This window comes from Podarcis cretensis, assembly GCF_951804945.1.
Source record: "Podarcis cretensis genome assembly, chromosome: 13".
NCBI lineage: Eukaryota > Metazoa > Chordata > Lepidosauria > Squamata > Lacertidae > Podarcis > Podarcis cretensis.
Window position 1 is genome coordinate 44,379,287 of NC_137182.1, and position 72,089 is coordinate 44,451,375.

Consider the following 72,089-nt stretch of genomic DNA (forward strand, 5'->3'; position numbering starts at 1 on the left):
ATAAGGAGACAACAAAGTTCCATAAGAGGAAATGGGGTGAGGGAAACAAAGCGTTTCTATTGGATAGGAAATTTAAACTTAATGGAATGTGTGGAATTTGTGCCAAATGTATAAAACTGTTTGAAACTCTTTGTATGACATTTAGCTGTTATAGCGAGTTATTCCCAGCTGAACCTTCTGCGCAGAACGAAACACTTTGGACTACTTTCCCCCTCACGGTCTCATGTGGTTTATTGGCATATCCATGCGATAGACAAAGCTTAGATTGCAACAATACCACATTACAGAGCATCAGGCAGTACTAAACATGTGCTTTGATTTAAAACAGAGCTCTATTCTTCTCAGACAGTAAGTAAACATTTCAGGAAGCTAAAATATATGACCTAATATATTTGTTTCTCCCCAGATATGAATGACTGTAATAAATGCCCAGACAAAGACTATCCAAGCAGAAACCGTGATGCATGTCTACCCAAGGATATCAGCTTCTTGTCTTATGAAGAACCTTTGGGCATCAGTTTAGCCTGTTTCTCTCTTTCCCTTTCCTTGATCACAACTTTGGTACTAGGTACGTTTATAAAACACCACAACACACCCATGGTCATTGCAAACAACCGAAACCTCACCTACACTCTGCTCATCTCTCTCCTGCTCTGTTTCCTTTGTGCATTGCTCTTCATTGGCCGACCTGACAAGGTCACATGTCTCCTTCGGCAACCAGCTTTTGGTATCATCTTCTCAACTGCTGTTTCTTGTGTCCTGGCAAAAACCTTCACGGTGGTTTTGGCCTTCATGGCTACAAAACCAGAATCCAGGATGAGGAAATGGGTTGGAAAAGGATTAGGCCACTCCATTCTCCTTTCTTGTTCCATTGTTCAAGCAGGGATATGTACTGTGTGGCTGGCAACCTCTCCCCCATACCCAGATGTGGACATGCACTCAATGACTGAAGAAATTATACTAGAATGTAATGAGGGGTCTGTGGCCATGTTTTACTGTGTCCTCATCTACATGAGCTGCCTGGCCACTGTAAGTTTTGCTGTGGCTTTCCTTGCCAGGAAGTTACCAGACAGTTTCAACGAAGCCAAGTTCATCACATTCAGCATGTTGGTCTTCTGCAGTGTTTGGCTCTCCTTTATTCCCTCCTACCTGAGCACCAAGGGAAAATATATGGTATCTGTGGAGATCTTCTCCATCTTAGCCTCTGGTGGTGGGCTTCTGGGTTGCATCTTTTCCCCCAAATGTTATATAATTATTCTGAGGCCTGAGCTGAACAATAGAGAACAGCTAATAAGGAAGAAAATTTAAAAAAAATACTAAACCTGCCCTTTGCCCTCTTTCGTGCTTTTCTCTGTGTGTACAGCAGAATATTTGGAAATATATGTTCAATTGCTGCCTTATATAATTTTTTTATGTACTCCAAATTTCCATAGTTCAATGGAGAACAGCTAATAAGGAAGAAAAATTAAAGAAATGAGAAAATGTCATCTGCTGTATGTTATGTTTTTCTCTGTGTTTACAGTGGAATATTTGGAAATATAAGTTTAGCTGCTGCCTTATATAATTTTTTTCTAGAATCCAAATTTGCATAGTTGAAAATTCATTTGTAAAATTGACTTATTTGCTTTGAGGAAAACAACCAAACATTTACACATACATTTTTCTCTTCTGTGCTGACAAGAAGACTCAGAGCAATTCTTGTCAAAATATAAGATAAAGGAACCCCTGACCATTAGGTCCAGTCGCGGACGACTCTGGGGTTGAGGTGCTCATTTTGCTTTATTGGCCAAGGGAGCTGGCGCACAGCTTCTGGATCATGTGCCTTGCATGACTAAGCCGCTTCTGGCACACCAGAGCAGCACATGGAAACACCATTTACCTTCCCGCTGAAGTGGTACCTATTTATCTACTTGCACTTCCTGCTTTTGAACTGCCAGGTTGGCAGGAACAGGGACCGGGCAACGGGAGCTCAACCCATTGCAGGGATTTGAACCACTGACCTTCTGATTGACAAGCCCTAGGCCACCCGCGTCCCTGTCAAAATATGCATGTAAGCAAATCTGTATCTAGCCTTAATTCTCAAAGATAAAACTTGTCTCACATCTTTCAGCATAATGGGATCTGTGAAACTGTACTATTGCAGGCCATGGAATATTTGAGTATTCATTTATTTTCTGTTGTTCTGTACTGCTTACAGTCAGATTTCATCATCAACATATCCATACTCAAGATTGTAGAGATATAAGATGATCCTCTTGAATCAGGCCAATGGCCCAGCTCGTACAGCAGCCTGTACTAACACTGACCAACCAGATTCCTGTGGGAAATTGAAATACTTTATTGTCACTGTACCACTTGTTTACAGTGACATTAAACATTCAAGCTGCATCCAAAAGCAAATGCACTGTCTCCACCATTGTTTCCTATGGCAGTGAGTTCTATAGATTATCTATGTACTGTGAAATAATTTACCCCATTCCACTCAGGGCCTTCCCCACCATTAGACAGCATGAGGCAGCCACCTCTAACAGCTGATTTTGGCTGTCTCAGAACGGTCAGTTATTTAATTCACTGTTTCAATGCATTTATACATGGTGGGAAAAGGAAAAAGGAGAAGTGAATAAGGAGAGATTTTCCCCTCTCCTGATTGTATAACCCAGGCTCATTCAATGAAGCTGAAAAGAAAGTAATTCTTTATATTGCACACTTTGGAACAATAGAGTTTGCTTGGGCCAAGTTCAGGAAAGACAGGCACAGATTGTCCTATTATGGGGTGGGATACGCAGAGTGATCTGGAATTTTTAGGGTTTGAGTGGTGGGTGGAAAGGCTGCAACAGTCTATTTCACCACCATGTTCCCTGCAGAAACTTCTGCTTAGCAGCTGGTTTGGGGGAAAATTTGATTCAGCTGGTTTCAGGGCTCCTATGCAAGCAGCACCCATCAGGATTCAATTCCTGTTTTCAGTTGGGAGTGGAGGAAGGGGACACATCATCTCCTTTTTTAATACATGAAATAAGACAAAAAATATAAATTAAACTTTGATTGCTGTGCACAGATTGCATTTTTAGTATAGATGTGTGTGTTATGCTATAATAACATGTTCCCTTTATTCAAAAACAATTGCCTCTCCATATCCAGGGATAGTTTTCTGTCTAAACAGCCACAGGTTCTCTGTACCTGCAGTTGCCAGTTTGTTACAGGAGGGATATTTATTTATTTATTAATCACCCATCCTTCACCCTATTAAAAACAGTTTAAAACAACATTAGACAATCAGGTTTCTAGGTCCTAGGCTGTACAGAGCTTTAGGCACCAGTACCTGGTGAAGTCATATGGGCAAAGGGGGCAGAAATTTGCACAAATATGAGGGCTTTGCGCAGTTCCATCACCCTCAACCTGGGGTGACCAACCAGTCACGACTCAAGGTAATTTTGGGTGCAGGTAGAGTTAATGGGGTACCCAGAATACATCACTCATTCGGTCCTTGGTGAGGCGCTACTTCACCTAACGCTTGAAGACTGGGATTGCACCTGTGGCGATCACACAGGGCCCCCGGACGTTTCACGGTCTATTGACCCTCTGCCACCACTGCGGTTGCTTTCTTCGCTGCCACCACCCCGCTTCTCACGGGGACACACGGAGTCCAGACAGTTGTTAATGTAAACAAATAATCAAGTTTATTTTTAAGTGCAGGAATAAGCATATGGTGTCGGTTTATTTTTCTCTTGTCAGTTTCTTAAATCTTAGTTCCTACAACTTCAAACTGAATTATTCCCAACTATCTATCTAACTCCCTAACAATTCCTCTCACTCCCTCACAATACAACTCAACCAACCCACTGCGTATTCCACCCTCTTCCTTCTCCATCCCCCAAGCCTCGACTCCCAACTCTCAAACCTCAACTGCCTTTCAAAACCTCCCACTCTATCTTTTACTCCCCCCTTGCATTCTCACTGGCCAATCACATCACACCCATTTTAACCCTTTCCTTGACCCATCCTAGGAGGCAATTGCCACATTCCTCCCCCCTTAAGAAGATTGACTCAGGAGGGATAACTTAACCTAGTTATTCTCCTGATCAATCAGCAGTACATCTTTATGGCAAATAAACATTCCCTAACCTGTCATTTCACCCTTCACATCACGCCTAACCTTTGTACATCAAATACTGTTTTCTGGTAAAATATACATATATACAAAAACCTGTTACATGTTAGGGATTCAGTTAACTTTCAACTGCAGGTCTTCTGGACAAGGCATCTGTGACGGTATCCAGGGTCCCTTTCACATTTTTAACCATAAAATTAAAGTCTTGCAGTGATAGGGCCCACCTCATCGACTTACTGTTGGTCTTCATTGACCTCAGCCACAACAAGGGTGAATGGTCAGTACATAAAGTAAAAGTTCACCCCCAGATGTACGGCTTCAGCTTCTGTAACGCCCATACGATGGCAAAGCATTCCTTCTCAATGGTCGAATAATGTCTTTCCCTTGGTAGTAGTTTCTTGCTTATGAAGGTGATGGGATGCAGGTCGTCCTTCTCTCCCTGTTGGCACAGCACGGCCCCGATCCCAGCATTGGATGCATCGGTGAAGACGGTGAACTCACAATCATAATCAGGAGCAACGAGGACTGGATTTGATGTCATGGTGCTTTTTAAGGCGTCAAACGTCTGCTGACATGCTGCTGTCCAGTTAATCTTATCTGGCTCCTTCTTCTGCGTTAGGTCAGATAACGGCACTGCTATCTTGCTAAATTTCGGAATAAATTTGCGATAATAACCGGCTTCAGTTGGAAACCCAATTTTCTCATCAATATCTTCATTGAGAGAGTCATCCAAATCAGATGATGGAAGGTGAAAGCCAGCACCCACAAGCTTTATGTTGGTCTTAAGTTGCTTCCATTTCTTTAGGGCCCTCCAATCGAGGTATCCCCCTTCATGGATCACTGCCTTGCCGTGGCGAAGGGGCTTGAAGAACTCAGAGAAGCGATGAACTATGCCGAGCAGGGCACCCAAGATGAACAGGTCATAGTGGAGAGTTTTGACCAAACGTGATCCACCTGGAGGAGGAACCGGCAAGCCACTCCAGTATCCCTGCCAAGAAAACTCCATGGACAAAGACAACAGGCATATAAAAGTTATGACGCTGGAAGATGAGCCCCTCAGGTCGGAAGGCGTCCAACATGCTACTGGGGAAGAGCGGAGGGCAAGTACAAGTAGATCCAGAGCTGATGAAGCGGCTGGGCCAAAGCCGAAAGGACGCTCAGTTGCGGATATGCCTGGAAGCGAAAGGAAAGTCCAATGCTGTAAAGAAAAATATTGCATAGGAACCTGGAATGTAAGAACCATGAACATGGGTAAGTTGGAAGTGGTCAAAAATGAGATGGCAAGAATAAATATTGACATCCTGGGCATCAGTGAACTAAAATGGACGGGAATGGGTGAATTCAGTTCGGATGACCATCATATCTACTACTGTGGGCAAGAAACCCGTAAAAGAAATGGAGTGGCCCTCATAGTCAACAAAAGAGTGGCAAAAGCTGTACTGGGATGCAATCTGAAAAATGATAGAATGATCTCGCTACGAATCCAAGGCAGACCTTTTAACATCACAGTAATCCAAGTTTATGCACCAACTACTGGTGCTGAAGAAACTGAAATTGACCAATTCTATGAAGACTTACAACACCTTATAGAAGTGACACCAAAGAAGGATGTTCTTCTCATTATAGGGGATTGGAATGCTAAAGTAGGGAGTCAAGAGATAAAAGGAACAACTGGCAAGTTTGGCCTTGGAGATCAAAACGAAGCAGGGCAAAGGCTAATAGAGTTCTGTCAAGAGAACAAGCTGGTCATCACAAACACGCTTTTCCAACAACACAAGAGACGACTCTACACGTGGACATCACCAGATGGGCAGCATCGAAATCAGATTGATTATATTCTCTGCAGCCAAAGATGGAGAAGCTCTATACAGTCAGCAAAAACAAGACCTGGAGCTGACTGTGGCTCAGATCATCAGCTTCTTATAGCAAAATTCAAGCTTAAACTGAAGAAAGTAGGAAAAACCACTGGGCCGGTAAGATACAATCTAAACCAAATCCCTTATGAATACACAGTGGAAGTGAGGAACAGGTTTAAGGATTTAGATTTGGTGGACAGAGTGCCTGAAGAACTATGGATGGAGGCTTGTAACATTATACAGGAGGCAGCAACGAAAACCATCCCAATGAAAAGGAAATGCAAGAAAGCAAAGTGGCTGTCCAATGAGGCCTTACAAATAGCGGGGGAGAGAAGGCAAGCAAAATGCAAGGGAGATCGTGAAACATACAGGAAATTGAATGCAGATTTCCAAAGAATAGCAAGGAGAGACAAGAAGACCTTCTTAAACAAGCAATGCAAAGAAATAGAGGAAAGCAATAGAATGGGAAGAACCAGAGATCTGTTCAAGAAAATTGGAGATATGAAAGGAACATTTCGTACAAAGATTTCCATAATAAAGGACAAAAGTGGAAAGGACCTAACAGAAGCAGAAGACATCAAGAAGAGGTGGCAAGAATACACAGAGGAATTATACCAGAAAGAAACGGATGTCTCATATACCCCAGGTAGTGTGGTTGCTGACCTTGAGCCAGACATCCTGGAGAGTGAAGTCAAATGGGCCTTAGAAAGCACTGCAAATAACAAGGCCAGTGGAAGTGATGGTATTCCAGCTGAACTATTTAAAATTTTAAAAGATGATGCTGTTAAGGTGCTACACTCAATATGCCAGCAAGTTTGGAAAACTCAGCAGTGGCCAGAAGATTGGAGAAGATCAGTCTACATCCCAATCCCAAAGAAGGGCAGTGCCAAAGAATGCTCCAACTATCGCACAATTGCACTAATTTCTCATGCTAGCAAGGTTATGCTTAAAATTCTACAAGGAAGGCTCAAGCAGTATGTGGACCGAGAACTCCCAGAAGTGCAAGCTGGATTTAGAAGAGGCAGAGGAACCAGAGACCAAATTGCAAACATGCGCTGGATTATGAAGAAAGCTAGAGAGTTCCAGAAAGACATTTACTTCTGCTTCATTGACTATGCAAAAGCCTTTGACTGTGTCGACCATGGCAAACTATGGCAAGTTCTTAAAGAAATGGGAGTGCCTGATCACCTCATCTGTCTCCTGAGAAATCTCTATGTGGGACAAGAAGCTACAGTTAGAACTGGATATGGAACAACTGACTGGTTCAAAATTGGGAAAGGAGTACGACAAGGCTGCATTTTGTCTCCCTGCTTATTTAACTTATATGCAGAATTCATCATGCGAAAGGCTGGGCTGGATGAATCCCTAGCCGGAATTAAGATTGCCGGAAGAAATATCAACAACCTCAGATATGCAGATGACACAACCTTGATGGCAGAAAGTGAGGAGGAATTAAAGAACCTTTTATTGAGGGTGAAAGAGGAGAGTGCAAAATATGGTCTGAAGCTCAACATCAAAAAAACGAAGATCATGGCTACTGGTCCCATCACCTCCTGGCAAATAGAAGGGGAAGAAATGGAGGCAGTGAGAGATTTTACTTTCTTGGGCTCCATGATCACTGCAGATGGTGACAGCAGCCACGAAATTAAAAGACACCTGCTTCTTGGGAGAAGGGCAATGACAGGCCTAGACAGCATCTTGAGAAGTAGAGACATCACCTTGCCAACAAAGGTCCGTATAGTTAAAGCTATGGTTTTCCCAGTAGTGATGTATGGAAGTGAGAGCTGGACCATAAAGAAGGCTGATCACCGAAGAATTGATGCTTTTGAATTATGGTGCTGGAGGAGACTCTTGAGAGTCCCATGGACTGCAAGAAGATCAAACCTCTCCATTCTGAAGGAAATCAGCCCTGAGTGCTCACTGGAAGGACAGATTGTGAAGCTGAGGCTCCAGTACTTTGGCCACCTCATGAGAAGAGAAGACTCCCTGGAGAAGACCCTGATGTTGGGAAAGATGGAGGGCACAAGGAGAAGGGGGCGACAGAGGACGAGATGGTTGGATAGTGTTTTCGAGGTTACCAGCATGAGTCTGACCAAGCTGCGGGGGGCAGTGGAGGACAGGAGTGCCTGGCGTTCTCTGGTCCATGGGGTCACGAAGAGTCGGACACGACTAAACGACTAAACAACAACAAAAATCGAGGTATCGCCTTTTGACTTCTGTTCCCGTCTGTCAGGGAACTGCCATCAGAGCCAGAGGCGGAGGGAAGGCTCCAGAGGGATGCCGGAGAGGGTCCCAGTAGTAGCACCAGTGGAGAAGGGGGGCAGATGCGGGAATCGGAGAGAAGGCTCCAGGACTCCTCGCCGGAGACCAGCGGGGAGAGCACGGGTCCTCCGCTGCCCACACCCTCCCTGCGCAGAAGGCTTCCGCGCAGGGAGAGTAGGAGGCGACTGGGCATCAAAGAACTTCTTTGCTGGAAGAAGTTCAAGAAACGCCCACTGACGGATTCTGCCAGCGATTGAGACAGCCACGGATGGGTGGCTGTCCGGACAGAAAGGGTTCACCCAGGTAACCCAGCCAGGTGTGGCACCAACTTATGCACGAGCAACCCCCTAGAACCATTACAGCAATCCGTCAGTCACTGACGTTGCTTGTGCAGAGCCCCCCCCCCCGAGGCAGCACAATGAGCCGAACAGGGACAGCCAGAGAGCCGGAGCAACCGGCTGCGATGCCGAGTCTGCTAGAAAGAAATCGAGACTTGGAACAGCATGTAGCTATCTTGACAGCGTGGCTGGACGAAAGACGGGCTCAGGATGCGCAGGTCAGACCCACCCCCATCGCAAGGAAGCTGGTACACAAATTTGGTGGGAACCCCCAGGACTACAATGCATTCCGAACGGAAATAGAGTACGCTTTGGAACTGCAGCATAATGACTTTGCTGATGACGGGGAGAGGGTAGCATACATTGTGGGGCATCTGGAGGATGGGGCACGCGAATGGATCAGGCCCCTTATGGCGACGCAAAACGATGCCTTGAAGGACCTTAAGAAATTTTTTCAGGCAATGAATGCAATGTATTTCAAAGAAGTGGAGCAAAGTGTGACTCGGCGGGCACTGATGGGGTGCAAGCAGGGGAGCCAGTCCATTCGAGACTACTGGTCACGCTTTGCGACGTTGATCCACCGGCTCGGTTGGGATCTGGACTCTGAACCAATACAAATGTTGTTTGAGGAGGGGTTGTCCCCAACGGTGAAAGACGAGTTGTCCCGTGCGCCTCGCCCACAGTTGATGGATCAACTGACCAAGGCTGTGCTTGTGATTGGAGTACGGCAGGAAGCGCGGGCTCCGGAGAAACGCGAAGTGAGAGGAGAACGTTGCCATGACTACTGCATTCCTGAAATACCGAGACAGCTTTCCCAGGCGGCTGACCCAATGGAAATTGATGGCGCGTGCGCGCGCGCGGTTTCAAACTCCAGTGAAGGTTGCAAGAAGGAGGGGAAGGATTGGAAAACTACCAAGAAGTGTTTCCTCTGCTAGTGGCCAGCACATTTTGCCAGGGTCTGCCCTCAAAGGAAAGCCTGGCAAGGGATGGTGGGGGCTGCTGGCTGTGAGGAGAAGGGGGAGGAAGGGCAGGTGCAGGGAAACGACAACGCCTGGCTGCCAACCAGCAGGGGCAGCAGCCAGGCCAGCAACCAATAGAAGTGCCCCAGCCTGACCCTCCCAAGGCCATAGAAGTGGTGCTAGAACTCCCGATTGGGCACCCAGTCAAGGTTAAGGGGCTGCTGGATTCGGGCAGCTCCTGTAATTTCTTCAGCAAGGACTTTGCTCTGGAGCATCAACTTCACCTGCTGCCCCTGGATTTTCCCTTGCAAGTGACCACCATCGATGGCAGGGAACTTCGGGGGGGGGGAGTGATGCACCGGACCCCGCCAATGCGAATGAAGGTTTCCAGGCACACGGAGACCATCGCTTTTCACGTGGCCACACTGACAGTACCTCCAGTAATACTGGGAATGAGCTGGCTGGCACTGCATGATCCAGTAGTGTCATGGCATCAGCGGTCAGTCACCTTTGGGTCAGCTTACTGCTTGGAACACTGTCTGCAGGGGGAGAACCCAAGGATGACTGTGGCCAGGGTGGCTGGGCTGGCCGTGGAACAAAGAGGGGAGGTGCCACCACAATATGCTGACCTGAAGGAGGTCTTCAGCAAGAACGAGGCAGACAGACTACCCCCCCCCCACAGGCTCTTTGACTGTCAAATCAACTTACTCCCAGGGGCTCAGTTGCCGGTGGGTAAGCTGTATGCCATGTCCGACCGGGAGATGCAGGAATTGCGGCAGTTTATTGACAAGAACCTTATGAGGGGGTTCATAAGGGAACCAAAGGCGGTGGGGGGCAGTCCGGTGTTTTTTGTGGACAAAAAAGACACTAATCAGCCCAGGCTTGTAGTGGATTACCGGGCCTTGAACCTGGTGTCAGAACCCGTGACCTTCCCAATGCCCAGGATTGACAACATTTTAACACGAATGAGGCAGGGGAAATTTTTTACCAAACTGGACCTCAGGGGAGCATACAATTTGATTAGGATAAGGGAGGGGGACGAATGGAAGACTACCATGTTCACACCCCTGGGGCCTTTGAGTACTTGGTCATGCCATTTGGATTACAATCGGGCTCCGCCTGTTTTCAAGCTTTCATGCACCACATGTTGGGATCCCTGCTGTACAAGAATTGTGTAGCCTTCTTAGATGACGTCTTAATCTATTCGGACAATGAGAAGCAACATGTCAGAGACGTCAGGGAAGTACTACAGCGACTGCAGAAGCACCAGTTGTGGGTCAAGCTGGAAAAATGCCAATTTCACGCCAGAGAAGTTGAGTTTCTGGGGTACAAGTTGTCAGACAAGGGCCTAGCTATGGACCCAAGCAAGGTGAAGGCAGTACTGGAATGGAATGCCCCCAAAACCAGGAAGGATGTGCAGAGGTTCTTAGGGTTCAGCAACTTTTACCAGAAGTTCACTCACTTAACCACACCCATCACAGATTGTCTCAGTAGCAAAAAGAAGTTCGCGTGGACAGAAAGTGCCCAGCTCTCATTTGAGAGACTGAAGAAGGCGTTCGCTTCGGAGGAGCAGCTCCCACATGTTGATCTGGAGAAGCCCATGAGACTGGAGACCGACGCGTCCGACCGAGCCGTGGGAGCGGTCCTTTTGCAGCCCGGGGCCAAGCAGGGCTGGAGGCCATGTGCCTTTTTCTCAAGGAAGCTGAGCAAGTCGGAGCAAAACTATACAGTGTATGATCGAGAACTGCTTGCAATCTATGCGGCGTTTCAGCAATGGAGACATCTGTTGATAGGGGCGCGGCACAAGATCCAGGTTTCCCACTTGGCGTGGTCAACCGGCTCCAAAACTCCTTGGGCGATCAGTTTGTCCAGTTGTTCGTCCACCTTAGCCTTGAGAGCAAAGGGAACCCGGCGTGGCTTTAGCTTGATGGGGGCGACTTGTGGATAGTTCAAGCAGGGATATGTACTGTGTGGCTGGCAATCTCACCCCCATACCCAGATGTGGACATGTACTCAATGACAGAAGAAATTATACTAGAATGTAATGAAGGGTCTGTAACAATGTTTTACTGTGTCCTCATCTACATGAGCTCCCTGGCAACTTTAAGTTTTGCTGTGGCTTTCCTTGCCAGGAAGTTACCAGACAGTTTCAACGAAGCCAAGTTTATCACTTTCAGCATGTTGGTCTTCTGCAGTATTTGGCTGTCCTTTATTCCTTCCTACCTGAGCACCAAGGGAAAATACATGGTAGCTGTGGAGATCTTCTCCATCTTAGCCTCCGGTGGTGGGTTGCTGGGTTGCATCTCTTCCCCCAAATGTTATATAATTATTCTGAGGCCTGAGCTGAACAATAGAGAACAGCTAATAACGAAGAAAATTTAAAGAAATACTAAACCTGCCCTTTGCTGTCTTTCGTGCTTTTCTGTGTGTACAGTAGAATATTTGGAAATATAAGTTCAGCTGCTGCCTTTTATAATTTTTTCTAGAGTCCAAATTCCAAATGGTTGAAAATTCATTTGTAAAATTGACTTATTTGCTTTGAAGAAAACAACCATACGTTTACACATACAATATTCTCTTGTAGCATGTGCTAACAAGAACTCAAAGCAATTCTTGTCAAAATATATGCAAGGAAATCTTTATCTGTCCTTAATTCTGAATGATCAAAGTTGTCTTACAGCTTTCAACATAATAGGATCTGTGAAACTGTACAATTGTGGCCATGGAATATACGAGTACTCATTTATGAATTATTTATGAAAGCTGAGGTCCTGTCTGCGTTCTGAGGCAGAGCAGCTGGCTGGAAGGAGCTGAAAAGGAGCTGAGAGCAGCTGAAAGCCGGGTGCCGGAAAGCTGACTGGTTACATGAGTACGCTCAGCCCCGGGGGAGAGATGGCTCAGTCCCAAGAGCATGGCTTTGAGCTTAAGCTGCCATGTGAGAAGCTGACTTGCGAAAGTTGGTTGGAATGGAACTTTCACGTAGAGCTGCTTCTAGTCGGGGCGCAGCTATGGGACGCAGTTCAGCCACCACAGAAGGCGGCTGGGAAAGCAGAGCTAAGTGAAGCTGAGAAACATGTGCTTGTTTTTCTGGCAGAGAATGTGAGTGCTGATCTGAAGCCAGTTGTTCTGGATGCTAAAAGGCCTGAGGCTGCTTGGCTGGCACTCCGTGAGGCTTGTGAAGCGGGAGTGGGAAGCAAGGGCCAAGATGTGGCTGCATCAGAAGGGGAGAGGCAAGATGGCGCTGGGCACATTCTTGAGAGCCGACACACAGCTGGGAAGAGCTGTAAGCCCCCACGGGGGAACGAAGGGACTGTTGCTGGCAGCTGTATGAATGCTGCAACGAGGCCTGTGTGAGGAGCCAGGAGAGAGGCCAAGCGCTGGGAGCCCTTTACTCACCAGAAGGGGTGCAGGAAAACGTCCTGGGAGCCCTGGGAGCAGTGGGGGGGGGCAGTGAGCGGTGAAAACTCAGAAAAGCCTCAATTTCCAAAGGCAGCCAAGAGTTGTTTTCGTCGTGAGTCAGAGCCTGGGAAGCTGCAAAGAGCTAGAAACTTCAAGGCCAACCACCTGCGCACAGTGCAGATAAGGGCTACAGAACTGTGTGGGAACGCCGAGACAAGTCCGGTTTCCAAGGCAACGGAGGCAGTTGTATCTATGGAAGCTGTGAAAGTCGTGGGCAAGTCTTCCTGCCGGGGGGGGGGGTTTGTTGCCGTGACAGCCAGAGATGACAGCTGCAGAGGCCCCAAGGACGGGGGCAGCGAGACGTTTGTTGCTATGGCAATGCTGAAGGACAGCTCTAAGAGAGACAATGAAATGTGTTTTGTAATAGACTCTGGAGCTAACCGGAATCTTATTCCAGAGACCCCTGCTGTCGAGATGTGGAATTGCAGGGCAGTTCCAGCTGGGAAAACTGTTCAGTTTGCTGATGGAGGAAAAAAACCTTTGTCTAACGTTGCAAATGTTTATTTTTCTGTTTTGCAGGGGCAGTTGGAAGTTTGCATAGTACCTGGGATGAAACATTGTCTTTTATCTGTTCCTTGTTTGTTGCAGAAGGGGTATAAGGTGTGCTTTGAAAACAATGTTTGTACAATCTCCAAAGGAGGGAAGCAACTGATCAGAGTTGCAAAGGGGCAGAATGATCTCTTTATTCTTAAAACGCCTCTGAGGGGTGAGGGGAATGCTGAGAGGGCACAAGCTATGCGTGCTACAGTTCCCGCTCATGTTTCATGTGCGTGTGCATGGCACAAGAAGACAGCGCATGGTTCTCTTGAAGAAATCCAGATGTTACCAGAGTGCACTAAGGGTTGTAAAATACAGAAATGTGGAAAATCCCTAAATTGTAGGGCATGCAAAAGGGCAAAGGTAAAAGGGTGCAGTTACCCCAGGGTGGACAGGGTAACCACAAAACCTTTTGAGCTTGTGCACATAGACCTGTTTGGTCCCATGGCAGAGCCAAGTCTGGGAGGAGCCAGGTTTCTGCTGACAATTTCTGATGACCCTACACAGAATTCCTGGGCCCATGCTGTGAAATGCAAGGAAGATGCAGGGCAACTGATTAAAGATTGGGTTGCGGAGGTGGAACTAAGTTTCTCCACCAAGGTGCAGGGAGTCAATAGTGACCGAGGTGCAGAGTTTACTGGGTCTGCACTGCAGACGTTCTTTTGCCAGAAAGGGATACATCACAAGGTGACTTCTCCTCAAGAGAGGGGGGTGGCAGAGCTCAGGAGTGAAGCTCTGATTAAGGCTACACAGGTTTTGCTGTCAGACTCTGGGTTACCTCCAAGCTTTTGGGGGGAGGGAGTTCGGACTGTGAATTTCACCTTGAATCGGTCCTACAATTCAGTGGTGGGTGACACCCCGTTCTTCATGCTTCACGGAAGGAAACCTCAAATTCATTTCTTCCGTGCGTTTGGGTCACGGGCCTTGGTGCCGATACCAAAAGCACTACAAAAGCCAGGTGGGCCCAAGTTCCAAAAAATGATCTTCTGTGGGTATGAGCCAGCCACTAAGGGATGGAGGTTTGCATATCCAGAAGGTGATCAGACCAAGCATCTGGTCAGTAAACATGCTGAGTTCTATGAGCAGGATGATTGGTCAAAGACTCCTGCAAGGCGTGACGTTCTCTCAGAATGTCTGTCTGATTCTGAGGGGGAAGGAGAGGCAGAAGCTGAACCTGTTGAGGACCAGGTCGCTGACCAGGGTCAAGAACAGGATTGGGCATCTCCACAGGTTGTTAAAAGAGAGCCCAAGAGTGAGCCTTCATCTCCTGTTAGCAAAGTACAAAAGGCCCGAAGACGCGTTAAATCAGAGGGGGAGGATAGTGATGGTGAGGACACACCTGCTGACTACAGTGAGTCAGAGGAAGTACCTGAGTTTGTGCCCAGGCGGTCCAGTCGCACAACGAAGGGAATTCCACCTGAGAGGTTTCAGGTCACAAATGCGTGGGTTGGTTTCGCACAGTGCGAGCCTGGGAGTTGTGAGGAGGTTCCACAGGTGCCTGACAGGAACGCCAGGAAAAGGCGCAAGACATTGGGAAAGGGACTGATCTCACAGAGGTCTGCAAAGGTAAATACCCAAGTCACCTCAGGACTGGATAGAAGAGGGGGTGTGGATGGTTTCAGAACTCACAGGGTTAAGGAGTTCTGGATGACGTCTATCCATTCCTGAGGCATGACTGAGGGAGTGGCTTTACTCCACTGCCATGAGTGCTAGCAGTCCAGGGAAAGTCTGAAGAGTTCTGTTTTATTGTTTTACTGCTTAAATAAAGACTGATAAATAGACACACTAATGTCTGGGTGTGTTTGATCTTTTAAACACCGAGGAGCAACAGCACGCTGTGTTTTACTCTGCAATCGTGGCGAACGGAGGATCGGAGCAGCAAGAGGCGCAGCTAGAGGGAAGTGTGCCAGGCTCCAGTTCGATTAAGCTACGGCTAATTGGGGTCATATACCAATTAGCTATGCCACGCCCTAATAGCCTGTACTCTCACTGACCAACCAGATACCTGTGGGAAACCTTCAAGCCGTACCCAACTGCAAATGCACTCTCCCCAATGTACTGTGAGATAACATATGCCCCATTGAATTGGGTTACCCTCCCCCCAAAGATTTTTTTCTGAATCATGTCTCGTTGGAGAAATTCAGAGTCTTAGATAAGAAAATGTAAATGAATTCTGCCCTCTGGTCCTTGGAAAAGTCCTCGCTGCGCAACACATTTGCAGATGGAGAGCCACAATTGAAAAGTTTTATTTCACCAACACATGTGATGTATCAGAACACTCTATACTTAATACATATCCATATCATATATGTGATAAGCATATTGTTGGATATTTCACTGACTGTTGGCACCCTTCATCAAATGTTTGATGAGCAGATAAAATTGATTAGATCTAACCATGATGAATGGAGAATGCAAGTAAACTATTAAACCTTAAAACATTTATTTCTGTTTGGACATCTGTGGACTATGCTTGTTAAGTATTGTCTGTAAGATTATGCCCTCCTTGTAGAAGGTCCAGGGTATTCAAGTGGAGACAGAAATGGAAGGAAGTAGGACTAATAATAATAATAATAGTAGTAGTAATAATAATAATAATAATTTTATTATTTATAACCCACCCACCTGGCTTTCCCCTGCCACTCTGAGTGGCTTACAGCAAATATAAAAACACAGGCAAAAATATTATTTCTTTTCTTGTTATCTGCTTTTAATCCCCTAAAGTTTTGCTAGGAAGCCTATAACCCTCCAGATAGTACTAGACTACAGCCCTCATCATTGCTGACCATTTTCCATACTGGCTGGGGTTGGTTGGTTTTGGAATCCATCAACATCTGGAGTGCCACACATCCCCAACCCTTGTCCTAGTGGAAGTGAAGCAGAATACATATTTAAAAAATAAAATGCAGAAGTTTGCAGAAGAAGCCAGAGATATCAGCATCACTGAATGAAGGTGAACACTGACTTAAAATTCACCCAAAAGGCTAGAAAGTCAGGCTCAGCAACTTTAGGAATCATGACCACCCTCAGCTGAACCTGGATGAACTGTGGGTCTGAGAGATTTCAGGAATACTTTTTCTCCCTAGGTTTCTAGCTCATGGAGGCTGACAGAATCAAGAGAGACTTTTCACAAGGCTCTATAAAAGGAGTCATACAGGAGGGCCTGGGGCACCAACTCAACCTCTCCAGAATCACAGGGACATTGGCCCTTGAGGGTTTGAGCAAACATGCATTCCCAAGGCATAGGGGAAGGAGGCTGAGAGGGACACCACTGTCATCCCCCAAAACAGCAATGAGCAGCCATTGCAGACATGCCACATGGCTGGTGTGACTCCAGATCCACTCAGCCAAATTCCAAGATGCTGACTACACCATGCTACATTTTGGAGCCTCCATTAGCTACAAGGTATTCTATTATGAGCTTCTAACATCTAATTTCACCCATACACCATTGGTCTATTATCATCTAATGAAAGGGGAAATAAAATAACAGTTCTGAATATTTTCTTCAGCAATTTTCTTCTGCAATTCCACAGGGAATCTCGAGCATTGGATGAACAACTACAATCCTGCTTGGTTATTAACAGGGCTACAATTAATATGCTGCTCCTCAAAAATCCCTGTGTATTTACTCTGGCCAATGGCAACATAACACAAAGGATGCTACAACTTAACCAGAATTATTTAAATACTGTCTGGGGTCAGCAAGTCTAATTTTGGATACTTCCGTATTGTGTACTCTCAGGAAATTAATCTACCATTTAAATGAGACAATTTTTATCTTAGAAAAACCTATTCTAGTATTGCCAGAAAAAAACATAGTTTCTGCATAAAACAAATAGTTGCCTTTGTATTAAGGATGGTGTTTTTAGTGTTCTTGCTGCTGGAACTGATTTCTTACAATGTATGTGAGGCTCACATAGCAAAATGCAGGCTCCATGGTCAAAAACATCCACTTCACATGTATCATCAGCCAGGAGAGTTCCTCATTGGTGGCATTGTTTTCCATGGTGGCTTCATCGCCTCTCCAGCAACATTCACTGAGGAACCCCCACCAGCGCTGCCTGAAGAGCTTGTGTAAGAACTAAGCCACTCATTTTATTACATCAAAAGAATGATCAAACCTAGAGTTGCAGCCTCAGAATAATGAGTGAGGCAGCAAATGTTTACACTCTTACCTGGGAGAATCCAGTTTAGATATGAATGGGACTTATGCTGGTGCAATAAAATGGAACAAATGTCTTGTGAATTAAGAGAATATAGGAGAAATTCCCATTTCTGGATAGAGAAATGAATACTGAAATGCATGCATGTTTGTGTGTCTTGGAGAGGCCTTTTGAGCAGCCCATGTATTTTTAAAAACCTGTTCTGAAGCTGAATGTCCTTATGCTTTCATTTTCTGAACTTAGACTAAGCTTTGTTTCAGCACTGAAAGGTACTTATTATTAAGTATAGAATTCAGTGAATTCCAACGACCATCACTGACTCAAGAAAATGAAGTCACTGCAGGGAGAGACCAGAGACACCAGAGACTTTGTAAGTGTCAGAAAAAGACCTCCGATATGTAAGGGAAGACGTCCCATTACCCCTCATTAGCAACCCCTACTCTAGATACTATTAAGCTTAAAATATTTTAAAACCTGGACAAAAGTAAGAACATGAATTACAATAGGGACAAATACACAAATCTAAGATGAGTAAAACTTGGCTTGCCAGTAATACATGTGGAAAGGTTCAAGGGATCTGCATCAACAGAAGTATAGTGTCCTGATGAAAGGAAATAATAGTACTGCTCTATTCTGCCTTGGTCACCTGAAGTCTGTGTCCAGTTCTGACCACCACAATTTAAGAAGGATATTGACAAGCTGGAACATGTGCAGAGGAGGGCAACAAAGATGGTCTGGAAACCAAGCCTTATGAGGAACGGATGAGGTGGTTTAGTATGTTTATCTAAGATGAGACTGAGGGGAGGAATGATAGCCATTTTCAAATATCTCAAGAGCTGTCACCAGGAAGATGGAACATGCTTCTTTTCTCTTGCTCCAAATCAGGGTTTTCAAGTAACAAGAAAGGAGATTTCAAATAAACATCAGAGAGAACCTTCTATTGATAAGAGCTATTCAATAGTGGATCAGACTGAGAGTTAACGCCACTGAACTCAATATGATTAACTACTCTGTTGAGTAAAATAATACGTCTTTTGAAGTTCCTGCTGATACATTTGCAACTCTCCTTCTAGGGTGGTGCCTAAGCTATACCAGCACATTGTGGCCTTGGCATTTGCAGTCAAGGAGATCAATGAAGACCCTCACATCTTACCCAATATCACTTTGGGCTTCCACTTTTATGTCAGCTATATCAGTTCAAGGAGCACATATCTCGCCACACTGCTGCTTTTATCCATGGTGGAAAAATTTGTCCCTAACTATATATGTGATGTTGAAAATAAGCTGACTGGGGTCATTGGGGGACTGGATTCTGAAATCTCCTTTTATGTGGCAACTATTTTGGATATCTATAAGATTCCGCAGGTAGGACAACTATGTACAATATCTCTATTAGCTTGCATAAAGGAATAGGCAGGTTCCTCGGCATCAGTTCAGGGTGAAGATGAAATTGCAAGGAGAACCATGTACAGCACTTTGAGATCTTTGGAAAATAAAGATGGTACATAATTGTAATATATATATATATTTAAAAAATATTTATTAAGAATTTAGAAATTACAGAATAAGAAAAAGAAAAAATAAACAAATCAACATAATACAATACAAAAACAAAAACAAAAACACTACATAAAACATTGAATTAACAAAACAAAACAAAAACAATTAAAAAGACTTCCAATATTTTCAATCTTATCTTTCATATACTTGTTTCATTGACTTCCTCACGCCTCCCATTTTGTATTCCACTTCAATTAACTATTTCAGCAATTCCTTTCCATCTTCCTCTATTTTCTGTCCTGTAATTAATCTTAAATGTTCTAACCTTATTTTTTTTCCCATTAACAATCTATCTGTACCTAATTCCTTATAACATTTCTGCCAAAGCCATATAACTTCATTCCACCATTTTTGTAAAGCTCATTAATTTTACAATATTTCTCTAAATAAGCTTTAATTTTTTTCCAATCTTCTTCCACCGACCATAATTGTAATATAAGCAAACAACAGACAGACAGACAGACAAACCTGAATAAAGGGGGAGGTTGCAATACCTGTGGGGACGCGGTTGGCGCTGTGGGTTAAAGCACAGAGCCTAGGGCTTGCCGATCAGAAGGCCATCGGTTCGAATGCCCTGATGGGGGAGCTCCCGTTGCTCTGTCCCAGCTCCTGCCAACCTAGCAGTTCAAAAGCACGTCAGAGTGCAAGTAGATAAATAGGTACTGCTACTGCGGGTAGGTAAATGGCGTTTCCGTGCGCTGCTCTGGTTTGCCAGAAGTGGCTTAGTCATGCTGGCCACATGACCTGGAAGCTGTATGCCGGCTCCCTTGGCCAATAAAGCGAGATGAGGGCCGCAACCCCAGAGTCAGTCACAACTGGACCTAATGGTCAGGGGTCCCTTTAACTTTACTGCAATACCTGAAAAAAATGTGTAACTCTCCCGTCTTACACACAAATTTAGATCACTTACAGTATATAACAAATGCCACTGATGGAAGAGTGGGCTTCTCTCTCACCAGCAGTTTTTGGTTATGCATCATTTTCTGCTTAGTTAGGAGGGTATCTGAATTGAGTTGCTGAGTAAAGGGGGAATTGCTTACTGGATAAAAGGAATAAGATTTTAGGCGTTAGTGGAAAAATTAGTGAGGAGGGCATGTCAAATAAGCTGGGAAAATGGGGAAATGCTTACAGCTACAAAAACCTGACAGGTAGGAGCCAGTACAATAACTATTCATCTTTAGCACACTGGACATAATTAAAGATACAGAGAAGTTATGGCAAACTGCAGATACCATCCAGTTCTGCAGGAGAACAGTAATAGTAGGTAGCAGCTGATTCACTAGTGAAATAAATGTTCATAAATAAAGTCTGAGAAGAATCAGGACAGTTTTGCTGTGTGATGGGGCATGTGCATCATGAAGAAGAAAGACGAAGCTCCAGAGAAGAAATGTGCATCTAACCCAAGTTGCAATTCTGACAAAGCCAGATAATGTCCAGGAAATCTGCTGTTGGGGGCATGGTATGTTCCCCCATCCAGTTTTATCCATTGTACAAGACCCTGCGAAATTTTGCAATGACATAAAAAAACTTTTGTGTGTTTTTAAGTGAAGTAGACACAATGCCCTGCTCCAGACATCAAGTGTTAACAAGATTTATAAAGATAGTAAAAAACAGACACAGTGCCCCTCTCCATTCAGCAAAGCACAGGTTTCCAAACCACAAATGGGAGATGATCCCAGTTTTCAGTCCATCTGCATGTATGTCTTTTGTATAAATGAGAGAGATGCACTAAACCCTGAAATGTTGACAAAGGGCATATTTGACTAACAGGGTTCACCACATAATATATATGAATACTGTGAAAGGAATCTCTTCTCTTCCTCCACTTACTTTTTAGCTCATTTATGGCTCTGTTCCGGTGATGAATGATAGAAGCCCAGGGCTTCCCTTCTACCAGATGGCAGCCTCAGAAGCCCTTCAGTATGAGGGAATTCTCTCTTTGCTTCTGCATTTCAGGTGGACGTGGATTGGAGTCATTGCAATGGACAATGACAACGGAGAAAGATTTCTGCAAACCATTTCTCCAATATTTACCAAGAGTGGTGTCTGCTTTGCATTCCTAGAAAGAATACCCAGTTTAAGTTTTATTTCTGAAATAAATGGCATGCTACAACAGGGGGCAAGTATAAATCATAAAATTTTTAGCAGCACAGCTAATATAATAGTTTCCTATGGAGAATCTTATTACATGGCAATTTTGAGATGGCTTCCATACGTATCAGTACATGATGACATGACATACAATATAAAAAGTAAAGTATGGATAATAACGGCCCAGGTTGAGTTCACTTCATTAGTCTTTCAAAGGAACTGGGATGCAAGAATATTCAATGGTGCTATATCCTTTGAGATTCACTTCAGAAACCCACCAGGATTTCATCAGTATGTTGTGCACAGAAACCCTTCCAGCACAGATGGGGACGGTTTTATCAGGGACTTCTGGCAACAGGCCTTTGAATGTGTGTTCCCAGATATGACTGCAGACAGGGTGGAGGGGAATATTTGCACCGGAGAAGAGAAGCTGGAGAGCCTTCCCGGATCATTTTTTGAAATGAGCATGACAGGCCACAGTTACAGTATCCACAATGCTGTATATGCCATGGCCCATGCTTTACGTGCGATGTTCTCATCCAGACTCAGTCACAGAGAAATGGCATACAGAGGGAGAGGGAAGAATCCGAATCCACAGTTCTGGCAGGTAATAGGCTAAACTTCCTCAACTGGAAGAGGCCTGTTATTACCCCACAAGGTATGGGTTTCCAAAATGTTGTCAACTTGCTCTTTCATCTCTGACAAGGAAAATCACTTCCATGGGAGAAGTTTGGAGACCACTGGGATGCCACTGCATTCACAGATAAGAGGCAGTGGTAATGGTCAAGAGAGATGTTCAGCATTCTTTCTATCCCATATACACCAAATCCTCTCTCAGATCAGGTGATCACACATCACTCTGGTGTCTCCTGAGATGAACAGGGACAGAGGAAAAGAGGTGTGGGGCTGGGGAGATAAAGAAAGGTTGTTAAAATGGGAAAAGGGAGAGAGAGGGATGTGGGAGAGAGAAAATTGGTGGTTTCTCCATCCCTTGACCTGACTCCACTCACAGTTGACTGTATCACCACACACCACTTGCTGTAGGTCCTGCCCACAGGATAAAGATACCTTAGCCATGTATTAGAATTGCAGCCTTTTACAAACGTGCTTTTTCTTTTTTCAATCTAGCTCCATCACTTTCTGAGAAGTATCTCATTTAACAATACGGCTGGAGATGTGGTCTTCATCAACCAGCATGGTGAGGTGGTATCTAGCTTGAAAATTGTCAATTGGATTATATTCAACAACCAAAGTTTGCAAAGAGTGAGTGTTGGGAGGATAGATCCACAAGCTTCTCCAGACCAATCATTCATCCTTGATGAAGATGCCATAACATGGAACGGTTGGTTTAATCAGGTAAGGCCAAATTGTTAGATAATTCCAAGGAGATTCAGTCTTGCATAAGTGATGATCATTCACCTGCATGTCTACTCATTGTCTCTTAAAATACATATCACTGTGTAGAATATGACCAAAGCATCCAAGTACCACATTAAGATCCAAAAGCTTACTGCTAGAAGTCACTCAAGGAATAAAGGCAAATATTTTATTTTATTTTATTATATTTAGAAATATTTTATAAATATTTCTTAACAATTATAAAATACTGATTTTTAACTGAAGAAAAGAGGATAGATAAGCCCCAAGATTTTGCCTTTCTTGCTAAATGTGGGGAACTGCTATGTAATCACAACAACTACACATCCCAGAACAATAGAGGGAGTATGACATCACTTCAAACATTACTACTACTAAAAAAATATAGCCATTCTAAATATTGCTGAAAGACTGACTCAGCTTAGTAACATAGAGAGGGGCCCAGGAACATGAAGATTTCCAAACTCATTGTTCTCTTGCTGATCCTTCTGCTCTTTCATTTACGGAATAGACTCGGCCTCTTTCTCTCTGTACTGAGAGATGTCTTCCAGGATCCAGCAAGAAAGTGAAGGAGGGACAGCCCCCTTGCTGCTACGATTGCATCCCATGTGCAGAGGGAAAGATTGCAATCCAGGATGGTAGGAGAAATAAATAGATTCAATAGATCCAGACTCTGTAGTTATCATTACTTTCACAGACAGAAAGTAAACATTTCACCAAATTCAAATGTATGACCTATTATATTTCTTTCCCCCAGATATGAAAGACTGTAATAAATGCCCAGACAAAGACTATCCAAGCAAGAACCGGAATGCATGTCTACCCAAGGATATAAGTTTCATGTCTTATGAAGAACCTTTGGGCATCAGTTTGGCCTGTTTCTCTCTTTCCCTTTCCTTGATCACAGCTCTGGTACTAGGTATATTTATGAAGCACCACAACACACCCATTGTCATTGCAAACAACCGAAACCTCACCTACGCTCTCATCATCTCTCTCCTGCTCTGCTTCCTTTGTGCTTTGCTCTTCATTGGCCGACCTGACAAGGTGACCTGCCTTTGGCATCATCTTCTCAACTGCTGTTTCTTGTGTCCTGGCAAAAACCTTCACTGTGCTTTTGGCCTTCATGGCTATAAAACCAGATTCCAGGATGAGAAAATGGGTGGGGAAAGGACTAGCCCACTCCATTCTCCTTTTCTGCTCCATAGTTCAAGCAGGGATATGTACTGTGTGGCTGGCAACCTCTCCCCCATACCCAGATGTGGACATGCATTCAATGACAGAAGAAATTATACTAGAATATAATGAGGGGTCTGTAACAATGTTTTACTGTGTCCTCATCTACATGAGCTGCCTGGCAACTGTGAGTTTTGTTATGGCTTTCCTTGCCAGGAAGTTACCAGACAGTTTCAATGAAGCCAAGTTTATCACTTTCAGCATGTTGGTCTTCTGCAGTGTTTGGCTGTCCTTTATTCCTTCCTACCTGAGCACCAAGGGAAAATACATGGTAGCTGTGGAGATCTTCTCCATCTTAGCCTCCGGTGGTGGGTTGCTGGGCTGCATCTTTTCCCCAAAGTGTTATTTAATCATTCTGAGGCCTAAGCTGAACAATAGAGAACAGCTAGAAAGGAAGAAAAATTAAAGAAATGAGAAACCTGCCCTTTGCTGTCTTTTGTGCTTTTCTCTGTGTGTACAGTAGAATCTTTGGAAATATAAGTTCAGCTGCTGCCTTTTAAAAATTTTTCTAGAATCCAAATTCCCATAGTTGAAAATTCATTTGTAAAATTGACTTATCTGCTTTGAAGAAAAGAATCTTATGTTTACACATTCATTATTCTCTTGTAACATGTGCTGACAAGAAGACTCAGAACAATTCTTGTCAAAATATATGCAAGGAAATCTTTATCTGTCCTTAATTCTGAATGATCAAAGTTGTCTTACAGCTTTCAACATAATAGGATCTGTGAAACTGTACAATTCTGGCCATGGAATATACGAGTACGCATTTATGAATTATTGTTTTCACTGCTAACAGTCATATTTCACCCTCAACCTATCCATAACCAAGATCGTAGAAATGGAAGATGATCCTCTTAAATTAGGCCAATGGCCCATCTGGTCCAGCAGCTTGAACTCTCACTGACCAACCAGATGCCTGTGGGAAACTGTCAAGCCGCAAATGCACTGTCCCCACCATTGTTTCCTATGTCATTGAGTTCCATAGTTTATCAATGTACTTTGAGATAACATACTCGCCATTGAATTGGGGTCCCCTCCCCACAAAAATTTTTTGAATCATGTCTCCTTGGAGAAATTCAGAGTCCTAGACAAGAAAATGTAAATGAATTCTGCCCTCTGGTCCATGGAAAAGATGGCAGCAAAGGACCATGCAGACCTCACTGCGCAATGCATTTGACAGATGGGGAGCAACAATTGAAAAGTTTTATTTCACCAACACTCTATACTTAATACATATACGTATCATATATGTGACAAGTATATTGTTGGATATTCCACTGACTGTTGGCACCCTTCATCAAATGTTTGATGAGCAGATAAAATTGATTAGATCTAATCATGATGACACGGGTGGCGTGTCTAATCATGGGACACGGGTGGCGCTGTGGGTAAAAGCCTCAGCGCCTAGAGCTTGCCGATCGAAAGGTCGGCGGTTCGAATCCCTGTGGCAGGGTGCGCTCCCGCTGCTCGGGCCCAGCGCCTGCCAACCTAGCAGTTCGAAAGCACCCCCGGGTGCAAGTAGATAAATAGGGACCGCTTACTGTTGGGAAGGTAAACGGCGTTTCCGTGTGCTGCGCTGGCTCGCCAGATGCAGCTTTGTCACGCTGGCCACGTGACCCGGAAGTGTCTGCGGACAGCGCTGGCCCCCGGCCTCTTGAGTGAGATGGGCGCACCAACCCCAGAGTCTGTCAAGACTGGCCCGCACGGGCAGGGGTACCTTTACCTTTACCTTAATCATGATGAATGGAGAATGCAAGTAAATCAGAGTAAGCCCCATTAAACCTTAAAACATTTATTTCTGTGTGGCCATCTGTGGACTATGCTTGTTAAGGATTGTCTGTAAGATTATGCCCTCCTTGCAGAAGGTCCAGGGTATTCAAGCGGAGACAGGAATGGAAGGAAGTAGGACTAATAATAATGATAATGATAGTAATAAATTTGTTATTTATAACCCACTCATTTGGCTGTGTTCCCCAGCCACTTTAACACAGTAAAACATATTATTTCTTTTCTTGTTATCTGCTTGTCTGTAAGATTTGTGTGTAAGATTATGCCCTCCTTGCAAGAAGGTCCAGGGTATTCAAGTGGAGACAGGAATGGAAGGAAGTAGGACTAATAATAATAATAATAATAATAATAATAATAATAATTTTATTATTTATAACCCACCCACCTGGCTGAGTTTCCCCAGCCACATTGAGTGGCTTACAACAGATATAAAAACACAGGCAGACATATTATTTTGTTTGTTGTTATCTGCTTTTACTCCTCTAAAATTTGGCTGGGAAGCCTATAGCCCTCCAGACATTGCTAGACTACAGCCCTCGTCATTGCTGACCATTCTCCATACTGGCTGGGGTTGGTTGGTTTTGGAATCCATCAACATCTGGAGTGCCACACATCCCCAACCCTTGCCCTATTGGAAGTGAAGCAGAATACATATTAAAAAAAATAAAAAAGAGTCATACAGGAGGACCTGGGGCACCATCTCAACCTCTCTCCAGAATCACAGGGGCATTGGCCCTTGAGGGTTTGAGCCAACGTGCATTCCCAAGGCACAGGGGAAGGAGGCTGAGAGCCAGGGGGCACAACTGTAATCCCACAGAACAGCAATGAGCAGCCATTGCAGACATGCCATATTGCTGCTGTGAATCCAGATCCACTCAGCCAAATTCCAAGATGCTGACTACACCATGCTACATTTTGGAGTCTTCATTGGCTACAAGGTCTTCTATTACGAGCTTCTAACGTCTAATTTCACCCATACACCACTGGTCTATTATTATCTAATTAAAGGGAAATTAAATAACAGTTCTGAATATTTTCTCCAGCAATTTTCTTCTGCAATTCCATTCTGCAATTCCACAGGGAATCTCGAGCATTGAATGAACAACTACACTCCTGCTTGGTTATTAACAGTGCTATAATTAATATGCTGCTCCTCAAAAATCCCTGTGTATTTTCTCTGGCCCCTGGCAACATAACACAAAGGATACTACAACTTAACCAGAATTATTTAAATACTGTCTGGGATCAGCAAGTCTAATTTGGGATACTCCCGTACTGTGTCCTCTGGGAAAATTAATCTACTATTTAAATGAGACAATTTTTATCTTGGAAAAACCTATTCTAGTATTGCCAGAAAAAAAACATAGTTTCTGCATAAAAAAGAGTTGCCCTTGTATTAAGGATGTTGGTTGTAGTGATCTTGCTGCTTGAACTGATTTCTTACAATGTATGTGAGGCTCACATAGCAAAATGCAGGCTCCATGGTCGAAAACATCCACTTCACACATATCATCAGCCAGGAGAGTTCCTCATTGGTGGCATTGTTTTCCATGGTGGCTTCTTCTCCTCTCCAGCAACATTCACTGAGGAACCCCCACCAGCACTGCCTGAAGAGCTCGTGTAAGAATTAAGCCACTTATTGTATTACATCAAAAGAATGATCAAACCTAGAGTTGCAGCAGAATAATGAGTGAGGCAGTAAACATTTACCCTTTTACCTGGGAGAATCCACTTTAGATATGAATGGGACTTATGCTGGTGCAATAAAATGGGATGAATGTCTTGTGAATTAAGATAATATAGGAGACATTCCCATTTCTGGATAGAGAAATGAATACAGAAATGTATGCATGTTTGTGTGTTTGGGAGAGGCCTTTTGAGCAGCCCATTCTGCTAGACTTTACCTAAACTACTAGAGTATTAGTAAGAATGTATTTTTAAAAACCTGTTCTGAAGCTGAATGTCCTAATGCTTTCATTTTCTGAACTTAGACTAAGCTTTGTTTCAGCACTGAAAGGTACTTATTATTAAGTATAGAATTCAGTGAATTCCAACGACAATCACTGACTCACGAAAATGAAGTCACTGCAGGGAGAGACCAGAGAGACCAGAGACTTTGTAAGTGTCAGAAAAAGACCTCCGACATGTAAGGGAAGACGTCCCAAAAGTAACTGAACTCAATATGATTAACTACTCTGTTGATATGTAAAAGAATACATCTTTTGAAGTTCCTGCTGATACAGTTTGCAACTCTCATTCTAGGGTGGTGCCTAAGCTTTACCAGCACATTGTGGCCTTGGCATTTGCAGTCAAGGAGATCAATGAAGACCCTCACATCTTACCCAATATCACCTTGGGCTTCCACTTATATGACAGCTATATCAGTGCAAGGAGCACATGTCTTGCCACACTGCTGCTTTTATCCATGGTGGAAAAATTTGTCCCTAACTATATATGTGATGTTGAAAGTTGTCTGGCAGGGGTCATTGGGGGACTGGATTCTGAAATCTCCTTTTATGTGGCAACTATTTTGGATATCTATAAGATTCCACAGGTAGGACACCTATGTACAATACCTCTATTAGCTTGCATAGAGGAAGAGGCAGGTTCCTCAGCATTAGTACCGGGTGAAGATGAAATTGCAAGGAGAACCATGTAAACCACCTTGAGTTCCTTGGAAAATAACGTTGTACATAATTGTAATATAAGCAGTCAGGCTGACAGACAGACAAACCTGAATAAAGGGGAAGGTTGCAATAGCTGAAAAAATATGTAACTCTCCCCTGTCTTACACACACATTTAGATCACTTAAAGTATATACCAAAGGCCACTGATGGGAGAGTGGGCTACTCTGGTCTTTAAGCTGCTACTGGAAGGAATTTTTTTATTTTGTTTCAGCAGTTTTTGGTTATGCATCATTTTCTGCTTAGTTAGGAGGGTATCTGAATTGAGCTGCTGAAGAAAAGGGGTAATTACTTACAAGATAAAAGCAATAATATTTTAGGCACCAGTGGAAAAATTAGTGAGGAGGGCATGTCAAATAAGCTGCTGGGGAAGTGGGGGAACTGTTTACAGCTAAAAAAAACCTTACAGGTAGGAGCCAGTACAATAACTATTCCTCTTTAGCACACTGGACATAATTAAAGATACAGAGAAGTTATGGCAAACTGCAGATACCATCCAGTTCTGCAGGAGAACAGTAAAAGTAGATAGCAGCTGATTCACAAGTGAAATAAATGTTCATAAATAAAGTCTGAGAAGAATCAGGACAGTTTTGCTGTGTGATGGGGCATGTGCATCATGAAGAAGAAAGACAAAGCTCCAGAGAAGAAATGTGCATCTAACCCAAGTTGCAATTCTGACAAAGCCAGATAATGTCCAGGAAATCTGCTGTTGGGGGCATGGTATGTTCCCCCATCCAGTTTTATCTATTGTAGAAGACCCTGCAAAATTTTCCAATGACATAAAAAAGTTTGTTTGTTTTTAAGTGAAGTAGACACAATGCTCTGCTCCAGTCATCAGTGTGTTAAAAAGATTCATAAAAATAATATAAAACAGACACAATTCCCTTTCCAGTCATCAAATTAAAGGTTTAAAAATGAGAAAAGGGAGATGATCCCAGTTTTCAGCCCATCTGCATGTGTGTCTTTTGTAAAACTAAGAGAGGCAAACAAACCCTGAAACATTAGAAAAGGGCGTATTAAACTAACAGGGTTCACCTCATAATGTATATGAATACTGTGAAAGGAATCTACTTTGTCTCTTTTATTCTTCTATTTACTTTTTAGCTCATTTATGGCTCTGCTCCAGTGATGAATGATAGAAGCCCAGGGCTTCCCTTCTACCAGATGGCAGCCTCAGAAGCCCTTCAGTATGAGGGAATTCTCTCTTTGCTTCTGCATTTCAGGTGGACGTGGATTGGAGTCATTGCAACAGACAATGACAACGGAGAAAGATTTGTGCAAACCATTTCTCCAATATTTACCAAGAGTGGTGTCTGCTTTGCATTCCTGGAAAGAGTCCCCTGTTTAAGTTTTATTTCTGAAATTGATGGCATGCTACAACAGGGGATAAGTATAAATCATAAAATTTTTAGCAGCACAGCTAATGTAATTGTTGCCCATGGAGAATCTTATTCCATGGCAACTTTTAGATGGCTTCCATACCTATCAGAACATGATGACATGACATACAATACAAAAAGTAAAGTATGGATAACAACTGCCCATGTTGAGTTCACTTCATTTGTCATTCAAAGGAACTGGGATGCAGGAATATTCAATGGTGGTATATCCTTTGAGATTCACTTCAGAAACCCACCAGGATTTCATCAGTATGTTGTGCACAGAAAACCTTCCAGCACAGATGGGGACGGTTTTATCAGGGACTTCTGGCAACAGGCCTTTGGATGTGAATTCCCAGATATCACTTTAGACAAGGTGGAGGGGAATATTTGCACAGGAGAAGAGAAGCTGGAGAACCTTCCTGGATCATTTTTTGAAATGAGCATGACAGGCCACAGTTACAGTATCCTCAATGCTGTCTACGCCATGGCCCTTGCTTTACATGCCATGTCCACATCCAGACTCAGGCACAGAGGAATGGCGTACGGACGTAGAGGGAAGAATCAGAATCCACAGTTTTGGCAGGTAATAGGCTAAATATTCTCAACTTGAAGAGGCCTGTTTTTCCCTCACAAGGGATTGGTTTCCACAGTGTTGTCAACTTGCTCCTTCATCTCAGACATGAAAAAGTGCTTCCATGAAAGAAGTTTGCAGACCACTGATATGTTGCTGCATTCAAAGAAAAGAAGTGGCAGTAATGGTCGAGAGAGATGTTCAGCATTATCTCTATCCCATATGCTCCAAGTCCTTCCTCAGATCATGTGATCATACACCACTGTGGTGTCTCCTGAGATGAAGAGGGATAGAGGAAAAGAGGTGTGCGGTTTGGGAGATAAAGAAAGGTTGTAAAAAAGGGGGAGAGGGAGAGAGAGGGGTGTGGGAAAGAGAAAATTGGTGTTCTCTCCATTCTTTGACCTGAATCCACTGACACTTGACTGAATCACCCCCACCAATTTCTGTCGTTTTTTCATACAGGAAGAAAAAAAAAATGCTCCACCCTGCATTAGACTGCAGCCTTTTCGAAACAATTGCCTTTTCTGTTTTCAATCTAGCTCCATCACTTTCTGAGAAGCATCTCATTTAACAATACGGCCGGAGATGTGGTCTTCATCAACCGGAATGGAGAGGTGGTATCTAGCTTAGATATTATCAATTGGATTATATTCTCCAACCAAAGTTTGCACAGAGTGAGCGTTGGGAGGATAGATCCGCAGACTTCTCGAGACCAATCATTCATCCTTGATGAAGATGCCATTACTTGGCACAGTTGGTTTAATCAGGTAGGACCACATTATTAGATAATTCCAAAGAAATTCAGTATTGCCTAAGCAATGATCATTCACCTGCAATGTCTACTCTCTGTCTGTCTTTTAAACTGCATGTTCCTGTGTAGAACATGACCAATGCATACAGAGAGCCAGTGTGATGTAGTGGCTAAGAGCAGTAGACTCGTAATCTGATGAACCGGGTTCCCGTCTCCGCTCCTCCACATGCAGCTGCTGGGTGACCTTGGGCTAGTCACACTTCTCTGAAGCCTCTCAGCCTCACTCACCTCACAGAGTTTTTGTTGTGGGGGAGGAAGGGAAAGGAGAATGTTAGCCGCTTTGAGACTCCTTAGGGTAGCGATAAACACTTCTTCATCCACGCACCAGATTAAGAGCCAAAAGGTTACTGCTAGAAGTCATTCAAGGAATAAAGGCAAATATTTTATTGTTTTATATTTATAAATATTTTATAAATATTTCTTAACAACTATAAAATACTGGTTTTTAACTGAGGAGAAGAGGATAACACGCAAGATTTTGCCTTTCTTGCTAAAAAGTGGGGAACTGCTATGTAATCACAACACCTACACATCCCAGAACAATAGAGGGAGTATGACATCACTTCAAACATTACTACTACAGTGGTACCTCGGGTTAAGTACTTAATTCGTTCTGGAGGTCAGTTCTTAACCTGAAACTGTTCTTAACCTGAAGCACCACTTTAGCTAATTGGGCCTCCTGCTGCTGCCACACCGCCGGAGCACAATTTCTGTTCTCATCCTGAAGCAAAGTACTTAACCTGAAGCACTATTTCTGGGTTAGCGGAGTCTGTAACCTGAAGCGTATGTAACCTGAAGTGTATGTAACCCAAGGTACCACTGTACTAAAAAAATAAAACCATTTTACATATTTCTGAAATGCTAACTCAGCTTAGTAACATAGAGAGGGGCCCAGGAACATGAAGATTTCCAAACTCATTGTTCTCTTGCTGATCCTTCTGCTCTTTCATTTACGGAATAGACTCAGCCTCTTTCTCTCTGTACTGAGAGATGTCTTCCAGGATCCAGCAAGAAAGTGAAGGAGGGACAGCCCCCTTGCTGCTACGATTGCATCCCATGTCCAGAGGGGAAGATTGCAATCCAGGAAGGTAGGAGAAATAAATAGATTAAATAGATCCAGACTCAGCACTAATAATCGAAAGGTGTTGTAAGGATGGCTGAGTTTACTTTTCCAAAGAGATAATCTACTGTGTGTGTTATGCTGCCTATTTCTGATCATTGCCTTTCATATAGTTTAAATACGCTAATCAAATGAGAATGACCATGCATTCAGAGTAGTTCAACGGTATGTGGTTCAAAGCACTTCTTCTTCTTCTTCTTCTTCTTCTTCTTCTTCTTCTTCTTCTTCGTCATCTTCGTCTTCTTCGTCTTCTTCGTCGTCTTCGTCTTCTTCGGCAAGACCCACAAACCAGCTCTTGTTAGAATAAAATTCAAACTGACACAGAATCTTTATTTAAGGTTATTGGGCAAAATTTTAGGCCACAACTAAATGTGAGTGGTGACGGGACGCAGGTGGCGCTGTGGGTTAAAGCCTCAGCGCCTAGGGCTTGCCGATCGAAAGGTCGGCGTTTCGAATCCCTGCGGCGGGGTGCGCTCCCGCTGCTCGGTCCCAGCGCCTGCCAACCTAGCAGTTCGAAAGCACCTCCGGGTGCAAGTAGATAAATAGGGACCGCTTACCAGCGGGAAGGTAAACGGCGTTTCCGTGTGCGGCTCTGGCTCACCAGAGCAGCGATGTCACGCTGGCCACGTGACCCGGAAGTGTCTCCGGACAGCGCTGGCCCCTGGCCTCTTAAGTGAGATGGGCGCACAACCCCAGAGTCTGTCAAGACTGGCCTGTACGGGCAGGGGTACCTTTACCTTTACCTTTAAATGTGAGTGGTATTAGCCCTGGAATCCTTTAACCAGGCCCTGGAATCCTTTAACGGAATACCCTTGGTCAATGGAGGGGGAGGAGATGGCTGACTTCCCCTCCCCCACAAATCAATGAGCCAATGCCTCACCGCCAAACCTTACAAAGTGGTGACGATTGCTAAGAGGTAGGCGAAAGCCAAGTGGCCATTGCCAATCTGCCAAATGGAAACATTCCTACCTGGCCCCGGGCCCAAGACAGGTGACCAACCAAAGACAAAGCAAGGCCAGAGGACACATAAAATAAAGGGAGGGTGGGTGGGTGTTCAGCAGTGTTCAGCAGGTTCCTGACACGCCTCACGCTGCAGCTTTTATATCCCCCCACAATCACCCCACAGAAAAATGACTGGCCAAAAAGCTGGGGTGATTGTGGTGCCACCCTGGCATGATGGCGTTACTCCGCCCATGCCAGGGGGGGACCAGGTTGGGGGCCTGACCGCAACCAGGAGCACCCTTAAAAATGATCCCACTTCTGCTTCTTCGATTACTCATAGCCGAGTAAGATTGTATTCCATAAGCACGGTTTTAACAATGAGTCTGTAAGTGACTGTGGAGGCCAATTCTGAATCCACATGTCCTTCCACAGTGGGGGCATTGGTTTCCAGATGAGAGTTGATCATGATGTGGATTGGCCAAGCATGCCTTTCTCTTTGCATGTTTCTACCTTGCGTCCTGAGCATATCTAGAGGGGGCCTTGCCACTCCTTCTGACTTACACGGGCTGCACCCAGGCTAGTGTGAATAAACATTCAGATGGCAATGGCTCTGGCTGTGGCACTTACAGGACCACATAGCTCTGAACCAATTAAATTCAAGAATACTGTAGTAATTAAATACAGAGAATAATACCATATAATGTTTTGACATACTGAGAATGCTCAGACTGTGGTCAGACTATTCATGGTAACTAGAGTGAAATAAAATACTGACGTGAAAACTAATCCTGCAATAAAATTTTAGCAGACCACAAGGAAGCTCCTTTTTTAAACTGGGAGTCAGTATGCATGCTTACATTGTTTGTAATTTGGACCAATCATAAGGAGACAACAAAGTGCCTTAAAAGGAAATTGGGTGAGGGAAACAAAGCGTTTCAATTGGATAGGAAATTTAAACTTAATGGAATGTGTGGAATTTGTGCAAAGCATATAAAACTGTTTCGAACTCTTTGTACGACGTTTAGTTGTTTTAGGTTAGTTAGGTTAATTATTCCCAGTTGAACCTTCTGTGCAGAATTAAACATTTTGGACTACAGTGGTACCTCTGGTTACATACATAATTCATTCCGGAGATCCGTTCTTATCCTGAAACTGTTCTTAACCTGAAGCACCACTTTAGCTAATGGGGCCTTGCGCTACTGCCGCTGCACCGCCGCGCAATTTCTGTTCTCATCCTGAAGCAAAGTTCTTAACCCGAGGTATTATTTCTGGGTTAGCGGAGTCTGTAACCTGAAGCATATTTAACCTGAAGCGTATGTAACCCAAGGTACCACTGTACTTTCCCCCTCACGGTCTCATGTGCTTTAGTGGCATATCCACGACACAGGGAAAGGTTAGATTGCAACAATACCACATGGCATAGCATAAGACTGTACTAAACATGTACTTGGATTCATAGGTGCCGACTCCATGGGGCCTGAGGGGACCCGAGCCCCCTCAAAAATTCGTTTGGGGCGCTCTGCCCCCCAATAATTTAAGAAAATTATTAGTTATATTATGCTTTGTAAAATCACAAAATTATGTTGGTATTTTTTATTTTCCTTGTTTGACGATAGTTACCTTTTAAAATACATTCAGTAATGAGTTAAAACAAAGCCACTCCCGATCTAGAGAGGGGGTGGGGTTGCGGGCTCTTGACCCATCAACAATCTCACGGGGCTGGCGTCAGCCCCACGAGAAGCGGGGATTCCCCCTAGCTCATTAATATTCACCGCTCCCGGCGGCAGCCAATTGACTGCCGCAAAGGGCGGGCCCTCACAGGTTCACTTAAGGTCGGGGCAGCCCGGGGCTCGCCCCTTTCGTTCCCCCCGCAGCAGCGGTTTGGAGGTCTTGGGCCCCCCCAATATTTTTTATAAGTCTGTATGGGCCCCCGCCCCCCCCCCCCCCAATATTTTTTATAATCGGCGCCCCTGCTTGGATTTAAACAGAGCTCTTTTCCTCTCAGACAGAAAGCAAAAATTTCAGCAAACTGAAATCTGTGACCTAATATATTTGTTTCCCCCCAGATATGAATGACTGTAATAAATGCCCAGACAAAGACTATCCAAGCCGGAACCGTGATGCCTGTCTACCCAAGGATATAAGCTTCTTGTCTTATGAAGAACCTTTGGGCATCAGTTTAGCCTGCTTCTCTCTTTTCCTTTCTCTGATCACAGTTCTGGTACTAGGTACATTTATGAAGCACCATGACACACCCATTGTCATTGCAAACAACCAAAACCTCACCTACGCTCTCCTCATCTCTCTCCTGCTCTGCTTCCTTTGTGCTTTGCTCTTCATTGGCCGGCCTGACAAGGTGACGTGCCTCCTCCGACAAACAGCTTTTGGCATCATCTTCTCAACCGCTGTTTCTTGTGTCCTGGCAAAAACCTTCATGGTGGTTTTGGCCTTCATGGCTACAAAACCAGAATCCAGGATGAGGAAATGGGTGGGCAAAGAACTAGGCCACTCCATTCTCCTTTCCTGTTCCATAGTTCAAGCAGGGATATGCACTGTGTGGCTGGCAACCTCTCCCCCATACCCAGATGTGGACATGCACTCAATGACAGAAGAAATTATACTAGAATGTAATGAAGGGTCTGTGACAATGTTTTACTGTGTCCTCATCTACATGAGCTGCCTGGCCACTGTAAGTTTTGCTGTGGCTTTCCTCGCCAGGAAGTTACCAGACACTTTCAATGAAGCCAAGTTTATTACTTTCAGCATGTTGGTCTTTTGCAGTGTTTGGCTGTCCTTTATTCCTTCCTACCTGAGCACCAAGGGAAAATACATGGTAGCTGTGGAGATCTTCTCCATCTTAGCCTCCGGTGGTGGGTTGCTGGGTTGCATCTTCTTCCCCAAATGTTATATAATCATTCTGAGGCCTGAGCTGAACAATAGAGAACAGCTAATAAGGAAGAAAAATTAAAGAAATGAAAAACCTGTAATCTGCTGTATTTTTTGTTTTTATCTGTGTTTACAGTAGAACAATTGGAAATATAAGTTCAGCTGCTCCCTTTTATAATTTTTTCTAGAGTCCAAATTCCCACAGTTGAAAATACATTTGTAGAATTGACTTATTTGCAATAGGCATCTCCACCAAGAACAGTCTATCTCTGCACTCAGCTTCTAGCCATCCCTGAAAAAAGAGCACAAGTTATTAGCAAGCATTATATCAAAACCGTCAGCAACGAGGGCAGACACAGATAAAAGACAATTTGCTATCTCAGGAACCACGAATGCTTGCACTTCATGATCTATAAAAAAACAATACAAAAAACCAGTCTCAGTTAATTGTCTCTTGGAGCCATCATCCAGTAACACAAAATGTCAACTTTTCACAGACTTCCAGTTTCAAAGCAAACCAGCAGAGGGCATGAGGCAATGCATGGCTCCAGTGTCCACAACAAAAGACAAAGTAGCTCTTTGGCTGCCTTCCAACGTTGCCATAGAGACGCTGCTCCCCTGACTGGGGCCTTTGCTGTTTCCCAGAGACACCATCGATGCTGTGAGGTGATAGAGAGGCTTCTCCTTGCCTTTCTCTCTCTGGCCTCCTTGTTTCCCACGTCTCTGCTGGGAAGCAGTTCTCGAACTGCCACTTATCTGCTTTGTTGACATTCCTTTCTGGCCACCATTCTGGTGTCCTTGCATTCCTGGGCCTCTAGAGGACAACTGCTTCCACAACAAAAACATCTTTTGGAAGCAAAAGCTTTCACACAGTCCTCACTGCTCCTGGCTCCCCCCCCCACTCCTTCTTGGGTTGCAGCCTGTGCTCTCTTTCACAGCCCTCTGGCGTTTCGATTCCTCATCAATCAATCTCCCACTTATATATTCCAACATAAGATCATTTGGCGGCATCATCTCCATCGTTAGGTCTAAGTTCTCATAACATCTGTCCAAGAAGCTTAACAATGCATAAGCCTTAAGTTCATCTGGGAAGGGCACATTGAGCTGATGCAGCTTGCTGAAAACAGTCAACAGAGTACGTATGACATAGATCTTTGCCCCAGCTGTGGTCCTTTGGTGTCAAAGCAGACCAAATTTGGTGACAAGTTCGCAAACCATCTATGTGAGGAAGTTGTGATGATTCCATAGCCATCACAACGTGGGACATGGCTTTCTGATCCCTCCTCGATGCACACACTGCCCTCTCTATCTCAGCAGCATTTGCACTGGCTCCAGCAGACACTAGGTCAGCCTGTGTACATTCCCAAAACTGTTTTCCTCCCAGCCAGAAGTACATCCGCCTTGCCCAGTCTTCCCAATTTGAGCCATTAAACCTTTCAAAAGGCACAGTAAAAGTCTCACGCTGTTGATCTGCAGCCATCTTCCCCCCAGGGCTAAAGCTTACTCACTCTGGGACTTCCGGGTTTAGCGCCATCGGTAATGGCGGATTCCCTCTGAGCTGGAGGGACCCGCTCCATGGAAATTGGGTCGAACCGCTGTGGTGAAGTGGAGACCCTTTTTAAATCACAGGCAGGGTGAAGCCTGTGAACGTGGGGCTCAGTGGGCACCTTTTGCACCTCCCCAACTCGCAAAGGGACCCAACTACGGGCTCCAGAGTGAAGTGGGCGAGCGGCGCAGTGCTGTGAGCAGACTGCTACTTCTACGGAGCGAAGCCGCACAGCTGTTACCGGAGAGTGCTGACTTCTTCCTCAGTCAATTCAACTTCAAAAGTGACTACCCGTGAGTAGGACTAATTGGAAAAAGCTAAGGAAAAAAGGATTTAAAATTTGGCCCGAAGCGGGCAGGTATAAACAGGAAGTCTGCCTTCTGCTTTTGTAAATAGACTAAATCAAAGAAGTTGCAAGCTAAAGCCTGCGTAAACTGATTTGAAAAAACTAAAATCCCAACACCCAAGTAAGTGATACCCCCCTTTTGATGCAGGAGAAGAGGGGGGAGAGATTTAAATTACGTTTACCTTCAAGAAAGAAGGAAGGAAATAAAGATCTACTGCTCAGAACCTGGGAACGGGCTGCCAATGGACAATAAGATTGCCGTTTTTGAAAGCGCACTTTTTGGGAACAGAGTAACTTTTGACAGCTAGCTCTGCAAGGGGGATACATTGTTTTTGGATGTCTTCTCCAGTTTTTAGAAAGAAAGGAAGTAACTGAAAAGTATTGAAATCGAAACTAACTTTTATTTTGTTTCTTCTGTCTGAAGTGGGGGTCTTAAAGTGCTACTTTGGAACATAACAACTATAGACTGATACTGTGTCCCCCTAGAGGAGGTTTCTGAAACTGTTAACAATTAGGCCAGGGGAATTTTCCACTTTAAAACAGGTGGCCGTGGGATTGACCTTGGGGTTTTTAACTGAAGTGTTATGGCAGATGGGAAAGAAAAAGCAGACTATCCTTTAGACAAAACAACGAGGTCTGGGAAAACTTGGCAGCGAAGACCGTCAACATCGGGTCCTTCTGCTCAATCTGTGGCTGCATCCACACAATCTAAGTCAAAAGCTCTTGCAGCCGCATTAGGCAAAATAAATCAGTCACTGGAAAAATTAAGTAAACAGGTGGCTGAAGCATCAACTAAAATTGATCAAAATACTATAAGCAGTAATAATCTGGGACAAAAGGTGAATTCTAATACTGAAACTATTGAGAAATTGCTACAGGAATCTACTCTGACTCGACAGACAGCTGAAGAAGCTAAGGAAAAAGCAGCTGCAATAGAGGAGAAGATTCCAGGAATACAGAGGCAACTCAAGGACCATAGGTTGACCTTTTCTATGATTGAACTCAAGGAGAAACAAACTAATTTGAGGATTAGAGCAGTGCCTGAATTAGAGAAGGACAACTTGACAGACTTTCTTATGCAGGAATTTGCAGACTTCTGGGAACTGGATCCGGGAAAAGAAGAATTTAAGAACGTGAGTGCTTTTAGACTTGGAAGAGGGGGGAAGAAGAACAAGGTGAGAGACTGTTTGATTACCCTCCGATCAAAAGAGGAGAGAGACAAAATTTTGGGTCTGCACTTCCAGAAGACCCTAGAAATACATCAGTCAAGAGTTGAGATATTTAAAGATATCCCTAAACATCTTTTGGACCTTAGGTCTGACTACGGAGATTTGGTTGCCTTGTTGAGAAGGAACAGATTTATCTTTAGGTGGGAATTTCCCCAAGGCCTATCTTTTAGGTTTAAAGGAAGAAAGATAAAAATAAGGTCTGTGGAGGACAAAGAAAATTTTTTTAAAGACTACAGAGAGGATCTACAGAAAGAATCTGGAGAAGAGCCAGGAGCGCTGGATAGAGAATCATTTGACAGAGGCTTAGAGCAAAGAGCATTAGTCAGTGGATCACCAAAAAAAGGAATACTAGACATATCAAGATTATCTTTTGGATTGGACTGTCCAGAGAAAGAAACAGCAATACTGCCAACTGAACAAGAGCAAGCACTTGGTGCAGTTGGAGGAAAAGTAGTATAACTACATCATGGCCCTGCAACTATTGAGTTGGAATACTAATGGTTTGAACTCCCCTCAAAAAAGGGAAAAAATCTTTCACCTACTAAAAAAGGAACAATTGGAATTGATTTGCCTACAGGAAACACATGTGACAAGGCTCCATAGAAAAGTATTGATTAATAAAAGATTGGGTCAAGAATTTATCTCTTCAGACAAAGTCAAAAAAAGAGGAGTAGTAATTTATGCAAAGGAGAGCCTATCACCGAAATTTATATTCAAAGATGATCAAGGAAGATTTGTGGCAATTGAAATTCAACTACAAGGAGAGAAATTTTTGATAGTAGGTGTTTATGCTCCGAATGAGGGGAAATCAGAATTTTTTTAAAAATTGTATGAAATTTTGTTGGACTATCTGGATTATAATGTTATTATGATGGGGGACATGAATGGAGTGGTATCTACAAACATGGACAAGTCACAGAGACAGGTAGTTACTAAGGACGGCAGATTACCAAAAACCTTTTTTGAAATGACAGACAATATGGACTTAGTTGATATTTGGAGAATAAAGAATCCCCTGGGTAGAGAGGGAACTTACTTCTCTGAAGCCAATATGACATGGACAAGAATTGACCAAATTTGGATAACTAGAGGAATGACTCCAAAGATCAGAAAAGGGGAAATTTGCCCTAAAACCTGCTCCGACCATAATGCTGTGAAAATTGAGATGAAATTAGCACCAATTGGCTCCTTCAGATGGAGGATGAATGACACCTTATTTAGAGATGAAGAAGTGACCAAGAAGGCCCCAAAAACCTTGAGAGACTACTTTGAGACAAATATGAATACTAATGTTGAAAAAAGAGTAATCTGGGATGCAAGCAAAGCGGTTATGAGAGGGTTCCTGATACAACAGAATGCAATAAAGAAGAGAACTCAAAATGAGAAAAAAGATAAAATTTTGGAGAAAAATAAAAGAAGGTGAGAAGAAACTAAGAGCGAAACCAAAGTCGCAAGAGATTCTGAGAGAAATAAAGCTATATCAAGTACAATATATGAAAATGATAAATCAGGAAATAGAATGGAAAATCAAACAGATGAGACAAAAGACATTTGAATCGGCTAATAAATGTGGGAAATTGCTAGCCTGGCAAATGAAAAAAAGACAAAAACTTAACACTATTACAAATTTGGAAGTGGAAGGAAAAAATATACAGAATCCAGTGGAGATTAGAAAATGTTTCGGACTTCTGGGTTAGCGTGATCCGGTTAATGGCGGATTCCCTCCGAGCTCCGGAGGGAATCGGCTCCGTTGCAGACGGGTCTCATCGCGACCGCGACGCGGGGACCCTCAGAAACCCGCAGGCGCGGAAGCCTGCGGACCTGGTGACTCGGCGGGCACCTAAAGCGCCCCCCGACCCACGAAGAGCCTTTTTAAAGGCTACAGAGAGGGTACGGGGAGCGGTGTGGTGCTGTGAGTAGACCGCTACTGCAGTGGAGCGAAGCCGCGAGCCATGGCCAGAGACCGCTGACTTTCTTCCCTGAAATTCGGACTTTAATTAATCCGTGAGTAGATTGGAATTTGGACTTTAAAATTTTTATCCTTGAATTCGGCACGATCGGGGGATGTGCCAAAGGGAAGTCCGCACCCCCCTGCTTACAGAAAAATTTAAAGCAAGGATCGGAGAACTAAGGTGGAGAGTTTTTTCTTTTTGGTGTTTTGTAAAAGATAATATTTGCATGAATTTGACAGAAGAAGATTTGTGCTGGAGAGTAAGAATGGAATTTTAGAAGCTTTTGTTTAAACCTCCCCAGACCCGGGAGTGTCCTCTATGTGAGCTGGAGAAAAAGGAACGAGGAGTTTGACAGCTGTCAAAGGAGCTGTCAAACGGGCAGCGAAAGTTAAAAACTTTATTATTTAATACCTTTCTGGACTTAATTTGCTACATTTGAACTAAAGTGGTTGGAAACAAAGTAGGGAAATAACAAGGTAAAGGACTATTGGGAAAAGACTATTAAGTAACCAGAATCCCCCTAGGGGAAACATTGAAACATTACAATGGCGGCAGATGGAAAATTACAGGCAGAGTTAGAAAGAATGTTTCTTCTTGTGGGAAAGCTGCAGGAGCAGACTACGGCTATGAGTAAACAACTTATAACCTTGAACTCTAAAATAAGTGACTCTGCTGAAGGCACAATGGACTTGACTGGGAAAAAATCTGCAGCTGAATCAGAAGAGATAACTTTGGAACAGGGGGAGAGTGAGCAAGGGCCAGTACAGATGGAGAGTACCAACCACAAGCTTACATTGTTAGAATACAAAGAAGAAGACCCTTGGATTACAAATCTGTGAAAGATGCGAAAGAGGAGGGAGGAAGCCCCTGGAACATTTGGAATATTTGAATTTAAAAGAAACAAGAAATATGACTGGGGCTTCCTCTTCGAGTATGGATTGGCTGACCCTCTGCAGCAGCTGGTGTCAAGTACTTTGGATGGAAGAAATTCTGATGAGACCGAGCTGGAACTTCCTCGAGACCCGAGGACCAATGAGGAGGGCTACCAACAAAACCGGCAAAGAGAGACTGACAGGGACTTAAAGGCCTCAGATGTGAGGAATCCAGGCTAAAAACTGTTTTTGTGGACGTGGGGACATTGGGAAGGGACAGAAACCGGGGCTGGGGGGGGGAAGGGAAATTTTTTTTAAAAAATGTTTATGACTTTTGTGTTTGATTATTATGATTTATTTTTAAGATAAAAGGGAAATTCGTGGAAGGAACTCGAGTCGACCTTAGAAAAGGTTTCAATATTTATAAGAAATTTGGATAAGTAAAATCTGGCCAAGTAAAAGGTTTTTTAAAAATATATATATACAATAATAATATATAAAGGATGAGAGATATGAATTTGCTGAGTTAATTTAATTGAATTAGGATGTATGAAGGGGGGTGGGGGGAGGTCAAGAACTGGGGTTAGGAAAGTAAGGTTATGAAACTTCATATGTGTTGTCTTTGTCTATGTGTGTGTATGTTTGTCTTTACAAAATGTGAAAATTTAATAAAAATTCTTATTAAAAAAAAATAGAAAATGTTTCCAGAGATATTTTAAACAATTATATACACAAGGGCCACAGAAAGAGATTGATATAGATCAATTTCTGAAAACAAATGGAATACAAAAAAACTCTCAAGAAAATAAGCTAATGTTGAACTACAGTATAACGGAACAGGAGGTAGAAGGTCCAGAATATGCAACAGCTTCTTCTATCTATATAAAGCGTTTATTTACAGCAGTGAATCACCTTCAGAGCTTTCCGACATCCTCTCTGTGCAGAAAGCACTCTCAGACTAAAACCGAAAGCAGCTCACAAAACAAAGGCTGTGATGATAGCAATAGCATCGCGTAGACGCTCCTCCCCCCAGATACAGAACATCAAGGAGGTTAACCCTATAACCACCATACTCTACAGGTCTATTGTTCTGTACTGCTCACAGTCAAATTTCATCATCAACCTATCCATACTCAAGATTGTAGAGATGTAAGATGATCCTCTTGAGTCAGGCTAATGGCGCATTCGCGTACGGCAGCCTGTACTCAGACTGACCAACCGGATTCCTGTGGGAAACCTTCAAGCTGTATCCAAAAGCAAATGCACCACCTCCACCATTGTTTCCTATGGCAGTGAGTGCCATAGTTTATCTATGTACTGTGAAATAATATACCCCCCATTGAATTGGGTTCCCTCCCCCCAAGATTTTGTCTGAATCAGGCCTCCTTGGTGAAATTCAGAGAACTAGATTTCTGCCCTGGTGCTTGGAAAAGATGGCAACAAAGAACCATGCACAGTTCACTGGGCAAAGCATTCGATAAAGCCACAACTGAAAAGTTTTATTTTCACCAACACAAGTGATGGATCAGAACACTATATTCTTAATACAAATGTGTATTATATATGTGGCAAGTATATTGTTGGACTTTCCACTGACTGTTGGCATCCTTCAGCAAATGTTTGATGAACAGATAAAATTGATTATTCCTAACCATGATTGGAGAATACAAGTAAACCAGAGCTTAATCAGATTGAAAGTGGAATGAAAGAGGACAGAGAAACTTCAGGTTGCATCTGTATTCCCATAATGGACCTCAGCTTTCTAGAATCCAGGCTTAACCTCTGAATTTATTCCTGTTATACAGCTCTTAAAGGGCACAAAGCCACTGCTTTCTCTTAGTTTTAACTGTAAATCAGAGCCTACGTTGCCAGCTTGTACTCACTCTGGGAGCAAGGCCCATTAAATCTTAAAACACTTATTTCTGCATAGACATCTGTACTGTTATACAGCAAGCTAACTATGCTTGTTAATGAGTGTCTGTAAGATTATGGCCCTTTGCAGAAGGTCCAGGTATTCAAATGGAGACAGGAATGGAAGGAAGTAGGACTAATAATAATAATAATAATTTTATTATTTATAACCCACTCATCTGGCTGTGTTTCTCCAGCCACTTTGGGTGGCTTACAGCAGATATAAAAACACAGTAAAACATGGAAATAAAAAGGGAGGGTGGGAGGGTGTCACTCTTCACCCATCCGTGCTGCGAGAGCCTCCTGCAACCGCCCTTTTAAGCCTCACTTCCAGGCTAGACGAGACAGCAGCCAATGGCTACAGCCAGCAAGGCACTTCCCTCCAGGAGGCACCAGTGAGTGATCCATTTATACTGCCTTTTGGGTTGGAAAGACACCTCCCTTTTGAGATCCACCGGCCAAAGGCCAGCAAAAGTGCATGCCTAGGCTATCGGGGAAGGAGGCTGAGAGTGAGGCAACGCCATTGTCTCCCCTGGAAAAATGGTGAGCAGCCATTGTTCTCATGCCACGTGGCTGATGTGAATCCAGGTCCACTCAGCCAAATTCAAGATGCTCACAACACCATACTACATTTGGGAGTCTCCATTGTTTACAAGGTCTTCTGTTATGAACTTCTAACTTCACCAATACACCACTGGCCCCTTATTATCCACTGAAAGGGAATTTAACACAATAGTTCTGAATATGTGACAAACACATTTTCTTCAGCAATTCCACAGGGGTTCACAAGCATTGAATAAATAACTGAATTCCAGCTTGGTTATTAACAGGGCTATAATTAAATCTGCTGCTCCTCAAAAATCCCTGTGGACTTTCAGGGGCCACTTGCAAGAGGAACACAAAGGATACTAAAATTAACCAGAATAATTTAAATAGGGTCTGGGATCCACAAGTCTGATCTTACACACTCCCAGATTGCATCGTCTCAGGAAACTTAATTACCAATCAAATGAGACAATTTTTATCTTGGAGTAGCTAATTATAATATTGCCAGAGAAATCATGGGTTCCATGTAGAACAGACAGTTGCCTTTGTATTAAGGATGGTGGTTTTAGTGTTCTTACTGCTGGAACTGATTTCTTACAATGTATGTCAGGCTCACATAGCGAAATGCAGGCTCCAAAGTCCACACCATCCACTTCACACGTATCATCAGCCAGGAGATTTTAACATTGGTGGCATTGTTTACCATGGTGGCTTCATCTCCTCTCCAGCAACATTTGCTGAGGAACCCCCGCCAGCGATGCCTGAAGAGCTTGTGTAAGAACTAAGTCACTCATCCATTACAACAGAGAAATGATCAAACCTAGAGTCACAGCCTGAGAGTAATGACTAAGGCTGCAAACCTCTACCTATTTACCTAGTAATAACAACTTTGCATTTCAGTGGGACATATGCTGATGCAAAAATCCATAGGAGTGTCTTGTGAATTGAGAGAATAATGTAGAAGCTCCCATTTCTTGATAGGAAAATAAATATAAATGTATTGAAATGTATGCATGCTTGTGTATGTGGGAGAGCCCTTTTGAAAAGCCAATTTTGATAGACTTTATCTAAACTAAAGGTAAAGGGACCCCTGACCATTAGGTCCAGTCATGGCCGACTCTGGGGTTGCAGCGCTCATCTCGCTTTATTGGCCGAGGGAGCCGGCATACAGCTTCCGGGTCATGTGGCCAGCCTGACTAAGCCACTTCTGGCGAACCAGAGCAGCGCACGGAAACACCGTTTACTTTCCCGCCGGAGCGGTACCTATTTATTTATTTGCATTATGACGTGCTTTGGAACTGCTATGTTGGCAGTAGCTGGGACAGAGCAACAGGAGCTCACCCCGTCGTGGGAATTCAAACCGCTGACCTTCTGATTGGCAAGTCCTAGGCTCTGTGGTTTAACCCACAGCACCACCCGCATCCCTATATTTATCTAAACTACTAGAGTATTAGTAATAATGAATTTTTAAAAACCTGTTCTGAAGCTGAATGCTTCATTTTCTGATCTAGGCTAAGGTTTGTTTCAGCACTGAAAGGTACTTATTATGAAGTATAGAATTCAGTGAATTCCAATGACAATCCCTGCTCCATGAAAAAGAGGTCACTGCAGGGAGAGACCAGAGATTGTAAGTGTCAGGAAAAGACCTCAGGTGTGTACGGCAAGACGTCCCATTGGCCCCACATTAGCAACCCAACCTTAAAACATTGGAAAAATGGGACAATAGTAACAACATGGATTTCAGTAGAGACAAATGCACAAATCTAAGATGAGGAACACTTGACTTGCCAGTAGTACATGTGGAAAAGGTCAAGGGATCTGCATCAACAGAAGTGTAGTGTTCTGATCAAAGGAAGTAATAGTACTGCTCTGTTCTGCCTTGGTCACCTGGAGTCCTGTGTCCAGTTCTGATCACTACAATTTAAGAAGGAAACGTATTAGCAAGCTGGAACATATGCAGGGGAGGGCAACAAAGACGGTCTGGAAACCAAGCCTTATGAGGAACGGTTGAGGGAGTTTGGTATGTTTAGCTATGATGAGACTGAGGGGAAATATGATAGCCCTTAAAAAATATCTCAAGGGTTGTCACCAGGAAGATGGAACACACTTGTTTTCTCTTGCTCCAAATAAGTGTATTAAAGAAATAAGAAATGAGATTTCACCTAAACATCAGGAAGAACTTTCTACTGATAAGAGCTATTCAATAGTAGAGCAGACAGAGTGTAACCGGCCCCCAACTCATTATGATTAACTACTGTGTTGATATCTAAAAGTTCCTGCTGATACAGTTTGCAACTCTCATTCTAGGGTGTTGCCTAAGCTTTACCAGCACATCGTGGCCTTGGCATTTGCAGTCAAGCAGATCAACGAAGACCCTCGCATCCTACCCAATATCACCTTGGGCTTTCACTTATATGACAGCTATAACAATGCAAGGAACACATATCTCGCCACACTGCTGCTTTTATCCGTTGTGGAGAAATTTGTCCCTAACTATATATGTGATGTTGAAAATAATCTGACTGGGGTCATTGGGGGACTGGATTCTGAAATCTCCTTTTATGTGGCCACTGTTTTGGACATCTTTAAGATTCTGCAGGTAGGACACCTATGTACAATACCTCTATTAGCTTGGCATCCTCGGCATCAGTTCAGGGTGTATCAGCAGTTCAGGGTGAAGATGAAATTGGAAGGAAAACCATGTACACCACCTTGAGATCCTTGGAAAATAAAGGCGGTACATAATTATAATATAAGCAAACAAACAAACCTGGATAAGGAGAAAGGGTGCAATATCAGAAAAAAATATGTCACTCGTCCTTTCTTACACACACATCTAGAACACTGATATCCCAAATGCCAATGATGGGAATGTGAGATTTTCCCTCACCAGCTGTTTTTGGTTATGCAGCATTTTCTGTTTAGTGTGGAGGGACGCAGGTGGCGCTGTGGGTTAAAGCCTCAGCGCCTAGGACTTGCCGATCGAAAGGTCGGTGGTTCGAATCCCTGCGGCGGGGTGCGCTCCCGCTGCTCGGTCCCAGCGCCTGCCAACCTAGCAGTTCGAAAGCACCTCCGGGTGCAAGTAGATAAATAGGGACCGCTTACCAGCGGGAAGGTAAACGGCGTTTCCGTGTGCAGCTCTGGCTCGCCAGATGCAGCTTTGTCACGCTGGCCACGTGACCCGGAAGTGTCTCCGGACAGCGCTGGCCCCTGGCCTCTTGAGTGAGATGGGCGCACAACCCCAGAGTCTGTCAAGACTGGCCCGTACGGGCAGGGGTACCGTTACCTTTTTATCTGAACTGAGTTGCTGGGGAAAGCAGAAAATTGCTTACAGGATAAAAGCTGACAAGTACATGCCAGTACTAAAATTAGTGATCAGGGCATCGCAAAAAAGCTGCTGGGGAAGGGGGGCAGGAATTGTTTACAGCCAAAAAAACTGATAGGTAGGTGCCAATACATTCATTATTCCACTTTAATGCACCAAACCAATTAAATTCACTGCGAGGTATGGCAAATTGCAGATACATTCCAGTTCTTCAGGAGTACAGTAACAGTAGTGAGCAGCTGATTCATAAGTAAAATAAATGTGCAGAAATAAAGTCTGAGAAGAGGCAGCACAGTTTTGCTGTGTGATGGTGTATGTGAATCATGAAGAAGAAAGAAGAATCTCCAGAGAAGAAATGTGATGGTCCCAGTTTTCGGCCCATCTGTATGTGTGTCTTTTGTATAATTGAGAGAGAGGCACACAATCCGTGAAAAGGTGGCAAAGGGCATATTTGACTAACAGGGTTCACCTCATAATGTATATGAATACTGTGAAAGGAATCTACTTTGTCTCTTCTCTTCTTCCATTTACTTTTTAGCTCATTTATGGCTCTGCTCCTGTGATGAATGATAAAAGCCCAGGGCTTCCCTTCTACCAGATGGCAGCCTCAGAAGCCCTTCAGTATGAGGGAATTCTCTCTTTGCTTCTGCATTTCAGGTGGACGTGGATTGGAGTCATTGCAACAGACAATGACAATGGAGAAAGATTTGTGCAAACCATTTCCCCAGTATTTACCAAGAGTGGTGTCTGCTTTGCATTCCTAGAAAGAATCCCCAATTATAGTTTTATATCTGAAATTAATGGCATAATACAACAGGGGGCAAGTATAAACCATAAGATTTTTAGCAGCACAGCTAATGTAATAGTTGCCTATGGAGAATCTTATTCCATGGCAACTTTTAGATGGCTTCCATACCTATCAGAACATGATGACATGACATACAATATAAAAAGTAAAGTATGGATAATAACTTCCCAGGTTGAGTTCACTTCATTTGTCTTTCAAAGGAATTGGGATTCAGGAATATTCAGTGGTGCTATATCCTTTGAAATTCACTTCAGAAACCCACCAGGATTTCATCAATATGTTGTGCACAGAAACCCTTCCAGCACAGATGGGGACGGTTTTATAAAGGACTTCTGGCAACAGGTCTTTGGATGTGTATTCCCAGATATCACCTCAGACAAGATGGAGGAGAATATGTGCACTGGAGAAGAGAAGCTGGAGAGCCTTCCCGGATCACTTTTTGAATTGAGCATGACAGGCCACAGTTACAACATCCACAGTGCTGTCTACGCCATGGCCCATGCTTTACATGCCATGTCCACATCCAGTCTCAGACAGAGAGGAATGGTGTATGGAGGGAGAGAGAATAATCTGAATCTACAGTTTTGGCAGGTAATAGGCTGAACATCCTTGACTGCTAAAAAGGTAAATGGACCCCTGACCATTAGGTGCCAGTCACGGACGACTCTGGGGTTGCAGTACTCATCTCGCTTTACTCGCCATGGGAGCCGGCGCAAAGCTTCTGGGTCTTGTGGCCAGCATGACTAAGCCCCTTCTGGCGAACCAGAGCAATGCACAGAAATGCCATTTACCACCCCGCCAGAGTGGTACCTATTTATCTACTTGCACTTTGTGCTTTTGAACTGCTAGGTGGGCAGAAGCAGGGACTGAGCAACGGGAGCTCACCTTGACTGGTAGGGACTTGCTATTCCCTCACAAAGTATGGGTTTCCGAAATGTTTTCAGCCTGCTCATTCCTCTCAGGGGAGAAAAAGGCATTTGTATGAGAGAAGTTTGGAGACCACTGATATGTTAGTGCTTTCACAGATAACAAGTAGTGGTAATAGTCGAGAGAGATGTTCAGCATTCTCTCTTTCCTATATACACAAAATGCTGCCTCAGAGCAGGTGGTCACAAACCAATGTTGTGTCTCTTGGGATGAATGTGATAGAGGAAAAGAAGTGTGGTGGGGGCAGAGAAAGGAAGGCTGTAGAAAGGGGGGGGGAGAGAAAGATGTGGGAGAGTGACAGTTGGTGGTCTCTCCATTCTTGGAGTTGACTGTATTACCTCACAGTTGACTGTATTACCACCCACCACTTGCTATAGGTCCTGCCCACAGGAAAAAGATACCTCACTTCTGTATTAGAACTACAGCCATTTCCAAACAATTACCTTTTCTGTATTCAATCTAGCTCCATCACTTTCTGAGAAGCATCTCATTTAACAATACTGCAGGAGATGCGGTTTTCATCAACCAGAATGGAGAGGCAGCCTCTAGCTTGGATATTGTCAATTGGATTATATTCTCCAACCAAAGTTTGCACAGAGTGAGAGTTGGGAGGATATATCCACAAACTCCTTCAGACCAAAAATTAACCCTTGATGAAGATGCCATAACATGGCATAGGTGGTTTAATCAGGTAGGGCCACATTGTTAGATAATTCCAAAGAGATTCAGTCTTGCATAAGCAATGATCATTCACCTGCATGTCTACTCACTGTCTTTTAAACTGCAAGTTACTGTGTTGAACATGACCAATGCATCCAAGTACCAGACTAAGATACAAAAGCTTACTGCTAGAAGCCACTCAAGAAGTAAAGGCAAATATTTTATTAAGGAGGTTACAAAACAGAAGAACAGTTAAACAAGGTTAGCAGTGCAAATATACCTTAGGGACACACAAACAGAGAGCCTTCATCTGAATATGAGTGCTTTGATTTAGGTCAAATACCAGTTTTTCTATGAAAAGGCCTGGAGACAGGAGTGCAGGGTTTTCCCCCAGCCAATTAGGGCCTCTGCATATATTTTGCCTGCACAAGAGGGTGTACATGGTGAAAGACCACGAAACTATGAAATGGATGATCTTTTTGACCTTGAAGCAATCTTACATCAGAAAGTGCACACAAGTGGTTAGTTGGAGTAAGTAAATGTGTTTTTCTTTCTTCTGGAAGACTGTAATGTGAATTTTAAGTAAAAATAGAAATCTATATTAAAATAAACAAAAACATTAGGATATCTTTACATTTAGAAAACACTGATTTTTGACTGAGTTAAAGAGGATGCATTAATAGATAAGCCTAAAGATTTCACCTTTCTTGCTAAAATTTGGAGGAATGAGGTGGTTGGGAAAGGGAGGTATAATAATACCAGAGGAAGAAAATGGGAACCGACAGCAGCAGGTGCAGGAGACCTTCAGCAGCAGGTCTTCTACGTTCATAAGTGGAAGAAGTGGAAGCAGGAGAAATGGTGAAGATTGAGAGAGTGAAGGAGAGAGATGAGAGGAAAGGTGTAAAGTGACTGGGCATTAGGAATGGATACATTAGTCTTTAAAAATGAGTTATCTCAAAATACGTATTCAAAAGTATATATTTTTCTTAACATGCTGAGAATTGTGTTGCAGCATTCCAAGGGGTATCGTAGGTCCTGGATAGCTTCATTAAAATTTATGTATTTGTCTGGAATTTTGGTTGTTTTGGAATTCACCAAGATTGCATTCCTCAAAAATCCCTTATTTGGAACTCTTCTACATTCTGCTCTTTCATTTATGGAATAGACTCAGCCTCTTTCTCTCTGTACTGAGAGATGTCTTCCAGGATCCAGCAAGAAAGTGAAGGAGGGACAGCCACCTTGCTGCTACGATTGCATCCCATGTGCAGAAGGGAAGATTGCAAACCAGGATGGTAGGAGAAATAAATAGATTAAATAGAGCCTGCTTCTTTGCCTTTAAGATTGTCTAAATTTGCTAATCAAATGAGAATGCCAATGAATTAAGAGTAGTTGGATGGTATGTGGATCCTTCTGACTTACACAGGCTGCACCCAGGCTAATGTGTATAAACATTGAAATGTCAATGGCCCTGGTTGTGGATGACATAGCTCTGAACCAACTAAATTCAACATGACCGCATAGAGCATCAGACAGTACTAAACATGTGTTTTGATTTAAACACAGCTCTTTCCTTCTCAGACAGAAAGGAAACATTTTAGTAAGCTGATATGATATGAGCTCATTTCTTTACATTTTTCCAGATATGAATGACTGTCATAAATGCCCTGACAAAGACTATCCAAGCAAGAACCGTGATGCATGTCTACCCAAAAACATAAGCTTCTTGTCTTATGAAGAAAGTTTGGGCATCAGTTTAGCCTGTTTCTCTCTTTCCCTTTCCTTGATCACAGCTCTGGTACTAGGTATATTTATGAAGCACCATGACACACCCATTGTGATTGCAAACAACCAAAATGTCACCTACACTCTGCTCATCTCTCTCCTACTCTGCTTCCTTTGTGCATTGCTCTTCATTGGCCAACCTGACAAGGTCACATGTCTCCTCCGGCAACCAGCTTTTGGTATCATCTTCTCAACTGCTGTTTCTTGTGTCCTGGCAAAAACCTTCACGGTGGTTTTGGCCTTCATGGCTACAAAACCAAAATCCAGGATGAGGAAATGGGTGGGGAAAGGACTAGGCCACTCCATTCTCCTTTCCTGTTCCATAGTTCAAGCAGGGATATGCACTGTGTGGCTGGCAACCTCTCCCCCATACCCAGATGTTGACATGCACTCTGTGATGGAAGAAATCATACTAGAATGTAATGAGGGGAGTGTGGCAATGTTTTACTGTGTCCTCATCTACATGAGCTGCCTGGCCACTGTAAGTTTTGCTGTGGCTTTTCTTGCCAGGAAGTTACCGGACAGTTTCAATGAAGCCAAGTTTATCACTTTCAGCATGTTGGTCTTCTGCAGTGTTTGGCTATCCTTTATTCCTTCCTATCTGAGCACCAAGGGAAAATATATGGTGGCTGTGGAGATCTTCTCCATCTTAGCCTCTGGTGGTGGGTTGCTGGGTTGCATCTTTTTCCCCAAATGTTATATAATCATTCTGAGGCCTGAGCTGAACAATAGAGAACAGCTAATAAGGAAGAAAATTTAAAAAATAATAAACCTACCCTTTGTTGTCTTTCATGCTTTTTTCTGTGTGTACAGTAGAACATTGGAAATATATGTTCAGCTGCTTCCTTATATAATTTTTTCTAGAGTCAAAATTCCCATAGTTGAAAATTCATTTGTAAAATTGACTTACAGTGGTACCTCGGATTAAGAACTTAATTCGTTCCATTTAACATTTGTTAAAAAACCCAAGGTATTTTTGTTGGGGATTGTAGGGAAAGACCTGCCAAAAAAGTAGAAAAACATCTTCATGTATGCGACAACGGCCACGAGAGTTCTGGTAGCACAAGGATGGAAGACTGAAGAAACCCCAACTAAAGAATCATGGGAAGAAAAATTGATGGACTATGCAGAACTGGCAAAACTGACATATAAACTATGGGACAAGGATATCTGTGACTTTAAGGATGAATGGGAACCCTTTACAAAGTCTTTGAAGACGCAACAAAGCGAACTGGACTCCTCGTCAGGTTTTGAATAAACATTCACAAACTTTTTATTGATAATAATCAGCTAAATAGTTTGAGGATCTATACAACTTTGTAACATGCAGAAAACAGCAGTCTCAGAGAAACCAAAGACTGGAGCTGAGGGAAGTTGGGGGTTGGGGTGGGTGGGTTTTGTGGGGGGGGGAGGGAGGAAAAATGGGGGGGGGGACAAGGATGATATGTTTTTGGATAATATGTCTTGTTATAATTTTGAATTAAAAAAAAAAAAAACTTAATTCATTCTGGAAGTCCGTTTTTAACCTGAAACTGTTCTTAACCTGAAGCACCACTTTAGCTAATGGTGCCTCCTGCTGTCGCTGCGCTGCGGCTGCGCAATTTTTGTTTTCATCCTGAAGCAAATTTCTTATCCCGGGGTACTATTTCTGGGTTAACGGAGTCTGTTACCTGAAGCGTCTGTAACCTGAAGCATCTGTAACCCGAGGTACCACTGTACTTTGCTTTGAGGGAAACAATAATACATTTTCACATACATTATTCTCTTGTAGTATGTATTGTCAAGAAGACTGAGGTGGCATCTAGACACACATCAAATACATGAAAATCCTTTTCCCCCCCAAAAAAATTTTGAAACATGTATTGCCATAGCTCACCATTGCCATCAATTTTGCATTTGTATAATGCACTTTATAACACACTTGAAACATTTTATTTCCAGCTGTATAGTTGAGTCCTGAGAGCAATTATTGTCAATATATATTTTTTTTATAATAATTTTTATTCATTTTTCAGACAGATAATAAAAACAGTATAGAACAATATAGCTTCAAAATCATAATTTCATACCCTTCTTTCTTTTGACTTCCCCATACCTCCCCATCCCTGCATCCTTGTTTAATGGTTCTTTAGCAACCCTTAGGTCCATTGTCTTAATTCCCTTTCATAAAGTTTCCTTTAATATTTTTTTTTATTACTGCTGCAATTCTTAACCTCTTACCCCCTGACATCTTAACATTCCTCAATTTTACAATTGTTTTTAAGATATATTTTAAATTTCTTCCAATCCTCTTCCACTGTCTCTTTCCCCTGGTCACGGATTCTGCCCGTCATCTCGGCCAGTCCCATAAAGTCGATCACCTTTGTTTGCCATTCTTCCAGAGTAGGTAGTTCTTGCATCTTCCAATACTTTGCCAGTAGAATTCTTGCTGCTGTAGTGGCGTACATAAAGAAAATCCTATCCTTCTTTGGCACCAATTGGCCAACCATGCCCAAGAGAAAAGCCTCTGGTTTCTTAGGAAAGGACCTTCTTAATTTCATTATAGATCATTTCCCAGAAAGCTTTAACCTTTGGGCAGGTCCACCAAAGGTGATAGAAGGTGCCTTCAGTCTCATTACATTTCCAGCACTTATTATTAGGCAAATGGTAAATTTTTGCAAGCTTGACTGGGGTCATGTACCACCGATAGATCATTTTCATAATATTTTCTTTTAAAGCATTACATGCAGTAAATTTGATACCGGTGGTCCATAACTGTTCCCAGTCAGCAAACATAATATCATGACCAATATCTTGTGCCCATTTAATCATTGCTGATTTCACCGTTTCATCCTGAGTATTCCATTTCAACAGCAAGTTATACATTTTTGATAAGTTCTTAGTATTGGGTTCCAACAATTCTGTCTCTAGTTTTGACCTCTCTTTCTGAAATCCTATTTTCCTGTCCTGTTTAAATGTCTCATTTATCTGATGATAATGCAAACAATCTCGGACCTTAGGCTTTAGTTTCTCATAACTCTGAAGTTTCACCCTTTCACCATCATATTCTAGAATCTCATGGTATTTTGGCCATTTAGAGTCCATATTAAGCTTTTTTACTTCCCTAGCTTCCATTGGTGACACCCACCTAGGGGTTTTACTTTCCAGCAGATCTTTATATCTAATCCAAACATTATACAATGCTTTCCTTACAATATGATTTTTAAAACTTTTATACACCTTTACCTTGTCGTACCATAAGTATGCATGCCAACCAAAGCTATTGTCGTACCCTTCCAGGTCCAAAATGTCAGTGTTCTCAAGAAGTAGCCAGTGTTTCAACCAGCAGAAAGCTGCCGATTCATAATAAAGTCTTAAGTCCGGCAGGGCAAACCCCCCTCTATTCTTTGCATCAGTTAAAATCTTAAATTTAATTCTGGGCTTTTTGCCCTGCCAGACAAATTTTGATATGTCTTTCTGCCACTTCTTGAAACAATCCATCTTGTCCAAAATCTGCAACGTCTGGAATAAAAACAGCATTCTAGGCAATACATTCATCTTAATAGTAGCAATTCGGCCTAACAAGGAAAGTTTCAACCTTGACCATATTTCCAGATCCTTCTTTACCTCTGACCAACTTTTTTCATAATTATCCTTAAATAGGTTCACATTCTTGGATGTTAAGTTTAACCCCAGGTATTTTACCCTTTTTGTTATTTCCAAGCCTGTTTCATTCTGAAAACTCTCTCTTTCTTCCATTGTTAAATTTTTTTCCAGCACTTTCGTTTTTTGTTTGTTCAATTTGAAACCTGCTACTCGACCAAATATTTCAATTAGTTCTAATACTCTTTTAGTACTAGTGTCTGGCTGTTGCAAGGTCAATACTAGATCATCTGCGAATGCTCTTAATTTGTAATGTCTAACTCCGACCTGAACTCCTTTAACCAACTGGTCCTTTCTAATCATGTTTAACAAAACCTCCAGGACTGATATAAAAAGCAAAGGGGATATTGGGCATCCCTGCCGTGTACCTTTTTCTATGGGTATTTCTTCTGTTACCACATTGTTTACAATTAACTTGGCCTTTTGTTTGGAATATATTGCACCTATACCGTTTTCAAAACCTTGACCTACCCCCATCCCTTGGAGATTCTTTTTCATAAAAGTCCAACAGATATTGTCAAAGGCTTTCTCCGCATCCACAAAAATCAGAACTGCTTTCCTGTTAATGTCAACATCTAGCAACTCCAAAATGTCTATAATGTTCCTCACATTGTCTGACATATGTCTCCCTGGGAGAAAGCCTGTTTGGTCCTTATGAATCTCCTCTATCAACACTCTTTTCAATCTTTTTGCCAAAATGTCTGCAAAAATTTTGTAATCCACATTAAGTAAAGATATAGGGCGGTAGTTTCTGACCTGGTTCTTCTCAGTTTCTGTTTTCGGTATAAGTGAGATGAAAGCCTCTTTCCACGATTCAGGTGCCTTTTTCCCCTTCAGAATTTCATTGCAAACTTCCTTCAATGGTTGTATCAACCATTCTTTCAGCATTTTGTAGTATTTAGCCGTCAGGCCGTCTGGTCCTGGTGATTTTCCCAATTTCATATTTTGGATGGCACCCTCTATTTCTTGTTCTGTTATTTCCTCATTTAAGATCCTTTTACTTTGTTCTGGAATTTTTGGTAAACCATATTTTCTGATGAATTCTTCTATTTCTTGTTCATTAATTGGCCCTTGTGCATACAATTTCTTAAAGAAACTTTGAAAGCAATTGTTTATTTCATTAGGTTTGTGGATAATTTTTCCATCCATTTCTAGACTTGTCACGGTGTTCATTTTCTGCCTTTTTTTCAATTGCCATGACAGAAGTTTCCCACATTTATCCGCTGATTCGAAAGTTCTTTGTCTCATTTGCTTTATCTTCCATTCTATTTGTTGGTTCATGAGCTCCATGTACTGCATCTGATAAAACTTTATTTCTCTCAAAATCTCATGGGACTTTGGTTTGGACCTCAATTTCTTCTCTCCTTCTTTTATTTTTTCTAGGATTTTTTCTTTCCTCTCGTTTTGTTTCTTCCTCTTTATAGAATTCTGTTGAATTAGGAAACCTCGCATCACGGCTTTGCTTGCGTCCCAAATTGTTCTTTTCTCCACATCTGTTTTCCTGTTAATCTCAAAATAGTCTTTTAATGTTTTAAGGGCCTTCTTGTAAATCTCTTCATCTCTAAATAGGGTGTCATTCATTCTCCATCTAAAGGATCCAGTTGTTGTTAATTTCATCTCCATCTTCACAGCATTATGGTCGGAGCAAGTTTTTGGGCATATTTCTACTTTTTTTGTTCTTGACGCCAGACTGCTAGAAATCCAAATTTGGTCTATTCTTGTCCATGTCATTTTTGCCTCAGAAAAGAAAGTTCCCTCTCTCTCTAGAGGATTCCTTGTTCTCCAAATATCAATCAAGTCCATAGTTTCAGTCATTTCAAAAAAGATCTTTGGTAGTCTCCCTTCTTTTGAGATCACTTGTCTCTGTGCTTTATCCATGTTTGTTGAGACAACTCCATTCATATCTCCCATCATTACGATTTTATAGTCTATAAAGTCAACTAGTGTCTCATGCAACTTCTTAAAGAATTCTGCCTTCCCCTCATTTGGGGCATATACTCCAACAATCAAAATCTTTTCTCCTTGGATTTGTATTTCAATTGCCAGGTATCTTCCTTGTTCATCTTTAAATATCAATTTTGGGGCCAATTTTTCCTTTGCATAGATCACCACACCTCTTTTTTTCACTTTGTCTGATGAGATAAATTCTTGACCAAGTCTCTTATTTATCAATAATTTCCTGTGTATCCTGGCAATATGGGTTTCTTGCAAACATATTACATCTAATTGTTCTCTCTTCAAGATGTGAAAAACTTGTCGTCTTTTCCGAGGAAGGTTCAAGCCATTATATTGTCAATATATTATTACAAGTATGTGATCTTAATTCTCAATCTGGATTGATCAGGAAAGAGGTATTTTCACAAGATATGTGCAGGCTTCACCTCCACCATTCAATTTGGAGCCTGATTTGGTGATTCACCCCTCTCTCAGACAGAATCGGTTTGTCCCTGATTTGATTTAGAACCATGAATCCACATTGACATTTGGAAATCGAATATTCAGAAATCCCTTTGACATGAACATCCAGGGAAGGCAAAGGAGAATAAAGGACGTGGCAGTTGATTAATGCAACCAATTTGAAATCCTTGCCTGACACTGTTGCAGATGCTACACAATACCCATTCTGTGCTTTTGAGAAATAGTCCTTTTAGTGTGGCAGCAGCTATATTCTGGAACTCGCTGCCTACTAACATCACTGTTCACTGTTTGATTTTCAGCACTTGCATAGAAACTTTTTGTTTTGGCAAGCCCATGCAGACATGGAGATGTTGATGCTTTACAGCTTATTTTAATTATTTTTCAAAATGTCTTTAACTACTTGTCTTTAAGTGTTTTTATTCATAAATATTTCTTCTAAACCACTTATAGTAGAGGTTTTGTTACAATTAAGCAGTGTATACATTTCATTAAATTAAAAAATTTAAAAATATATCATTAGCTCAGTATCTGCAGCCTTCCTTGGGAAGCCCCCTTTTAAAATCTGTTTTCTGAAAGTTATCTCATAGATTACAGTGATGCAATTGGGCTGAAGCTTCTGGACAGCTGTGAATTAACCCACTGCCCTTGGGAATCAATATTGGTTTTCACCTGCCATTCATCCAGCCCCAAATCATCAGCCAAGGCAGAGCTTTGCCTTTGCTTACTTTTGATCAATTTGTAAGATTGCAGAGGTGTTTTTTTTCTTCTTTTTCTGCAGGAAAAAAGGCTTGCAGCACAAGTCACAATGTTCACCATATCCTGCTCCCTGTATTTCCTGGGCCAAATGCATTTTGGGATGTCTGAAAATATAATATTCTTCCTGTGGGTATTCTGCCCTAAGAAAGTGCATGTAGAAATTCTTTCAGCTGCTATGAGTAGCATCAAGTGTCTTTCCCCCCAAAAAAGTTATATGTGCAAAATCAATCAGAAAGTTCAGAAAGTTAGCAAAAGTTGAGTTCCCAGAACTGAAAATACTCAGATTAGACTGGCCCCAAATGAAGGAAAATGGTCCAATGAAAATGTCTAGTATCTTTTATGTGTTTTTCATAGTTGTAAGCCCAAATGCCGAGCTCTCATCCAAGTAATCGGACAGAGGCACCAGCTTGCAAGGGCAATTAATGGAGCCAATCATTCTGCATACAGAGCTTCAATGGCCAGCAGCTCCTTCTCTTCCTTCTGTAGCTGCCACTGGTGGGAGGCTGCTTTGACCATTCTTCCCCTCCACAGCAGCAGCAGGAAGAGCAGGAGCTGGCTTCACCTCCATGCTTTTTGGACATTGGGGGAGCAGCCCCCAAAAATGGGAGTGGAAGGGCTCAGCCCCCAGGAGCTGGTGCCCCTGTAAGTGGAAACTCTGTTAAAGTTTAATTTAGTTTAGCTTAGTTTTGCAATTCCACAGAGAATTGCCAGATTTCAGCTGATTATTATCTCCCCTGTAATTATCAAAAAGACAGTAACTAACACTTCCACTTATCACACTCCTCACTCCCTAAGAACTTGCATTAGACACAACCAAATCTAATGAGACAGTCTGTCAATGATAGTATAAATGAGCGTTCCCCATTGCCATGGACTGGCTAGATGCAGAGGAGCAGCAGGAGGCACTAGCTGATCCCTCAAGGGAAGAAGGCTCAGGGCCAAGGAATTGGTGGTGGGGAAGTGAGGAGTGGTTAGAGGGAGAAGAGGGAGCAGACTGCGGGAAGGAGGTGTCAGAAGCTGAAGAGGTAACAGGGTTTTGTGAGCTGGAGGAGGCTGAGGCAAAGAGCAGTCCAGACTCAGGGAAAGAAACCCTGGAGAGGAGGGGATTTGGGCAGTTGTTGGAAGGCAGGAACCTTTGTGTGGTGTAGTGGTTAAGAGCAGTAGACTCGTAATCTGGTGAACCGGGTTCGCGTCTCCACTCCTCCGCATGCAGCTGCTGGGTGACCTTGGGCTAGTCGTACTTCTTTGAAGTCTCTCAGCCCCACTCACCTCACAGAGTGTTTGTTGTGGGGGAGGAAGGGAAAGGAGAATGTTAGCCGCTTTGAGACTCCTTCAGGTAGTGATAAAGCGGGATATCAAATCCAAACTCTTCTTCTTCTTCTTTGGTCCCTGCCACATTGGGGCAAGACCTGCTGGGAAGAGTTGCAGTGATCACTAGGCCTGTGCTTCTTTTTGTTTCTTTGAATTAAGAGTTAACTTCTCTGACACTGTTCTTTATTGCTTGACTCACGTTTGTTTCTGACTCCTGACACCCAGATGTGGTGCCCTCCAAATATTCTGGACTACATCCATCGCTAGTCAATAAGGGATGGTGGAAATTAAAGTACAAAACATCTGGAGAGTGTTATGAGAAGGCTGGTATAAATATGCAATAACAACTGGTGTTAGGGACTAAAAGCCAGCAAGGATTCACTAGTATGATCAGGATTAAAAAATAATAATAACTCTGGGATTCACACATATTGGCAGACTAAATGGCATATTTGTTCTGGCAGTTTTTTTTCTTAGAGGCTCTAAGGATACTGCTATGGTTAGAAATAGGGGGATTTGGGTGTGATGGTAATGGTCAAGATGGTGGTGTTACTGGTCTTGAAATTGATGCTGCTTCCTTGTGTACTATGCAAGACTCACATTGCTAAATGCCATATCCACAATCCACACACTCCATCGCACCTGTATCACCAGGAAGGTAATCTCATCATTGGGGCTATTGCATCTCATGGCATCCTCAACTACAATTCAATAGCCTTCACCCAAGAACCCCCACCAATATTACTTGAAGACCTTAAGTAAGGACTTAATATTTTCATATTGCATTTTGATTCCTTCTTTTCTCCCTTTTATACCATGGTAAATAAGTGGGATGATCACTTGTAGCAATACCTGCAATGTTGTGCTGTCATCTACAAATAATTTTCCAGACCCCTCAAATTGGATTGGTTGTCTCCTTGGTTTTCCCCCATTGGTTTTAAAAATAGAGCACATAAGAGGACTCAGATTCCTTTTGAGGAAATTCCAAGCAGATATTTGAAGGGCTGGTCCATCACAAAGAGCCTTGTCCATTGCATCTAGTACTCAAAAATGCCCTTATCCTTCATGGGGTTGTCTAATATAAACTAAGTTTATCCCATGACACATAGTTATAATGTGAGCCTTATGATGTAGTACAACATTCCTACCCCCCCCCCCGAATGTTCCACTTTTCAGCTCCATTGACTTGACCCATGATGTGGTATTACAAGACTGGGAGAAATAGGTCTGTCCTCTTTCTCCATATTGTACCTTATCTTGGGACTCTCTGTCATGCCATTCCTCTGATTTCATTATCTTCTACAACTTTGTTAAATAAATAATGTCTTCATTAATCATTAATCTTTTAAGAGTCTTTTTATTGGTAATTTATAGTGGTAATTGTGGTATATTGGTAATTTATTGGTAATTTATAGTGTGGAATAATAATTTTATGCATATAAATTTATATGTCTCTCTGTGTTAAATAGCATCTCCCAAGGATTTCAAATCATATAGCTTCTTTTAGTAAAACCAACTGTAAATAACTACCTTACCAAGAAAGTATAAGATGTGTCTGTTTTTCACCTATCTAATCTTTGTGTTGACGATAAGGATTGCCTTAAGCATATATTCTTATATAAATACTATAATGAAGAGGATGATATAGAACATAGTTGTGAAAGATTTAGGTAGTGGGACATATCCTTCTGATACAAAATGCAACTTTTTTTCTAGTGCGGTGCCTAAGAATTACCAGCACATCCTGGCTTTGGAATTTGCAGCGAAGGAGATCAACGAAAACCCTCAGCTCTTACCCAATGTCACTTTAGGTTTCCGCATCTATGACAGCTATTTCAATGCCAAATGGACCTCTCATGCCACAATGTTACTCATATCCACACTGGAAACATTTGTCCCTAACTATATCTGTGACATCAAGAAAAACCTTTTAGCCATCATTGGGGGACTGGACATCCAGACTTCTCTTCAAGTGGCAACAGTCTTGGATATCTATAAGGTTCCACAGGTAGGATATTTCTCTCTCTCTGTCCTGTATGGAAATTTACCATATCAATGTTGAATTATGTAGTTTGGAGAAACAAATGTGTACATTCCAAGTAACCAGAGGGACATATCTCAGTCTCAGAAATAATTCATTAATGAACACATAATGTGTGGTCCGTCTCACTTCATACTGTTATGAGTTTGGGGTGGTAGTGTCTAGACTCCCTTAAATCTCTGAATTCAGTAAAGGGTTAGAAATTAAGCAAACTCTTAACTCCCTGGATCCAGTAAGTGTTGGAAATAACACGGGCCATCTTCCACATGAGGTAGTCATCTGATAAAAGCTGAATCATTAACCTAACAAAAGGTAGGCAGATGGGCCATTAGGGGATTCTGTGTCTGTCAGCAAAATTGAATGAAGCCCCTCCCTAAGATAAAAGGCCAGTGGTATTTTTTGGTATTGTGATTGGTAGTGTTGTGACCTAACAAAGCTGTGACACGCTTTAGAAAGTAGTCAGAGAGCATGGCTGCTTGCTGTTTTGGATCCAAGACTGCTGCACCTATGGGAGAAGCAGGAGACCCTCTTGGAGTGTAGTGCTATAGACCCCTTCATCATAGGCTCAGATTGTATATATGCATATATAAATCATATAAAACATCACAGTGTCCACTACATTCCAAAAGCAAACATAAACCCCAGGTAATCACGTGGACCCTTCAAATCTCACACCACGCAAACATGGGGGGGGTTAACAATACTTTCACCTGAACACATGTAAACATGGAGGGTGAGGGAGAAATGGAAGAAGAAGAAGAAGAAGAAGAAGAAGAAGAAGAAGAAGAAGAAGAAGAGTTTTGATTTGATATCCCGCTTTATCACTACCCTAAGGAGTCTCAAAGCAGCTAACAATCTCCTTTCCCTTCCTCCCCCACAACAAACACTCTGTGAGGTGAGTGGGGCTGAGAGACTTCAAAGAAGTGTTACTGGCCCAAGGTCACCCAGCAGCTGCATGTGGAGGAGCGGAGACGCGAACCGGGTTCCCCAGATTAGGAGACCACTGCTCTTAACCACTATACCACACTGGTAGGCACAACAGTGAAACAAAGAACTTCATTTGAGGCATTTTGAATGTGGTGGAGCTATAGAAAATTGCTGCCTACCCCTGAAGAATAACCTCTGTCATTCCAACAACAATTAAACAGTTGTAGGATTTGGATAAAATATGAGAGAATTCAGAGAACTTCTCATCTTCTGATAACTTTTGCCTCTGCTGCAAGATATATATGCATTATCTTCTTATAGTTAAGGCTCTAAAGATGGGGCATTTTGAGCCAAATGGTGTCCTGTGTGGTTGCAGTTCTCTCCTAAACAATGACTCTATTAGAAGTTCTTAAAAAATGTCATTGTTCCCTCTGTCCATTCCATGCAAACCTAGCAGTTATATACATCATAGCATCGTTGTAAGGACTGTTGATATAACATGTTTCAAGTGCACTAAGTAGTTAAAACTGGTCCATTTAAATGGCTATTGTGTATGCCACTTTCTTCCATCCCCACATTTCTCTTTAGTTCGTATATGGCTCTGCACCACTGAGGAATGATAAAACCCCAGGATTTTCATTCTACCAGATGGTCCCCAAGGAAGACCTTCAATATCAGGGGATTCTCTACTTCCTTCTGCATTTCAGGTGGACATGGATTGGGACCCTTACCTTCAATGATGAATATGGAGATAGGTTTATACAAACTGTGGTTCCGCTTTTCTCCCAGAGGGGTATCTGTTTTGCCTTCACAGAGAGAACTCAGAAAATCAGTTTTGTCTCAGAATTTAATGATTTGTTTAACAAGGGGGCAAAAATTCACGATAATATAATGAATAGCAAAGCCAATGCAGTTGTTGTCCATGGGGAATCGTATGCTATGACATTTTTCAGATGGTTGCCATACCTATCAGAAGGAGAACAAATGCCAAGTCAGCCAAAGGGTAAGGTGTGGATTATGACTGCCCAGATGGAGCTCACTTCATTTCCCTATCAAAGGACTTGGGACACCGAAATACTCCATGGGGCTCTCTCATTCACAACTCATTCTAATGATCCACCAGGATTTCACCAATTTGTTGATAGCAAAAATCCTTCCAGCCCAAAAGGAGATGGCTTTATTGTGGAGTTCTGGCAGCACGCATTTGGTTGCGTATTCAGAAATCACATTGCTGGCAATGTGGCGGGAGATAACTGCACTGGGCAAGAGAAGCTGGAGAACCTTCCTGGTCCTTTCTTTGAAATGAGCATGACCAGCCACAGCTACAACATCTACAATGCTGCCTATGTTGTGGCTCAAGCTTTGCATGCCATGTCTACATCCCGAGTCAAACATAGACCAATGGTAACCAGTGGAGGACTGAAGCTTCAGCATCAACATTTGTGGCAGGTAATGAGCCGAACATCTCCATTTAACTGTTTGCCTCTTCACTGTGTACCACTGAAGAAGGAACCTTTGAAAATTGAATAAATACCAGAAGCCCACAATTGGTACTAATTTTCTGATCAGGGCAACTTTAGAATATAAATATAATAGCAACTTGGGCTGGATGGACAGTATTAGGATCAAAATATGTTAGAGCTTGGGAGTCTCTGGAAACAGTTTTGTCAGTTAGAAAGAAATGGAATATGATATCTAAGAAAAATAGAATTGACCTATTTTCCCTTGCTAAATTGACTTTGTGAAGCAACCTAACTTTTTAAAAATGATGATAAGGAAAAATTGGATGGAAGCATACATATTGTCAGCAAAGCTCAGATGCTGACAGGAGGAGAAGAAGCAGGCACAGGGAGAGGACAGTTAACAGAAGAAGCAGAGAGGAGGGGGAGCTCTGACCAAAGGGACAGACAGATGAGTGAGAACTACTATAGTGAGCAAGACGTTGGAATGCAGGAAATATGCTCTGCCAAATCTCGTAAGATTACAAAAGTGGCAGATATGTGTGAAACATACCGGAAGAGAAGGTGGGGGCTTCTGTGCTGTGGAAGGGGGAGGAGCTGAGTCCGGGCAACTCCATCTTCTGGGGAGGACGATGAGTGGAGGAGCTCTGTCTTAGTTTGTTGTTTGGCAATGAATCTGAAATAATTAACAGCCAGAGTCATCTTGCGTTTGTGGGAGAGACCAAGCCATAACGCATATAGACTTTGGATCAACTGACTGATGAGGAAACTTCTATAGCAAAGGTGTCAATGGACCTTACAGTATGATTTACACAGGCAGCAACCATTTTGTGTGCATTCAATTGGCACATGAACTCTGACTTGCAGGTCATTTTGGACCTGAAAAAGGGCGGAACAGGAAGAGGAATGGGGTGGAGCAGGGAAACAGTGGAAGACTAGGACTTATGTGTGCTCTGCTGACACACAAAATGATCCAGAGCACACCCCACACACAAAGAGGGAACTGCCTGTACAACAGAAAATAATATTTAGAATTTATTGGACTCCACTACATTTTTAAAATGTTTATCTAAGACTTCATGTTGTTGGAGATGTACTAAGGATAATTCTTCTTTAAAGCACATGTTTTTACAATGTCCTACACTTATTAAGTTTTGGCAGAAAGCAGTGGATTATATAAATATGACTGTGAAGGAAAATTTAAAATTTTCAGAGCAAAATGTTCTTTTGAATTACATATTCTTCATATGGAATTTGACAACTGGGCAACATAAATAGATTCTTTGTGTCCTTACTGACACTGATGCAGTGGAAAGATAAATGTCTGGCTCTTTTTAACCAATAGATTGAAGATATGACTACATTTACAACAGATTACTTAAAGGCAAAGGCATGGACAAATATAATGATATTTGGAACATGTTTGTACAAAATATAGTAGGTTAAAAATAAACATATATGTATTTGGATAATAATAATACCCATGTATTAGATAAGTATGTATAGAATTGTAATTATTAACTCTTATAATATATATATATATATATTGCAAAATCTTTATGCGTTTTTTAAAAACAGCTTTGACAAATAAGCAATTTTTTTCCAAGCAGTCTACCATATATATTATATAAGTTCCTTTCACAGATATATATATTTTATGGACACTTCCCCCTAATATATGCACTTCTATACACATTGTTTGATTTGAGAACTGCACTGCAAAGTTCAGAGACATATGAATTTGAAAGCATAATTGTATTTCAGTTCACATATTTATTCCAAAAGTCTGAACTGAGTATTAAAATGCAGACAAAATTGTTTTTCTCCTGCATACCTACACCTTGGAATTCTAAGAAAAGTTTGAAATGTGTTATTCCTTGCAGATCCTGTATAACATTGTCCTCTTTGTGTGTGTACCTTCTCTGTACTCCTCCCTAACAGAGAGTCTCTCAGCATTCTGAGGATCCTAAATGCTCTCAGTCCTCATTGGGATGTTTGGAGGCTTGTGCCCTCCTCAGGGTTTCTTTCCCCAAAGCCTTACTTTGTACCTCTGTAAACTTTGAAGTTCCCCCAAGCCTGTTCATACCTACCTCTTACATGTGGGTGATGTTGTTTTGGTTACAGACAGAATCAAATTTATCTCTGAAGGAATGATAGAAGGAATGATACCGAAACCCACTACACATACACACACCCACACCATGAAATCCACAGAGCCATCACTTTCATTAACTTTCCAATGTTTATGGTTGTCTGTTAATTTCTGAAACAGACTGCTGCAATTCTTGAAAATCTGTAATTGAAAATAAACTTCAAAAGATGAGAAGAAAATTGCTTCCATCCAGAATGGATACTTAAAGAGTTCAACCTGAAAGATGCAAGACCTCATTATCCCTTCCTGAATTTCAGCCTTGATTAAATTCTTGCCATTTTCTTTTCAATATAGCTCCACCATTTTCTGAGGGGTATCTCGTTTAACAATAGCGCTGGGGACACGGTTTCCTTTGACCAGACTGGGGAGATAGTAGCCGGATTTGATGTCAACAACTGGATTGTTTTTTCAAACCAATCCTTTAAAAGAGTGAAAGTTGGGAAGATGGACCCCCAGGCTCCCCCAGACCAAGCTTTCACTATCAACGAGGATGCCATAACATGGCATAACTGGTTTAACCAGGTAGGATGTAACTGTCAGCTATTTGGGAAGATTCCAATTTTGAATGTGTATAACATATGAAGTTAATTATGGTGAGCATCGTACAGCCCTTATTAAAATCACAGTTAGGACAGAAAATAGCACAACACATAAATTATTGTTAGATGCTATCCCTACAACTTTTTATAGTGGTTCCTGTTATATTGACTACGAATATATTAAATGACATTGTGAAATAAATTCTAAATGGATAAGATCGCAATAATCCACAATAATCACTCTCACATATACTGTATTTTTTGCTCTATAAGACTCACTTTTTCCCTCCTAAAAAGTAAGGGGAAATGTGTGTGCATCTTATGGAGTGAATGCAGGCTGCGCAGCTATCACAGAAGCCAGAACAGCAAGAGGGATTGCTGCTTTCACTGTGCAGCGATCCCTCTTGCTGTTCTGGCTTCTGAGATTCAGAATATTTTTTTTCTTGTTTTTCTCCTCCAAAAACTAGGTGCATCTTGTGGTCTGGTGCATCTTATAGAGCGCAAAATACAGGTACTTTCAAATTCCACCCAGTAAGCCAGACTAGATGATGCATGAAATATTTGGCCTGCCACATATCTGTGTTTCTTGTAGGTAAAAAACTTCATGAGCACTATAATAACCACAATAAGTCCTATTACCTCTTACTGATATATCTCTAGATAGAACTAGAACATAAACTGCATGAAGCCACCCACAACTCCTCAACAGAGATTTGGGGTGCCTTCAGACTTTCAATATTTGCAGGTGGCACTGTGGTCTAAACTACTGAGCCTCTTGGGCTTACTGATCAGAAGGTCAACGCTTCAAATTCCCATGATGGGGTGAGCTCCCATTGTTCTGTCCCAGCTTCTGCCAACCTAGCAGTTCGAAAGTATGCCAGTGCTAGTAGATAAATAGATACTGCTGAGGCAGGAAGGTAAATGGCATTTCTGTGCACTCTGGTTTCTGTCACAGTGTTCTGTTGAACCAGAAGCAGTTTGTCATGCTGGCCACATGACTCTGAAAGCTGTCTGTGGACAAACCCCATAGTCACCATTGACTGGACTTAACTGTCCGGGGGTCCTTTACCTTTTTACCTTTACATATTTTGTGATACTGATTCAAGCATATGCCAGTGATTTCAGGTTTGCACTATTAGATTGTCCCTATCAGCCTAGAAGAACAAACCCACTTATACAAAAATAACTTTTAGTTCTTGGGAAAGGGATGGAGAAGTGCATGGGAAAGTGGACTAACTGAATAATGGGAAGACAATCACCGTATAAGCAAATCAGAAAGAATGCTTAAGAAACAGGTAATCTGAGGGTTTTTTTAAATGTAGTAAAACACAAAACCTACTAAGAGCACTCAGTTTTGTTCTTCCTTTATTATTCTGTATTATTCTGAGAATTATATATATTTTCCTCTTTCACTTCAAATTAGACACAGCCTAACTCTGTATGTACCGATAGTTGCCTTCGTGGTTCTAGCAAGAAAGTGAAACAAGGAGAGCCATTTTGCTGCTATGACTGCACACCTTGTCCAAAAGGGAAGATTTCAGGCGAGGAGGGTAAGAAATATATGGTACAGATTTATATCTGGTTCCCTGAAACATATGTATAAAACCTGTCAGGGAATTGGGGGCTGAGAAGGGGGAAATGATGGGGAAATACAGACATATGCCTCCGATCGTAAGTAGTTGTACCTCTTCAGAGGAGGGGGAGGACGAAGGGTTGTCAGGAAGCAATGAATCAGAGAGGGGGGAGCAATTTCCAGGGCTTAGCCCTTCACGTAACAGAGGAAGGAAAAGGGGAGGGCTCCGGAAGTGGTTATGCTGGAGAAAACGAAAGCAGCATCCAGTTGCTGCAACTAATCCGAATGAGCCAGACGTGCTCTGAGAACTCTGTGTGTAAATAGAAAAATGGAACTAATTAAACCTGTAAAAATGGCTGGAGGCCCGGACTCTTATCTCTTCTAGCACCCACCAATCATCTTTGACAAAAATCATATATTCACCAAGCTTTCTTTTCTCAGTTTTTGAAGCAAGGTAGAAAGATTTGGGTAGCAATGGACTTAATAGTTAACCTAACACATTTTTACACACAGTTTCATTTCATTAACTTGCATTATTTTAAAAAATAAATCCTGTTTTAAAAATGTAAATCTGCATATTCTCTCAATATGCATTTAGCTGTATCATTGCTCATCAAAGTCCTATTCAAATGTACATTTTCCCAATGAAACATATTTAGATGTAGATTTTAAAACATTAAGCTACAGAATATCGACTGGAAAAACCTGGCTAGTTCCTGATTTATGTGAAGTCGATCAGGAAGGATTTCCAACCCTGCTACATTTCCTGCTGCTGATTGGCTGTCTGAGCAATATGAGCTCCATCATTTACCATCTTTACATTTTTCTTCTCCTGATGTCCCCCCCGAATCTTAATTACGTAGTCATGAAACGGTTTTTTATTATTTGTTTATAATATTTAATAAGAAAAAGAAAGAAGGAAACAAGAGTTAGTGTGTTGGTGAGATTAATGCATTGAGGTTAATACAAAATATTTTCTTTCTCAGACATGAGTGACTGTTATGAGTGTGAAGTTGAAAAATATCCAAACAAACATCGGAATTTATGTATTCCCAAAGATAGAACGTTCTTGTCTTATGAAGAACTTTTGGGAATCACTTTAGCCTCTTTTGCTTTTTTCTTTGCTTTCATTACGGCACTGGTACTGGAAATATTTGTGAAGCACAGGGACACTCCCATTGTGAAAGCCAACAACCGGGACCTCACCTACTCTCTGCTCATCTCCCTCTTGCTTTGCTTCCTTTCTGCATTACTGTTCATCGGATATCCTGACAAGGTGACATGTCTCCTCCGACAAACTGCTTTTGGCATCATCTTCTCAGTGGCTGTTTCTTGTGTGCTGGCAAAAACCATCACTGTGGTTCTGGCTTTCATGGCCACAAAACCAGGATCCAGGATGAGGAAGTGGGTGGGGAAAGGAATGGCAAACTCTATTGTCCTCTCCTGCTCCCTTATCCAAGCAGGCATCTGCACTGTATGGCTGGTGATCTCTCCTCCGTTCCCTAATGCTGACATGAAGTCAGTGGCTGAAGAAATTGTACTGGAGTGCAATGAGGGGACAGTGACCTTCTTTTACTGTGTCTTGGGCTACATGGGCTTCCTAGCTTTGGTCAGTTTCACTGTGGCTTTCCTTGCCCGGAAATTACCTGACAGTTTCAATGAAGCCAAGTTCATCACTTTCAGCATGCTGGTCTTTTGCAGTGTTTGGTTATCCTTTGTTCCTTCCTACATGAGCACAAAGGGGAAATACATGGTGGCTGTGGAGATCTTCTCTATCTTAGCCTCCAGTGCTGGCTTGTTGGGTTGCATCTTTTCCCCAAAATGTTACATTATTTTGCTGAGACCTGAACTGAATGATAGGGATCTCTTAATTAGAAGGAAGTCCTGAAGAATGCATGAGAGTATCTATTTTCTATATTGTATAGGCCAGGAATTTGTGTCCAACCATTGCATTGTCACATTGTCTAAATGAGGAATCTAGGGAGGGGCGGTCATTGTATGAAACCAAACCCACTGGTCAAATGTGCTGATCAAGCTGGAACAGCAAGAAAGGGAACTGAGCAGGGATTATTAATGAAAAACTGAGAACGATCTGAGGAGCCTGTTATAATGAGACACCTCAAGTGAGTTGGAGATAGGGAAACAGGAGTCCAGCGCATCTATCACAGTGTACAGGCTGGGAATTTGTGTCCATCCATCACATTGTCACATTGTCGAGATGAGGAAAGGATGGGTTCATTGTATAAGACCAAACTCACTGTTCAAATTTACTGATCAATCTGGAACAGCATGACAAGGAATTGAGCACAAAGTTATCAATGAGAAACAGAGAAAGAGCTGGGAAACCAATTAGGAAGAGGCACCTCAAGTGAGTTAGCGATAGGGAAAGAGAATTCCAGTGCATCTATTTGATGCAGAAAGTCAGGAGACTCCAATGAACTCCACATTTACACCTTCATGCATGGAAGTAGGATCCCTTATAATACATCTAATGAAATAACACACTTATACAAGGATTTGCTACCTTCAAATATAACTCCTTCTAATGGTATAAAATCATTCATCATACATGAGCAGCTCAAATTCTGCTATTGTGTATTTTATCTTTTAATAATATATCAATCTATATATTATTATGAATTCAGGCTGGGATGGGGAGATGTAGGCTGCATGTGAGTTCCTTATAACTCCTGGGTTATAAGCCTGATTTTGAGTAGAGAGATTGCAGTAAGCTTTATTTTACTTTGTCTTAAAACTGCAGTGTTTGATGTCTGTTTAAATCCAAGTCTACACCTTTAGGGGTGTTAATGCTGTGAACCCCTCCATCATAGGCTCAGGTCGTATGTATGCAAAAATAAATAAATAAATAAAATATCTTAAAAAGTCACAGTCTCTGCTGTGCATAACTACAAAAAAAAAGAAGAAGACAAAGTGTGGATCAGGGCCTGAAGCCACAGCAATCTCACACTCTTAGCAATTGGGGTGGAGTGCAAGAATAAGTTTGTCTGCCCTTAAATTATATTTCCATTTGTAAAGCACAAAGAAAGGTAAAGGGAAAAATAAAAACGTATTTCTGGCACAACCATTTAAATTTTGGCAAGGAAAGATATGACAAGATGAGATAAGGAAAGTGAGATGCAGGAATAACAAGAGGTAATATTGAGCACTGCCGATGAATTACAAATGTCTTTCCCTGTTGGTGGAGACATTACCCATGCCTCATTTTAGT

The 72,089-nt window shown here is 42.4% G+C and overlaps 4 protein-coding genes and 1 pseudogene across 5 annotated transcripts in view; all 5 read left to right on the top strand.

Annotated features, from left to right (window-relative positions):
• The window catches only part of LOC307200476 (vomeronasal type-2 receptor 26-like), a gene marked incomplete at its 3' end in the record, with an annotated part of 6,468 nt that extends 5,160 nt beyond the window's left edge, over window positions 1-1,308 (top strand). The window contains exon 5 of the mRNA XM_079949014.1: window positions 407-1,308. Coding sequence (XP_079805140.1) covers window positions 407-1,308 — 902 coding nt within the window. The remainder of the gene's footprint in view (window positions 1-406) is intronic.
• Window positions 1,309-21,088: 19,780 nt separating this feature from the next.
• On the top strand, window positions 21,089-24,355 carry LOC307201992 (vomeronasal type-2 receptor 26-like; annotated as a pseudogene). Its single transcript has 4 exons — window positions 21,089-21,943; window positions 22,465-22,692; window positions 23,225-23,351; window positions 23,471-24,355. The product of its transcript is annotated as a vomeronasal type-2 receptor 26-like (transcript).
• Window positions 24,356-29,535: 5,180 nt separating this feature from the next.
• LOC307201990 (vomeronasal type-2 receptor 26-like) lies at window positions 29,536-36,253 on the top strand. Its single transcript, XM_079951594.1, has 4 exons — window positions 29,536-30,390; window positions 30,918-31,145; window positions 32,151-32,277; window positions 35,318-36,253. Exons 1-4 carry the CDS (start codon window positions 29,554-29,556, stop codon window positions 36,217-36,219), a joined length of 2,094 nt encoding a protein of 697 aa, XP_079807720.1. The 5' UTR covers window positions 29,536-29,553; the 3' UTR covers window positions 36,220-36,253.
• A 12,045-nt stretch (window positions 36,254-48,298) lies between these two features.
• Window positions 48,299-52,801, top strand: LOC307200477 (vomeronasal type-2 receptor 26-like; the record flags this gene model as incomplete). The annotated part of the gene is made up of 4 exons (XM_079949015.1): window positions 48,299-49,263; window positions 50,063-50,290; window positions 51,425-51,551; window positions 51,900-52,801. Exons 1-4 carry the CDS (start codon window positions 48,427-48,429, stop codon window positions 52,799-52,801), a joined length of 2,094 nt encoding a protein of 697 aa, XP_079805141.1. The 5' UTR covers window positions 48,299-48,426.
• Window positions 52,802-61,886: 9,085 nt separating this feature from the next.
• On the top strand, window positions 61,887-70,748 carry LOC307200478 (vomeronasal type-2 receptor 26-like; the record flags this gene model as incomplete). Its single annotated transcript, XM_079949016.1, has 5 exons — window positions 61,887-62,176; window positions 63,725-64,585; window positions 67,043-67,270; window positions 68,711-68,837; window positions 69,847-70,748. The coding sequence occupies exons 1-5, from the start codon at window positions 62,033-62,035 to the stop codon at window positions 70,746-70,748; spliced, it is 2,262 nt and encodes a 753-aa protein (XP_079805142.1). The 5' UTR covers window positions 61,887-62,032.
• Window positions 70,749-72,089: the final 1,341 nt, after the last annotated feature.

Excerpts from the sequence above, each read along its gene's own strand:
- LOC307201990 (XM_079951594.1), top strand. The coding sequence starts at position 29,554 with ATGAATGATAGAAGCCCAGGGCTTCCCTTCTACCAGATGGCAGCCTCA. Across the intron at positions 31,146-32,150 it reads GGCACAGTTGGTTTAATCAG|ACTCAGCCTCTTTCTCTCTG; the intron begins GTAGGACCACAT and ends TTTACGGAATAG. Across the intron at positions 32,278-35,317 it reads GAAGATTGCAATCCAGGAAG|ATATGAATGACTGTAATAAA; the intron begins GTAGGAGAAATA and ends GTTTCCCCCCAG.